The sequence below is a fragment of the Lathyrus oleraceus genome, chromosome 3 (genome assembly GCF_024323335.1).
Source record: "Lathyrus oleraceus cultivar Zhongwan6 chromosome 3, CAAS_Psat_ZW6_1.0, whole genome shotgun sequence".
Classification (NCBI taxonomy): domain Eukaryota; kingdom Viridiplantae; phylum Streptophyta; class Magnoliopsida; order Fabales; family Fabaceae; genus Lathyrus; species Lathyrus oleraceus.
In genome coordinates, this window is record NC_066581.1 from 62,524,265 (window position 1) to 62,596,353 (window position 72,089).

Genomic DNA, 72,089 nt, shown 5'->3' on the forward strand with positions numbered 1-72,089 from the left:
TGTAAATTAGGTTAGGATTCTTAAATGCTTGTTAGGACGTTCCACGAGCTTTCAATAAGATATTGTGTTAATGTCACATAATTAATTTTTTTTCTTCAGTTTTTCGAATTTCACGGTACTTGTTGTTTAGATTTTGTATTTTAAACTGATGTTAATGAAATGAAATAAAACTATATTTTATCAATTGTCTTATTCTCTCTTAAATTCGTAGATATTATCATGACTTTCAATATAGGGATATCAAATTTTATGTCCAATCTATATGCTTATTAAAAAATCTTTAATACTACTATGCCCTATATTTTATATTATTATACTTTTGGTTTTTCTCACAGTTTAATTACTTGCCTTTTTAGTTTATTTGACAACCTTGTATGCTTTGGTTTCTTTTAAAAGATGACAAAAAACTAGAACGTCACTGATGATAATGAAACAGCAATAATTCGGTTTATGAAAAATTGCAATTAGTTACGACAAAAACCAAAATTAATTGGTACTATCTAATCTCTATTCAACAACAATAGGCTTGCAGATTAACTACTATATACAACATAATAAGAATCGGGCGACTTATTATGTAGACCTTAATTTTTATAGGAAAATTATAAATTATATGTAAAAATTCATAACTAAAGCAAAATAAAAATGTACTCCAATCACTACTACGAGAACTTTATATTGTCTTCACCGATAATAAATGATCATATTTCATTTAAAAAGGGTAGGTTTCTGTTACAAACCAAATGGGTTCCAACAACACAAACAAAGGAAAAAATAAAATAGACAACAGCAGCTCCAATATTATGCCAAGAGAAAGGTCCAAAAGATCAGCCCAATTGCCCATTAGGTTCAGAATATGAACAAATATCTTGCGGTGATAAGCGTGTGAGCTGTCATAGTACTATCTCCAGCCCAGCCTTTATTACCGTTAGTACCTGGCAATATTTAGGATAAGAATAATTTAGTTTCTCTTCTTCAAATGTAGTAGATGCTGACCAGTGTCTCTAGATCCTATAATTAAGGCCCAATTGTATTCTTTGCAGTCTATTTAAGGACACAAAAAGTAATGAAAAAGGCAGAAAATTATTATCTCAAAATCTATCTTTTCTCTCAGACTTTCCCTGACACAAGGGAATTTAATTCCTGCATATTTTTCTTAATAATTGGTGCTCTCATTACTTGATATCATGCCTCCCCGACAACAACCACCTGAACCACCTACCCTCCAACAACTACAAGAATCCATTAGCAACCTCACTGCAGCCTTTTCCTCTTTCCGGAACACTCAAGACCAACGCCATGAGGATTATTTAGCTTCCATGGAATCTCTACAATCCCAAATTCCTATCCAAGCCCAGAATTCTCCTAACCAGGGCACCCCGCACACAGATCTCACGATGAAACCACCCAAGTTACGCCTCTTGCCTTTTGACGGCACAAACCCCCTCGATTTGGTCTTCCAAGCTAACCAATTTTTCGCTCACTACGCCATTCCCCACCACCAACGATTAGCTCATGTTGCCGGCTACATGACTGGTGACGCCCTTGGTTGGTACCAATGGATGTTCAACAATCACCTCCTTTCAACATGGGAGGCTTTCACACGAGCTTTGGAGGTTCGTTTTGGACCCTCTGTTTACGACAACCATCAACAAGCCCTTTTCAAACTCAAACAAACAGCATTAGTTGTTGACTATCAACGGGATTTTGAACGTCTTTGTAATAGGGTAACAGGTCTATCACCTTTGGCTATCACTGACTGTTTTGTCTCAGGTTTAAAATTCCATATCCAAAATGAACTTGTTGTCCATCAACCTACATCCATTTCCCAGGCCATAGGCCTTGCAAAGCTCATTGAATCCAAAACCTCTGTCACACGGCCTTTCCAAGCTACTACATCTAAATATCCCAACCCAAAACCCCCGCATCAATTACCCCAACGTAACACACTCCCTCAAACCCCTTTTCCTATTAAACGATTGACTCCCACAGAGATGCAACAAAGACGCATACAAGGATTGTGTTTTAACTGTGATGAGCGATTTCATCCTGGCCACCGTTGTAAATCCAAACAATTCTTGTTACTCCTGGATACCGATGACTCCACACCGACAAATGCTAATTTATGTTCTCTCATTACACAAACAAACCCAATCCCATTACTCGAATCCCAAACAGATCCTGAAATTACTCAACAAGACACAAATGTCACCATTACAGAACCACTTAACATTAAACCAACATTATTCCAATTGTCCCTCAAAGCTGCCACTGGCCATCCCTCCCCCCGCACCTTACGCTTCACTGCATCCATTCATGGCCATCACATTACATTTTTGGTCGATTCAGGCAGCTCCCATAACATCATTCAACCGCGCGTAGCCTCTTTCTTACACCTCCCTATCCAACCCTTGTCATCTTTTTCAGTGATGGTAAGTAATGGTGATCACTTACATTGCACAGGTATTTGCAAAGAGACCCCTTTAATGGTTGACCAACATCTTTTCACGGTTTCCCTTTACGTTCTTCCTATCCAAGGGGCTGATGTGGTTCTTGGGGTTCAATGGTTGCAAACTTTAGGGTCATTTGTCTCTGATTTTAGTGTTCCTTCTCTGCAGTTTTATCACAATGATGCTCTCCTCACCATCACTGGTTCTAAACCTAACACCCTAACACAAGCTTCTTCCCACCAACTACACTGAATGCTACAAACTAATGCCATCGCAACCTTTCACTCCATTTCCATGGTCCCCACCCATCCCACACATATTTCACCACCACAAAGCACCAATCCTTTAACATATGCACAACTCATTCAAACCTTTCACCCTGACATACAATCTATCCTTAATAACTACCTTCCCATTTTCTCAAAACCACAAGGTTTACCACCTTCAAGATATCATGACCATCACATTCACAATGCTACTCCTATCAACATCAAACCATACCAATACCCCCGCTATCAAAAAGAAACCATGACCAACCTTATTAAGGAAATGTTGCAAGATGGGATAATCCAACCTAGCACTAGCCCATATTCCTCACCCGTCCTACTAGTGAAAAAAAAGATGGCTCCTGGCGGTTTTGCGTAGATTATAGGGCTCTTAACAACATCACCATCAAGGACCGTTTCCCCATAGCAACCATTGATGAGCTCTTAGATGAGTTACATGGAGTAACCTATTTCTCCAAAATTGATTTAAGGTCCGGTTACCACCAAATTCGTTTAGTTCCGGAATATTTTCACAAAACTGGTTTTCGCACGTTTGACGGCCACTATGAATTTCTAGTGATGCCTTTCGGCTTATCTAACGCCCCCTCAACCTTCCAAGCCGCCATGAATGACCTCCTTCGACCCTACCTCCGCAAATTAACCCTCGTCTTCTTTGACGACATCTTAATCTACAGCCCCACATGGGAATTACACCTCACTCACATCAACCAAGTCCTAGCTTTACTTGCTACCCACCAATTCTATGCTAAACTATCCAAATGCCAATTTGGAGTCCTTTCTATTGACTATTTAGGACACCTGATTTCAGCAAATGGTGTACAAGCTGATCCTTCAAAAATTCAGGCCATGATCTCTTGGCCTCCACCTAAAAACATTACTGCACTTAGGGCTTTCCTGGGACTTACAGGATTCTACCATCATTTTATGTTGAATTACGCATCTATTGCCAGCCCTCTCACAAATTTACTGAAAGCTAATTCATTCAAATGGACAGACGAAGCAGCTGTAGCTGTTGACACTCTCAAAGAAGCAATGATCGAACTACCTACACTTACCTTACCTGATTTCTCCCAACCCTTCGAAGTCACGACTGATGCATCCACCACAGCAATTGGTGTTGTTTTGTCCCAAAACTCCCGACCCATCGTTTTTTTCAGCAAAAAGCTGAACGCCCGTCTTTCTGCCGCATCCACATATGTGCGAGAGTTATATGGCCTAACTGAAGCAATAAAAAAATGGAGACAATATTTGTTAGGATCCACTTTTAAGATCTTCACAGATCATAAGAGTTTGAAATGTCTCATGACACAAACAATCCAAACCCCAGAGCAACAAAAGTGGTTAACTAAACTTGTGGGTTATAACTATGAAATTCATTACAAACTTGGAAAAGACAATGTTGTCGCCGACGCATTATCTCGAGTAACTGAGCCACCAATTGAGGAAATCTGTGCAACTATTAGTTCCCTTTCTTCCCCTTTAATTTCTCAATTACAATCTTTTTTTCTACTAACCCTGCAGGTCAGAATCTAATCAGGAAAGCACAAGAAGACACCAAAATGAGGCAACATTTTTCTCACAAATCAGACCTACTCTACTTCAAAGATAGACTATTTATACCGGAAGAAACAGGGCTTCGATTGGAAATTCTACAAGAATTCCATGCTTCACCTTTAGGAGGCCACTTCGGTATTCAAGCTACCTTGGCGCGTGTATCAGCATCCTTCTATTGGTCGGGTATGCACTGAGATGTCAAACAATTCGTCAATCGCTGCACCACTTGCCAACACAATAAATACAACACCCATGCCCCTTACGGTTTACTCCAACCGTTACCGTTACCTCAACAAGTTTGGGATGACATCTCCATGGATTTCATCACCAACCTTCCCCAGTCGCACCATAAAACCACCATCTGGGTCATTGTTGATCGCCTCACCAAATTTGCCCATTTTATTTCGCTACCTGCAAGTTTCACTGCTGCCTCACTAGCTCCAATTTTCATTTCTGAGATCTACAAACTCCATGGGGCACCCAAAACAATTGTTAGTGGCAGAGACCGTATATTTGTCAGTCAGTTTTGGCGCTCCTTGTTCAAACACCTGGGAACCACACTTTCTTTCAGTAGCTCTTACCATCCTCAAACCGACGGAAAAACTGAAGTTGTAAATCGCTGTTTGGAAACATACCTGCGTTGTTTTGTGAGCGACGAGCCACAACTTTGGGTTCGCTTCCTCTCACTTGCGGAATTTTGGTATAACACAGCTTTTCACTTTGCGATAGGTATGACTCTGTTCGAAGCCCTCTACAGTCACAAACCACCCACCTTGGTTCCATACACCACTGGGAAATCCAAAATCAACACCTTGGATGAATTACTTCACAACAAAGCTCGCATCCTCCGTATGCTCAAAGAAAACCTCACCAAATCCAGAAATCGTATGGTTCAACAAGTAAACCTCCATCGAAAGGACAAACAATTTGAAGTTGATCAATGGGTTTTCTTGAAATTACAACCTTACCGACAAAGTTCTGTCCAACATCGACCCTCACAGAAGCTAGCAAAGCGATACTACGACCCTTTCCGCATCCGCCGGCGCATTGGTCCAGTAGCTTATGAGCTGGAGATTCCCGTTTCCTCCCGGATCCACCCTGTTTTCCATGTGTCTCTCCTTAAGCTTTGTCACGGCCAACCAGTTACTCAGGTCTCCCCCCTTCCCGATCCGGTAGCTTTTCCGCCTCAAGAACCGGCCCCAATTGTTGTGCTAGCTCACAAACCTCTGCATGGTGAAATCAAAGAAGTACTGATTCAATGGGAAGACATTCCAATTTCCGAAGCAACTTGGGAACAGAAGTCACTGTTTCAAGCAAAGTACCCTCACTTTAATCTTGAGGACAAGATTTATCTCAATGGGTACGGTAATGTTACAAACCAAATGGGTCCCAACAACACAAACAAAGGAAAAAATAAAATAGACAACAGCAGCTCCAATATTTTGCCAAGAGAAAGGTCCAAAAGATCAACCTAATTGCCCATTAGGTTCAGAATGTGAACAAATATCTTGCGGTGATAAGCGTGTGAGCTGTCATAGTACTATCTCCAACCTTTATTACCGTTAGTACCTGGCAATATTTGGGATAAGAATAATTTAGTTTCTCTTCTTCAAATGTAGTAGATGCTGACAAGTGTCTCTAGATCCTATAATTAAGGCACAATTGTATTCTTTGCAGTCTATTTAAGGACACAAAAAGTAATGAAAAAGACAGAAAATTATTATCTCAAAATCTATCTTTTCTCTCAGACTTTCCTTGACACAAGGGAGTTTAATTCCTGCATAATACTACTATGCCCTATATTTTATATTATTATACTTTTTGTTTTTCTCACAGTTTAATTACTTGCCTTTTTAGTTTATTTGACAACCTTGCATGCTTTGGTTTCTTTTAAAGATGACAAAAACTAGAACGTCACTAATCATAATGAAACAACAATAATTCAGTTTATGAAAAATTGCAATTAGTTACGACAAAAACCAAAATTAATTGGTACTATCTAATCTCTATTCAACAACAATAAGCTTGCAGATTAACTACTATATACAACATAATAAGAATCGGGCGACTTATTATGTAGACCTTAATTTTTATAGGAAAATTATAAATTATATGTAAAAATTCATAACTAAAGCAAAATAAAAATGTACTCCAATCACTACTACAAGAATTTCATATTGTCTTCATTGATAATAAATGATCATATTTCATTTAAAAAGGGTAGGTTTCATTTGAAGCTAAATCACTTCAAGAATATTCACATATTGAAAATTAGGTTGAAATATTATGGTGCAACTTTCTTGTTGATAGGAAACTCTTCAACCACCGACATAATCTTGCACCTTGTGAAATCTTGGTTGTATCAACACATCTTTGATTTGAAATGTTCACAAGTTAAAAAATTCTTCCATCAATTTTCTCTAGTGAAAACTACACAGCAGAACTTGTGACTACAACTCAACAACTCTTTCACAATACTATCCTTCTTTTTTTATGTGGAAGATCAGACAAAACTGCAAGCACAGAACATACATACTAAGAACACTTATCTTCTGAACCAAAAGCTCTGATACCAGTTGTTGGGAAAAATTAAACAAAATATTAAACTATGGTCGTTTTCAATAGACAACTAGAGAATAACATTATGTGAAAATTGTTACAACATATAACATATCTTCAACTAAGTCAATCCCCCAGTACACCCACACCCTCCAAAACAAATATTTAACTATATTTTACAACACTCTAATACAAGAGTATAAGAGAACAAAGAAAGACAACTACAAATTTAAAGTGCTTATGACTTATGCATCTTAGAATGAAGATATATATATATATATATATATATATATATATATATATATATATATATATATATATATATATATATATATAGTCTTGTACTTACTATTCATTCACAAAACTAAGCGACGTGTGACTTCTTCGATATGTATATTTTCAACCAACCTCAACAATCTCCACCATAAAGAGTATAGTCACTTAAAGCTACACCACACCAAGAATTTTCACATTGCCTTCACCGACAATCATATTTTTAAAAACTATCATACTCTCTCATGAAAAATATACTTCACTTGAAGATAAACTACTTCCAGAATTTCACATTATCATCACCGAGAATCATATGCTTTATCATGAAGAATAAATTTCACTTGAAGTTAAACAACTCCAAGAATTTCACATTGTCTTCACCGACAATCATAGTTTTAAAAACTATCATACTCCATCTAAAGAAGAGAATACTCCACTTGAAGGTAAATCACTTCAAAAAATTTAACATGGTGAAAATTAGGTTGAAACATTATGGTGCAACTTCATTGTTGGTAGGAAGTTCTTCAACCACCGACATAATCTTGCACCTTGTGTAATCTTGATTGTATCAACATATTTTTTACTTAAACTTTCTACAAGTCAAAAAATTCTTCTATCAATTTTCTCTAGCACAAACTGCACAGCGAATTTGTTAATGCAACTCAATAAATCTTTCACAATACTACCATTCTTTTCTGATGTTGAAAATTAGACAAAACTGCAACCACATAGCATACTAAGAACACTTATCCCCGGATCGAACTAAAATATTTGATACCAGTTGCTAGGAAAAAACAAACAAAATATAGAGAAAAAAGAGGAACACAATCACAACACAAGAACATAACATGGAAACTCCAGAACTTGAGAAAAAATCACGACCGTTGTCAATAGACAACCAAATAATAACACTATTTAAAAATTGTTACAACATATAATATACCCTCAACTAACTCAGACCCCCAGTACACTGACACCCTCTAAAATAAATATTTAACTACATCTCACAACACTATAATACAAGAGTACAAGAGAACAAAGAAAGTCAAATTGACTGATGCATCTTGGAATTAATAAATTGAATCCTATATATAGCCTTAGACTCCTTCTTTCTTCACAAAACTAAGAGATATGAGATTTCAAAGAACTTGTATTCTATATATATATATATATATATATATATATATATATATATATATATATATATATATATATATATATATATATATATATATATATATATATATATATATATATATATATATAGTCTTTATGAGACTCAGGTGATAATTTTATTTCCTTTTTTTACAAGATTAGCATTATTTAAATATATTATTGTATATTACTTTTTTTGTCTAAACTCAAGTTCTTGATATATTATTATAGAATAGTGCCTTTAGGGTACTCTGACCGATAATTTCTTAGTTCTTTGGTATATTTTATTATTTAGGTAATTGATTTCCGTTATATTCAATGGCATTTAGCGGCTATATCCAAATTCAGAATGATATTGTAGATGGATTTTTTTCTCTTTCTTTTTTATTTCTTAACTCTTTTAAATTTGGTTCTCGTTTGGTAGCATTGAAACAAAATCATGATGATAGTTATTGGCTTTTGATACAAATTTAATTATTGATTATTTGTCTTCATAAAGTTTGATTATTATGGTTAGTTACTTGCTAATCTAGTTTTGCTTGACTGTTGATTCACAGGTTCTCACTACTATAAAATATATCTTTGGCAACACTAAATTATAACGGTCTGATAATTAACCGTGATAATACCTCATTTTTGGATGCCTTTTCTTTTTTTAATATTTATGAAAATACATTGCATTATGGGAAAAACAATTAATCGTGATTATACATTCATGGAGTGACAGAGTTCGAATCCCAACTTCAATAATTTTCTACTTTTTTGTTACAATGAGTGTTGTCCTTATGATATATATATATATATATATATATATATATATATATATATATATATATATATATATATATATATTAAAATTTCTATCATCACGGTTGTTAATGTCAACCATTGTGAAAGGAATTACATTTTATCACGGTTTTTGAATACGATTATGGTGAAATAGTTTACCCATATATAAGCGAATTAACTATCGCTTCTTGACAGTATCACCGTATCTCTCACAGCAAAATCCTAGCACATATTTTCTCTGTTCTTCTTCGTCATTAGTTTTTCTATTCTACAGTATAGCCTCAATCTTGTACTTCATACATTAAGATATTCTTCTTCTTCCCTATTATCTCATTTTCGTGTATGTTGTTGTTATGTTTCACATGATTTTCACATGATGTTCTTCTTGTTCAAGAGTTTATGGATTTTGTTGTTGTTGTTGTTGTTGTTGTTGTTGTTGTTGTATGTTATTGTTGTTGTTGTTGTTGTTATTGTTGTTGTTGTTTTTGATGTTGATAAATGTATATAAATGTTAGTTGACATGATTTTCATATTATTTACTTCGGTTTCACATGTTTTATTATTGGTTGTTGTTGACAAATCTTTTTCCATATTCTTTCTTCTTCGTGTATGTTGTTGTTATGTTGATGTTATTGTTATTTCTGTTGATACATTTTGTTGGATTATAATGTACTGCTATTTTATGTTAACATATTGATTTTTTCATATTGTTTGTACGATTACAATTGATTTGTGTTTATCGAATTACATTCATCTTATAATTCATGATTTTTTCTTTAACCTATAGAATATGATTCAATGGCACGAATTCTTCAAAACAATGATGATAAATGGTGTTATTCTGAGTCTTTCACACAAAATTCGATGTTTCTAAAATAAACTAGAAAAAAAATCAAATTTTGTATAAAAGACTTAGAAGACATTTATTCATCATCATTATTTTGAATAATTTGGGTTTCAAGATGCATGCAATTAGAAAAACATTGGATCGTTTAAGTTGTTTTTCAAGAACAGTTTAATTTTTTTGATGATTATCTCAAAAATCTATTTAAATGGTTGTATATGGTTAATAAGGGGCAGAGAAAAACAAGCAATCCCGTATTTTATAACTCTTACACATACCACGACGCTTGGAACATATAAATGTAGGGAAATGTTATTTTTTACGCGCTTTAATTTGGTTGCAGTTGGGTAACGATCCCATGACCCTATATTTATGACAACTATTTTTTAAGTCAATCGTTGTGATAGGTAGTATGCTACAGAGTCTAAGACAACAGTTGTACGCCCGTGGTTAAAAACAACGAACTTACAACCACACCCTACTTCACCACAGTTGGTCAGGCGTGATGGTATCCCTTTTTCGACTGAATGTGTTAACACATGACCTATACAGGTCAACACATGCATCTAACAGGTCGACACATGACTTACATAGGCCGACACATGCATAAAAAATCTTGATATTTTGCACTATTTTGTAAACCTCTTGCATTCCTTTTGCTTCTAACTTGCATACTTATATATACTTCATGCATGCATCATTTTTAGTAAGGTTTTAGAGTAAACCGACACGAAACTGGAATTTCAAATAGTTATCATCATCTTCAACCTACATTCTTTGTTTGGGTGCCATCTAGAATCGGTTGATAAGGTACAATTTAGGTTGTTGAATTATAAATTGGGTTGAGATCTTTGAGGGTTTCAAATAAGAAAACCAAGTTGGGGTTTTCCTTAAAGATCAATTAGGGATTTGAAGGTTTTGGGAAAGATTACACAAATTTGGTTCCGATCGAGTGAAGACTTTGAAGAACGGGGTTTTCTTGCAAAGGAGTAGCGTGATGCGGTGGATCATATTGGTAAATCTTGGGTTACAACAATTCATAATTTGATTTCGATCGAGTGAAGGCTTTGAAAAACGAAAGGTTCTTGCAATGGAGTAGCGTGAGACGGTGAATCAAATTGGCATTGTTGGGTGACTTAATCAAGCTCAGATCAAGGGAAGAGAAAGTGATAGAATCAACATCAAATTTAGGGTTTGTAGGGTTGGATTACTATATTACTCTTGTATTCTACTTTTTCAAAGTAAGGTTAATTTCATTATCTTAAATTGAGTTCGAATTAAGGGCAGACGTACCCATAGCGAGGTTGATTGGGAAACTGCCTAAATAAATCCTTATGTACTCTCTCTCTCTCTCTCTCTCTCTCTCTCTCTCTCTCTCTCTTTCTCTCTCTCTTACATTTCATTTACAAATGGTTGAATTCTTTGACTGTGCAATCAATAAGTTTGGCTAAACTTTTTGATAACCTTTTGAAAAAGGTTTTGTTTATTAGATCAAGATCTGTTAGATTTTGGTTGGATTTGAAGATCAGCAAAACCATACAAATTTCCAAACGAAATCGATAGCACACAAAGTGTTCCATAATTTGACTCAATAGCATTTTGTGTATTTTATCATTGGGAATAGTCTCTACTTTTAGTATTGCATTCAATTGATTATGGTTGATTTTTTTTAACAAATTTGTGTTTATTATCATACTTTGATTGTAATTACACATATCCGAGCTTTTCGATAGCGGTTTGGTTACACGATTCGATCCAGGTCACTTCTGCTCGCCATAAAAAATTTCAAAACAATTTTTGTTAGAGTTTTTAACTTGGGATCTATTCATCCCCCTCTAGTTTGTTTTCTATCGTCTAAAAATTACCAATTTTATCTAGTGAATTAGGTTTACTTTTTTAATAAATTAACCAATATCAAAATTAGTACATTACAATTGCAAATCCACCTTTGGAACACCATACCATTTAGAGGGACTAGTTTTTCCCAAAATGATAGCACCAACATCCCTTAGCTTAGAAACCACATGCACATCACTCAGAACCTTCGAACCCAACAATGTATATGATTTTGCCATAGTGTTGAGTTTATCGAAGTCCAAATATTTTGACTCGGAAACTTGTTATGCACACTAACTTTGTTAAAAGATTTGGAAACGATATTAGGTTGTTGATTGAGTCTAAGATGGATGGATGAACATGTTTTTCATATCTTAGCTTCATGTTATGGTTAATGTTTTATTATATATTTTTGTGTGAATCTTACTTTGTTTATTATCTTTGCTTGTTGTTATATCTCAATGTGTTGTTACCTTTTTTTGTAAGCAATGGATATATAATTAGAGTACTAGGGGTACTCTAACCCGATTACTAAAGGTCGGACAAATCCAGAAACGGAAATACTTCCAAACCAATAACATGTTAAGTTAGGCAAGGAATTGGATCCTTACAAAAATCATAAAAGATAAAGTTGGAGTAAGAAGTATTTCCTAGAACTGAACACTTCCAAAGCAAAAGTTTAATCGACCAAACTAAATAAGAGATATTAGCTTTTGAGCTCTTGAACATAATAACATTCATATGTATCTATAAACTCCAAATAACATCCATCCAAACACCCTCTAACTTACCTTTAAGTAACTTATTTATGCAAAATCTATTACAGCAGAAAACAAAACTCTTCCTAACGGTATTGCCATGCCACAAACTCAACCCTAACCAAATCTCAACTTCCTTCCACACTTTTTTGGAGAAACCGCAGAAAATAAAAAAATAATCCAAATCTTCCACCACATTAGAACAAAAATTGCATCAAAGAAAGTTAAAGACATATAAAATACCTCTTCTACTTAGTTGATCCTTCGTCGGGAGTATATTAAGAAAAGATCTCCACCAAAAAGCTTTGATCCGAAAAGGGATCTTCAGACTCCAAAGAATATTACATGACGGAATGAGACCATCAACATGAACATCTGTAACATATCCTTCCGCCATAGCTTCATAGCCAGACTTGGTAGAATAACCTCCACATAGCTCCATCAACCACACCGCGACATCCTCTCTACCTCTCAACGAAACCACTCCCTCCAATAGACGCAACATCTTACAAATCCTAGATAACATAACCTCTTCCAGCTCACAACCAACATCAAAATCTCCCCATTCCTAGCCGCCGTCACGTCACTTATCCATCCCTTCCACCAACACATCCTTATTTGAGCTCACTTGATAAAGATCAGGAAACAAAGTGCTCAAAGTTGCTTTGTCTCTCCACACCACATGCCAAACAGGAAACGTGCTCCCACTACCAAGATTGGACTTGACATTCTGTACAAAATTGAACTCTTTTAAACCAGACCTATTCACTTTAACCATAATATTGTTCCACTAAGAATATTTCACTCTATTTCTACCAAAAGAATCTCCCACCAAAACAAAATGCTTGATATTATCGTACCTCACTACTAACACACTCCTTTATAAAGATTGCTTTTCCTCCAAAATCCTACATTTCCATTTATATAATAAGGCTAACTTAAGTTCGCAGATACGCTTCACCCCTAGCTCACCTAACTGAATCGGCTTACAAATCTTGCCCCATTCCACCCAATGAATATACCTCTTATCTTCTTTCGCTACCCACAAAAACCTCCGTTGAATCTTTTTTATCTCTTTCAAAATTTTCATCGGCGATTTGTAAAAAGAAAACTAGAAAATGGATAAACTGCATATAACCGACTTCAACAAAGTGATCCTTCCTCCAAGAGAAAGAAGTCTTCCTTTCCAGCAGGCTAATTTAGCTTTGATTTTCCCCAATAGAGTGAAGGTAGAGAAAAACAAGAAATGGGGGTTTGAATTATTTTCACAGATAATAAAAACTTTTTACAATTAAAACACACACAAAAAATAAGGCTATCAACACAAAATTTTATCCTGGTTCGCTTGAAACTCAAAGCTACTCCAGTCCACCCGACCAAGGTGATTTCGCCTTCAACAAGGACTTAATCTACTAATCTTGAAATATTACAACAAAAAGCGTCTAAGAAGATAGAGATCTCTTAGCCCTCTCAGGTTTACAGACTTAACAAGTCACTTGAGTAATTATTCAACAACTATTTGAAAATACAATGATGTGTTTAGTGCTTTTAGGTAAGCAGTAGTTACACAATATAAGAACTGAAATATTTCACACTTAGAGCAACAACTCGTGTGAACAGAATTTACCAAGAATAAGAGAGATTATGAATTTTGTTTGCACTATTCTCGTGTATGTTATTTTTCTTGTAAGAAGATGACCCTTCCTTTATATAGTGATTTGATCAAGACTCTGTTAGCTGAGGCATTCATGAAAATCTTTGGCAATGATGTACTTTTAATGTCATTAATCTTGTTGTCCTTTCCATAGCAATTTAGGGGAGCGTTTAATCTCTTCCAAAAATAGATTCATACCAAAAGTAGAAAAACTTTGCAGCTTGTGGTTGTCCTTGAATCAGAGTACGCGGAGGCAGATGTTCTTGTTCAGCGTGTATATCTTCAGATAGTTGCTGAGAGCATATATACTTCAGAGGTTCTTGATATCTTTCTGATAGTGCCTTCTTCAGAGTGAAAATCATCAGATCCGTTGAGTGGTACTGTTCAGATTCAGAGTGTCTATGTCTTCTTTCCATCAGACTCTGTGAGCTTTCTTTTCTTCAGAGTCAGAGCTTCTGTCTTTATTTATTCTAAGTTGTTGTTCTGGACTTCCGTGATTGTCAGATGTTTGTCTATCTGATCCTTTTTCTGTTAGAGTCCTGCACACTTAGATAAATTTGTTAGGGTACCAATTTGTTTCATCCTTTGTTATCATCAAAACCTTAGAGATGAATTGTAGACAAAATCTTGTTCTAACAATCTCCCCCTTTTTGATGATGACAAAAACCTCAGACTGATGATGAAACAATGATACTCCAAAAAGGATTTTAAAGGAGTTATCTCGGAGTCAGATGTGTGACGACTCCCCCTGAGATAGATCACAATAAATAATAGATGTTCTTATCAGATATCCTTGCGTAGTAGCCTATTTTTACCTAAGATACTTCCTACATAGCTTAGGATTTTATAAGAGTTTTAAATGTGCGCAGTGCAGCAAGAGGCTTAGATGTTATTTCATCAGAGCTGTTTTTATTCTCCCCTTTTTTTTGTCAAACTCAAAAAGACTTGGTAAGGAGAGTAGGCAAAATATAATTCATATATGAAAGAGAAGTACAAATAAGTTTATAAGCTATGAAGAACAGAGAGAAAAACACTTAGAGAATAGATATAAGATAAGCAAGTAAAGAAAGTAACAAAATAATCCTAAGTGCCTAAGGGTTCGGAGGAGGCGGCATCCTCTGAAGCAACTGAGTCAGCAGGTTCTGAATGTTGGAGTTGACAGAGTCCTGTTGATCATATCTTGCTCTTACAATCTGCTTCTATTTCTGTAGCTCTTCCAGAGTCTTCAACACTAGAGGAGCGAAATCAGAGTGAGATTGCTCCCCCTGAGTCAGAGCATAATCCTTGACCTTAGCAGCTTCTTCTGCAGCTATGCGTGCTGCTTCTTCAGCATCAGCCTTTGCTTTGGCTTCAGCTTCTGCAGTAGCAGCAGTAGCCTCAGCGGCATCCTTTTCTGCAGCTTCTCTTGCTCTGTGTTCTTCCTCCAAACGAGCCTTCTCTCCAGCTTCTCTACAAGCTCTCTCTTCTGCCTCTCTGGCCAGACGGCTCTGCAACCTCTCTCCAGCTTCTCTGATGAAGTCATTTCGGACTTGTTCAGAGAGGCCTTTCAGCTTAAAAGCCTCAGATGTCATCCATCTGATAACTCTATTCCAGTGAATCCTCATGGCAGAGGGATCATCACTGATTCTAGAGTTTTCAGATAGTGATCTGATCTTCTCCACTAAAGACTCAGCAAATAAGGTTACTGCTTCTTCCAGGGTGGGAAAGGTGGTTTCTGGTTCAGAGGTGGGAGATGTAGGTGTTGATGGTGTGGGGATGGTCTCAGTGGGAGGTTCAGATTGATGGGTAATAGGGTTTTCAGAGGGGGTTTCCGTGTGATGTTCAGAGGGTGGTGTTGGTGTTTGGTCAGATGGTGAAGGAATGTTGGTCATAGGGGATTGAGGATCATGTTGGTCAGAGTAAGAAGATATGGTGTAGTAAGGTCGAGATGAGGGAGTGGAAGAGGGTGGTGATATTGGTTCATTGAATAATTGGGCTTTAGATATAGGTAGAGTTGTGGTGGAGAGATTGAATTTTTAAAGGGGAGGTGATAGTGAAGCGCCGCGAAAAATACAGAGTCGCCACCGGATTTTATTTATTCCAAAGGAAAGGGAAAATAGCGATAAAACCCCAAATGATAAAAACGGTCTCGCAACCAAGAGTGGATTCAGAAGTCGGTTATGCAAGGGGAATGTATTAGCACCCCTCACATCCATGGTACTCCATGGGAACTACTTGCTCGTATCAAATATGTATGGATGTTTATTATCTGTAAGTTGCTTGCTATCGAGAATGAGATGAAAGGGTAAGATGGGGGAGAAAATAAGTTTTAATTTAGTGTGCTCGCCAAGGATTTGGGCCCTCGTGCCTACGTATCCCCATACGTGCAATAGGGAAGTTAGAGCTTCGTAGTCCGGCTAAAAAATAACGTATTTGTTTGGTTGTTTTTACTGAACAGTATTGACGTTCGCGCGCTACTGTCCACTTGCTTGTATACTCTATCATGGGAGCAGAAAGTATTTTCTTGTTTGCGGTAAAGTGGATACGCTTGGTTCGCACTCTAGCAGTTAAACATTACTTGCTCACACATGGAGGCTTAAGCTTCGTTCACGGTAGAACGGAAGTAACACGTCCTTATTGAAAGGATTTGAAGAGTGTGCGCTAAGGCAAAAGATTATTTGATTTGTTGGGGTCGATTTGATGCATGGAGACATGCATTAGACCCTTGGCTAGATACAGTCAACGGTCCAATAACTCGGGAGTTGAGAGGACAACGTGGTCCTAACCACTCTTTTTCATCCAAAAAAGAGATTTGAATTATGAAAAGAATTTGGCAAGTTTAATCATTGGAACTTAGAGGGAGACAAGTCTCTAACCCTTGACTAAGTACAATCAACAATCAAAGTACTTGGGAATCGAGAGGACAATGGTGTCCTAACTATTCTATTTCTTCCTCATAGCGCCTAGATTTAACTTGTTTGAATCATTAGATGTTTTAAGGGGGAAAGTCAAGTGTCGGGTCCTTAGGCTAGGTACGGCCGACAACCCAATTACTTGAATGTTGTGTACAAACACATACACCCCATTTGCATTCCGATTTGTTATGAAAATGGTTTTGAAAAAGGAACTTGACGTGGAATCAAGTGTTTGAATTTATTATGAAAATAGTGAGTGAAGAATGGAGGTGAGAGATAGAATGAGTTTGAGAAGAGAATGGAGAAGATGTGAATAAAGGATCATGAGGTGGATGGAGAATACTTGATATTGGATTGAGTATTCGCGTTACAATGGTGTGAGTTTTATTCGAAAAAACAACTTGACGTTGGGTCAAGTTCCTTTTGTTTCTTTTGAAATGCTTTGTTTATCGTTTTGTATTTTATCTTTGATTATTAATATGTATGGTGAACTAAGCTAGAAAGCAATAAAGCTAAGCTATTACATGATTAGGGGGAGGGGGGACATTTAACCCGCAATGGGGGGATGTAAGCAATTACAACCTAAGGGAATGCAAAGAAAATACAAGTTACAAACTATTAAACTATGTATCATGCCTAAGGCATACAAGTGACATGGTAATTCAAACAATACAAAATTATTGAATGAAAATGGAATGGTTAGGAGCATGGCTAGCTAAGAGTGAACTTGCTTCTCCAAGTCATATGTTACAACACAAAACAACAAACGAGTTAGCATGAATGAGAATGATGCAATAATATGTAAGTACATACAATGGTTAGAATCGATTCAAAAGGTGATGGATTAATCAATGAAAAAACAATCAAAGATCTATCCTGTGATCATGGCAAATGGAATTAGACATACAAAGTATTCTTCACCTAAATTGAAATGGGATTTTCAATTTACAATATGATCATAAACTAAAGAATCGATTAAATGTGCAATTAAAGTGACTATTAATTCTAAAAATTAAAATCTACCTAAACATGCATTAGGATCACAATCAATCATACGGAGAATTAACAATCCAAATTCCAAGAATTGAATTCTAATCTACATGATCATACAAATTGAATTGAGTCGAAATTAACCTAAGGGAAAATTCTTGACAAAATCAACCATGTTAATCTCAACAAAAATCAACAAAATGAATATCAAGAGATAATGACTTAAAAATTAATCATGGCATGGTTAATCAACCATGAATTAAATCTGGAAAATTAAGAAATTAAACATAATCTAACACTTGATTAAACCTAATTTCTAATTAACTATCTACTTAACTAATCAATTCTATTAACTAATTAATAAACCAAATTGCTAAATTCCTAAAATCTAAAAAATCAAGAACTATCCTAAATCAATCAAATTAACCCTCCAACATCAGGATTATTAAGAAAACAAAATTTAACCCTAAATAATTAATTGTTAATTGTGGATTAAACGGAGGATTAAGAACCAAATTAATATTGGAACCTGTAGGTGAGATGAAAATGGATAGTTATGTGTGAAGAATACTTGGGCCGTAGGCCCAAGTTCCAAGATGAGTTCAAATTCCAATCGGGTCACCAAATCCATGGCCATGTCACTACAGAGAGATTCCAAGGTTAACAACGCTCAGCACGAACATCCCTAAGAAATTTAACTCCACCTTCTTCCGGAATTCGAACAATCGTCCAGAACGCGACCTTGCGTTAGCTTCAAAACGAAAAAAATACGAAAAACTCACGTTAAAGATTGAAACAACAAACTCACCTTCGGTGGCCGTTCAAATCAACGTGAATCTGAAATCGTCTTCTCCGATCTGTTTTGTCGTTGATGACGCGTTGGATGAACAATGACGATGATGCTCCGATTTGAAATGTCAACGCAAGGTTATGATCATCTCCTTTGGTTATGCTCCGTCGTCATCATCCGTCGATTCTGTTACGGCGTCGTTGCTTTGACGTCGCGTGGTACGCGTGTTACGAGTCGCTATTGCTGATGGGTTGCGTTGTGGGGTTGCAGTGAAGAGGGAAAGGCGTTGGATCCTTTCTTTGAAGAGGGAAGGTAATCGCTTCTGAGGCCCGTCGAATCTCGATCGATGAAGACCTTTTCCCGAAACCGTGAGTTTTCTCCTTCCGTTTTGCGTTTTCCTCTTCTTTTGTTTCTGTTACGTTCTGTTGTTGATTGGAGGAGATTCCGTAAAATTATGCAGGTTGACGGATTTTTATGTGGACCTCATTCAGAGCAGATGGTGGAAGCTGGTGGTTATTTGGAGAAGTTGGAGGATTCCGCGGCGGGTTGCAGGGTGGAGGCGAATGGGGGTTTGGTGGATGTGATTGTGAGGTTGAAGAAGTCGATGAAGAGAAGTCAGCGTCAGTTCTGGGTTGCAATGGAGATGGAAAAAGAAAAAAAAAACGGGTGAAGAAACCAGTTCAGTTCTATGGAGGTTGTTGAAGTTGTGGAGGTTATGGAAAATTGTGGATTCAGTTAGGAATTAGTTAGATTCAATGACAGTTGGCGACAGTTGGCGACAGTTGGAATTGATTAGGCGGTTAGGACGGTTGAAGAGAGTTGGAATTCGGTTCGAGTTGGTTTCGACAGTTGCTATTAATCATGGGAAGTTATGGCACTTGGCAGGTTAGTTACCGAGTCGGTTCTCATATGAAGTTAGTCATGGTTTCAGTGAGTGTTTCCAGTTCTCTATTATGCTATGCTTCTATTTTGCCTCCTTCTTTCCACTGTTATGCTGTGGATTCAAATGGCTTAATGTTGGAAAAGGTTGATGTATATTTGTGTTTTTGCAGGCTAACGATTTACGGTCTTTGTTACGGAGCTATGGTCGGCATGTTGTAAGGCTTGCATTGGATTAGATTATGTTGGAGGTGATGAAAGCATAAGTTTGAACTGAGTTATGGTGAGGGAAGTTAGAAGCAGTTTTGAAATTGTTATTATTTTTTTTCATGAAATTTGCAGGTTAAATGGGTTTGTTTGAAGTGTACGATCCTTCCAACTGCATGAATGAGTCCACAATGGGAGGTGCGACAATGACAGTTGGTTCACCCAAGTTAAGCAAATATTGAGGAGATTATTCATTGGGTACACTTGCCATATTAGCTCTCAAAACCTTGTTGCCGGCCGATGTTCCTTTTTTATGCTGTTATTTGGAATGCATGGCCTGCATGGAACGCATGTTTTTATGTATGGAAATAATTGGATTTGAAATGTATGAATTGGTATGGATTAGTGTGTTTTTTGGGCTTTTGTTGTAATTTTTGTGCATTGAATGTGTAATGTAGGTAATTGAATTAGAAATGTGAGGAATCTGTGTAATGTTTAAATTGGAATTGAATACATGTGATTTTGGAAATTGGCTTATGTAATGAAAGTGTAGTTTTGCAACTAATGGTTGAAATGTTTGTAGTGCATTTGAATTGTCAATTAGAAATAATGGTTTATGATGGTAAAATGTCTTTGGATTGAATCCAAAGGTTGAATTGAAATGTGTATGTAATGCATGGAGTTTGATTGTTGGAAGTGGAATTTTGAACTTTAAAGCGTAATGGCTGGAATTGTATCGAAGATTAGTCTGGTAAAATGGTCGAATTGGTTTAAAAGAGTCTGTAAATGGAAAAGGATTCACGGTCAAAATCGGTTAACATGAACATGATTTAAAAGGTGAAAGGTGAATATGGTTCAAAGTGGTTTAAAATTTGAAAATGAAACAAGTTTTAAAATGGACTTTGGTTTATAATTGGATATGGATTATGGATTGAAATATGGATTTTTGTATTGGATAATGGATTTAGGAATTGGTTTTAAGAATAGAAATTGGTTTTAAGAATTGGATTTAAAATATGGAAATGATGAAAATGATTAAGAAATGGTTTTTGGTTAGAAGGTTGTCTTTGGTCAACTGGTTGACCCAAAAGTCAACAGTTGCCTGTTAGATGCCCAAAAGTGCTTATTTGAGCTATCAAATATGGGCATCTTTCACTCCTTCTTGTTGCTAAAACATTCGAAACCGCCTTTGTTTTAGATGAATCGTAATACAATGTTAAACGATCTTGGTACCTTTGATTCGTGCGTTATTGTGCAGGAATTAGGCATGAAATAATAGAAAATGAAGGCACAAGAAAATTGGCAAAGGGACCAAAAGAAGAAAGCATTCATCAGCACGCTCGCTAGGCGAGTGTTGTGGCGAAGTGCCCGCTAGACGAGCACCCAGCGAACATCCAGCGAACATCTCCAGTATTTTACAGTAGCAAACATCAACAAACTCGCTAGGCGAGCAGCCAGCGAAGGTGGTAGCGAACACGCCCAGACTTGGTCAAAAGTGCAGCCAGCACTCACTCGCTAGGCGAGCCATTAGCGAGCTCCCAGCGAGCAATTCCAGTAGCAAAACCTCCTAAGCTCGTTGGAGCGAAGGTTGAAGCGTGGGCTTCGCCTAGCGAAGGTTTTGTTCGCCTAGCGAACATGCAAATCTGGCAAAGGATTTTTCTCTGGGCGCAGGTGCCACTGGTGCCTATTTTAGGGGCTCGCTAGGCGAACCATTCTGCTCGCCTAGCGAGCATGACAACTCAGTAGCAGCACTATAAGTAGCAGGGGCTACTTTTTGGAGCCATACTTTTACACTTCCATACTTTGTACTTTTTTTAGATATTTTCAGCATTGCTCTAGAGATATTTTGTAACCTAGAAACCCATTTTTCTTCATCTCTTAACATTATTCTACAGAAAGAAGGTGGATTCCAACCCAATCTCGATTCTTCGACTTGGATGTTGATCAACCTTCAACCGAGACTTGTTGTGCAAGCCACCATGAAAATGAGTGGCTAAGTTCTTCATTTTGTCAAGGTTAGATGTAGATGATCATTAGCTTTGTGTGTAAATGGGATGATCTTCATTTGTAAACTCTTTAATGTGAATATATGGTGAAAACTTTGTTTTATTAAAAACTCTTTGTGTTGGTTTATGATCGAGAGATGTTTACCAACTCTTTACCTAGGTTTTCATCCAATCTTGTTTGTTAGCTAGAGATAGTAATGAATGATTTTGTTCACCATAAGGTTGAACCAAAAAGTTGTCATTTTGATAGATTATGTTAGAGATAAACAATGGATCAAAATCGGAAAACCCACAATGTGTGTTAGAGATAAACACATTGGGAGGACTTTGTGAAATAGTTTGTCATCTAAAGGAGTTTATAAGTTTTGTTGATCGAACATATACAATATTTCTCAAATAGAAAAACCAAAACTTTTACCGCATTTTATTACACTTTTATGCAAGATACTGTGACTAAAAGCAAAACCCCCTTGTTACTACGAGTTAAGAATTGAAACAACTGTCGAACGGCGACGATATCTCACAATCCTAGTGGAGACGATAACAAAAACCCGACACTTAAAACTACACTCACCAAAATGGCGCCGTTGCCGAGGATTGTGAATTGATATTGCGAGCATCGCAATAGTTGCTTAATTTTTAGCTTTCGAATTTTTGACTTGTGATTGTAATTTGTTTGGTTTAGTGTGCAACTTTCGTTTTATGCGAGGGCAGATTCCTGTGGACGAACTTCTTTTTGATCCCGAGATTGAAAGAACCGCTAGGAGACTGAATAGAAAAACGAGACGAAGGAGGCAACAAGCTAGACAACGACAAGAACAATGAGAAAGTTCTTCTACCACACATCCACCACCGTTCATACCTATCATGGATCAACAACCACAACCACCGTCCATGTCCACACCTTGTGTCAACAGTCCAAGGAATACTGCTCAGTTTGCCAACCACACGGGAAGGCAAGCCGAGATGAAGACGGGAACTCTTAACTTGCTATATGGAAGTCCATTCACCGGAATGGACCATGAAGATCCCTTTGCTTTTCTCACCAAATTTTATGAGATAGCATTGGCGGCCGGAGTTGATCAAGCTCAAGAGCTACCGTTGTTCAAAAGATTATTTCCTCATGCTTTGCTCGGCAAAGCTAAAGATTGGTACTTGGATCAAACACCTGCAGTTATGACGGATTGGAACATGTTGGAAGAGAAGTTCATTGAAAGATTTTTCTCCCACAACCGTTTCATGGAATCCAAAACGGCCATCTCCGTGTTTTCACAAGGGACCAACGAATCGTTGAATGAGGCATGGGAAAGATTCAAATCCATGCTTCGGAAGTGCAAAGGGCACGGTTTTGACGAATTGACTCAAATCCACATTTTCAAAAATGACCTTCAACTGAATTGCAAGACTTTGTTGGATGCTACCTCGGGTGGTTCTTTATTGTCTAAAAGCGTCGAAGAAGCTACAAATATTATTAACTGAATGTCTCTAAATAACCTCCAAAGTCAAAGTGGAGGCAACTCTTTGAAGAAGCCGGGAGTGCTTGAACTTGGGACGAACGATGCCATTCTTGCCCAAAACAAACTCATTTCACAACAGGTTGAACTCTTGACTCAACAAATAAAATAGTTGAAAGAGCCTTCTAGAGCTAAACAAATAGCTTGTTGTGAGATTTGCAAAGGTGAGCATGACACCGGGTTTTGTCCACCTCCCAGGTTCGAAGAAGTGAACTACATGGCGAACCAACGAGACTACCAACCGAGGCAACAACAAAAACAACCGTATCAACAACAACCGTATCAACAACATCCTCAAAACCAACATACCCAAAATCAACAACAAAACTTTCAAGGGAATCAAGGGTTCCAACCAAGGGGTAACTACTACCATAACCAAGGTTATGGGGGTGGTTCTTTTAGCCGTCAAAACCCTCCCCAAAATCCTTACCAACCTCAACAACCGCCGGTCGTGACTTCAAAGTTAGAAGAGACATTGACACAATTTATGCAAATGTCAATGGCTAATCAAAAGAGCAACGATGCGACTATCAAAAATCTCGAAACTCAAGTCGGTCAACTTGCTAAGCAACTAGCAAAACAACAACCCGGACCTTCTTTTTCGGCGAACACGCAAACAAATCCTAAGGAACATTGTAAGGCGATAACGACGAGAAGTGGAAGGGAGTTGATTAGTGAGAGTAAGAAAAGAGATGAGAGTGAAAAAAGAGAGGTTGAGAAAAATGATGAGGAGAAAATAATAGAGGATAGAATTGATGGTGAAGTTGGGGAGTGGAGTGATGAAGAAGTTGAAAAGGATGAAAAGAACGGTGAAGTCGAAAATAAAGAAAGTGTGGAAATTGAGAAAAACCATAGTGATGAAGTGAAGGTGGAGGAAGTGAAAAAGAAAAGAGCGAGAAGTTCTAGAGTTGCTAAAGGAAAGGAGGTAGTGAGCGCTACTCCAATCCAAAACCTTCCGTACCCACATGCTCCATCTAAGAGGGAGAATGAACGGCATTACGCCCGGTTCATGGATATTTTCAAACAATTGAAAGTGAACATTCCGTTTGCCGAAGCATTGGAGCAAATGCCTAAGTATGCAAAATTCATAAAAGACATACTTACTAAAAAGAGGAGGTACACGGAACCAGAGACAATCTTGCTTGATGCACGATGTAGTGCCATCATTCAAAAAACTCTCCCAAGGAAGGAATCCGATCCGGGACAAGTCGCTTTACCGGTAACCATCGGAGACACCTACACGGGTAATGGCTTGATTAACTTGGGATCTAGCATCAATTTAATTCCCCTATCCATTGTCAAAAGATTGGGAAATGTTGATATCAAACCTGCTAAGATGACTTTACAACTAGCCGATAAGTCTACCACTGCATCATATGGAGTGGCTCAAGACATGTTAGTCAAAGTTGATAAATTATTCTTCCTGGTTGACTTCATTTTTATTGATATGGAAGAGGACGACGATGCTCCGCTTATTCTTGGCCGACCATTCATGAAAACCGCGCGCACGATGATTGACGTTGACAACGGTTTGATGAAGGTAAGGGTCCAAAATGAAGAGGTAGCCTTCCATCTTTTTGAAGCCAAAAAGCATCTTAATGATAAACATGATTCTTTCCGAATCGATGCCACAAAGGAGAAGCTAGTGGAGGTCGCAAACCAGGTTCATATTTCTAATCCTTCCGAAAGATCTCTTATCGGAGTCTACCAAGTTTCGACCAAAAATAAAGGAAGAGAGATGGAAGCATGGTTGCATGAATTAGAGGCTTACGGAGAACTTGTCTATCATGAAAAGACAAGGGAAGGCGAGGATATGACCAATATAGTGGAGGAGCCAAAACTGGAGCCACATTTGAAGTATGTGTACCTTGATGATAACTGTACTAAACCCGTGATCATTAGCAATACTTTGTCCACAAAAGAAGAGAATCAATTGATGCGGGTGCTGAAAAAGAAGGATGTTGTCAAACTAGTAGAGGTCGGGATGAATTGTTCTATCGCCGATGGTGAATGGGTGAGCCTTGTGCAAATAGTTCCGAAAAAGGGTGGTATTAGATTTTATCGAAGGTTCATCAAGAACCTCTTGAAGACAACAAATCCCTTGAGGAAGTTGCTCAACAAAATGGATCCCAGAAGCTCAAACAACAAAGTGGATCGCGGAAGCTGCACAATTTCCTTGGATGCTCCTCAGTGAGCATCGAACTGTCGAGCTTATCCGACGTTAAAAAAGCGCTTGTTGGGAGGCACCCCAACATTGTAAGTATTTTTAAAAGCTTTTTGTTATGTTGTATTGGTGTCCATCTTGAAGAAACTTGCTGAATTATGCATTGCATTCTATTTTGAAAAGCAAAATATTGTCATGCTCGCTAGGCGAAGGCAGTAGCGACGCTTTGCTAGTTGCTCGCTAGACGAAGCAGTAGCGAGCTCTGCGTGGCAGAACCAATTTAAGTTTCAACAGGCCACTATTTTGGGCCCAAATACCATTTTTCTTTTTAGTAGTGTAGTCTGAACTAGCACTCACAAACACTCTCTCACTTTTCATCTCACTCAAACCCTAAACGGTTACATTGCATTGCAAACCTCATTGTGCACTTCAAATTCAATCAATCTCTTTCACTAAGGTTTGCCCTAATTCCATTTCTTTATGTTTTAACTTTGTAAATTTCTGAATATGAGACATTTAGGGTGAATTTGAGGGAATGGGTACATTAGGTTTTGCATGTGGATGTAGATTTGCATGTACCTTAGAACGATGCCTTTCATGATAAATCATTTTATTCTGAAATAGATACCATGAGACCTTGGGTTTTTCTGAAATTTCAGTGTTAACAAGGCAGAACCCGAAACCCGCAAGATTCGCTAGCACCTCGCTAGGCGAATCAGTGGCAAACATGACAGTAATTGGATATTCTGTTTTGCTTTCTAATCTGTTTTGTGTTTGTGTTGTTTCCTCTCTATGTCTTTGCAGATGGCATCTAGATCAAGCGCGCCTAAAAAGAGAAAGGTCGGGAGCACTTCCCGTACCGTGCCCATACAATTCGACACCGACAAATTTGTCGGGCCAAAGCAAGCAGCTAGATATATGGCTTTGGAAAAGAGAAAGATTTTGCCGGAGAAAAGATTCATAATCAACCCCGAGGGTGAATACCGTACATTTTCCGGGTTGATTCACAGTAAGCGGTGGGACCGGTTGATATCTTCACTTGAACACTATGACATCGAAACAGTGCGTGAGTTCTACGCGAACGCACTGCCTAACGATGACGAGCCATTCACATGGACAACACGAGTGTCTGGCCGTCAGGTTGCATTCGATCGGGACACAATTAACCGTGTCTTGGGTGAACCGCTCCATTTGGGAGCGAATGAGAGAGACACTTACCATAGGGATTTGAGGCTTCACCGGGATACAGATTCAATTTCTGCTGCCCTGCTTTTTGAAGGGAAATCAGTTGAGTTGAACCCATCTGGGGTTCCAATGAGATAGCATAGGGAAGACATGATTCCCATGGCTCAGCTGATACTCAGGTTGGTTCTCACAAATATAAAACCCAAGTCTCACACCTCTACCGTGCTGATCCCAGTGGCACATCTGGTTCACTGCATCTTCACGAATATTCAAATTGATGTGGCGAGGGTAATTGCTTTGGAGATGAAGTCCATGGTCGAGAGCGGGCTAAAGTCGGGGGCACGAGTTAACTGCCCCCTTGCTTTCCCGTGTCTAATCATGACTTTGTGCCAACATGCGAAGGTGAAGCTACCCTCCCGGAGTCAAGTAAGGATCCCGCCGGCCATCAATGATAGATATGTGGCCAAGTTTTGAAAGTCTAAGAACTTAAGAAGTGGTGCAGCTGCTGGTAATACCGGGACTTCTGATGGTCCTGGTACTTTTGCTCATGGATCAGATCCTTTCCAGCAGGCTGTCTGCAACTACAATTGGGATTGGATGGCGGCAACTCAGTGCGCCATGGTTGACATGCACGACTCTATGCAGCTGTTGCAGTTGCAGGCACGTGACCCCTCCGGTGATCACTCGATGATGACGCGTGAGCAGTTTCTGCAGAACGCTAGCTGGCCTGTGGACATGCCTGTGTTTAGAGAGGGGGTGGGTGCCGGTGCATCTCGTGCTGGTGCTTCAGGTGGTGTTGAGGATGATGGTGATGACGATGATGATGATGATGATGCTACCGGTTCTGAAGCCGGTAGTGATGAGGGTTTTGAGTCCTTTGAGGGCTAAGTTTGTTTTATTTTATTGTATTTTTCAGATTTGTTGTATTTTGATTTTGGTTATGTACTTTTGGGGTGTTTTATCCCCCATGCACATTTTTAAAATTTTTAAGTAATGAGTATTGTTTATGTTTTTAATTTGTGTGTTTGGTTTAAATTTCTTTTTGTTTAATAAATTTTTGGTTGTTGAGTGTCAAACCTTCTAGATTGGTTGCTCCTCAAAGAAGTATCCAATGAAGGTGCATCCGAGCTTGGATGGCAATGATAAAAATAAACAAGTGAATAATGCTAAGGTACATGGTTACCTCCGGTTAGAATTTTAGAATGCATTAAGAACTTTACTCTTTTTTGTAATTGAATATTGTTCTTTTTGCAACATAATTGAATAAATGTTTCATCTAGGACTTAGAACCACAAATTGTTAGGAAACCTCCATTGTACACTTAAATGCTGGATTCTAATAAACTTTGTTGATTCATTTGATTCATGCTTGGTCTTTTATTATTGTGAATTTGTGGAAGCAATTAGAAATGATCAAGGCGCTTGTTTTCTTATGAGCACAACTAGTTCCAAATACAACTTACCCGTGAGCAGAGAGAGTATTCGTTAACCCCTTTGAGCTTAAACAGTTGAATCTCAGCTTGAAATAAAGCGAGATGTCAAAAATCTTTTTTCTTGAAACCCGGAAAATTTTGATAATTGTTCTTCTGCCGTAAAAAGTCAAGAGCATTCACTTAGGGTGAGTAAGAAATAAGTTGGGGAGAACGAAAAAGAGAATCGGTAAGTGCCACAACTCTTGAAAAACCGAGCAAGCATTGAAAATAAAAAAATATATAAAAATATAGAAAAGACAAACATCTGTTTTGTAAATATGATGTGAAAGAAAAGAAAAAATAGAAAAAATGAAAATGAATGCTTGCTTGGAAGAAAAATAGTGAAAAACAAAAATTGAGTTGTGAAATAAGAGTTGTGAAGGTTTCAAATGAGAAACAAATGGAACGAAGTTGAGATGTGTGAATAATGTACAGTGAATGTCTCTTTTGCATCGGCAATTTCGTTTTCAATGGCCTTAGAAATGACCCTTGTTAGTAAACCTAACCAAGCTACAACCGGAAAAGTCCTTAGTGATCTTCTCGCTTCCGCATTTCCATTTATAATTGTTAGACATTGTATGAATTGAATTGATTTCTTCATTGTTTGTTGGAGAGAGAGATTGTCCCCGCGGTTGCAAACGCGTAATTTCTTCAATCCTTATTCGAAGAGGAGAGATAGGGTGATTCATTAAAGATAATATTGTTGTGGATAGATACATATTTCGCATTGCTATTAAGTTTTAGTTCTTGTGCATTATGTTATTCTAACCATTGGGAACTTATGCCTGGTTGATTTTCTTGTGTTTGAGCCGTTTTATCCGACTTCGGAGAAACCTTTTTCTTAAAGCAAATCCTCTTGTCCTTCAAGAGGCATACTTTGCTTGAGGACAAGCAAGAATCTAGTTGGGGAGAGTTGTTAGATGCCCAAAAGTGCTTATTTGAGCTATCAAATGTGGGCATCTTTCACTCCTTTTTGTTGCTAAAGCGTTCGAAATCGCCTTTGTTTTAGATGAATCGCAATACAATGTTAAACGATCTTGGTACCTTTGATTTGTGCGTTATTGTGCAGGAATTAGGCATGAAATAATAGAAAATGAAGGCACAAGAAAGTTGGTAAAGGGACCAAGAGAAGAAAGCATTCATCAGCACGCTCGCTAGGCGAGTGCTGTGGCGAAGTGCTCGCTAGGCGAGCACCCAACGAGCATCCAACGAACATCTCCAGTATTTTACAGTAGCAAACATCAACAAACTCGCTAGGCAAGCAGCCAGCGAAGGTGGTAGCGAACACGCCCAGACTTGGTCAAAAGCGCAACCAGCACTCACTCGCTAAGCGAGCCATTAGCGAGCTCCCAGCGAGCAATTCCAGTAGCAAAACCTCCTAAGCTCGCTGGAGCGAAGGTTGAAGCGTGGGCTTCGCCTAGCGAAGGTTTTGTTCGCCTAGCGAACATGCAAATCTGGCAAAGGATATTTCTCTGGGTGTAGGTGCCTCTGGTGCCTATTTTAGCGGCTCGCTAGGCGAACCATTCTGCTCGCCTAGCGAGCATGACAGCTTAGTAGCAGCACTATAAGTAGCAGGGGCTACTTTTTGGAGCCATACTTTTACACTTCCATACTTTGTACTTTTTTTAGATATTTTCAGCATTGCTCTAGAGATATTTTGTAACCTAGAAACCCATTTTTCTTCATCTCTTAACATTATTCTACAAAAAGAAGGTGGATTCCCATCCAATCTCGATTCTTCGACTTGGATGTTGATCAACCTTCAACCGAGACTTGTTGTGCAAGCCACCATGAAAATGAGTGGCTAAGTTCTTCATTTTGTCAAGGTTAGATGTAGATGATCATTAGCTTTGTGTGTAAATGGGATGATCTTCATTTGTAAACTCTTTAATGATGAATATATGGTGAAAACTTTGTTTTATTAAAAACTCTTTGTGTTGGTTGATGATCGAGAGATGTTTACCAACTCTTTACCTAGGTTTTCATCCAATCTTGTTTGTTAGCTAGAGATAGTAATGAATGATTTTGTTCACCATAAGGTTGAACCAAAAAGTTGTCATTTTGATAGATTGTGTTAGAGATAAACAATGGATCAAAATGGGAAAACCCACAATGTGTGTTAGAGATAAACACATTGGGAGGACTTTGTGAAATAGTTTGTCATATAAAGGAGTTTATAAGTTTTGTTGATCGAACATATACATGCAAAGTGATTGTCGAACCCTAACTTTGACAATATTTCTCAAATAGAAAAACCAAAACTTTTACCGTATTTTATTACACTTTTATGCAAGATATTGTGACTAAAACCAAAACCCCCTTGTTACTACGAGTTAAGAATTGAAACAACTGTCGAACGGCGGTGATATCTCACAATCCCTATGGAGACGATAACAAAAACCCGACACTTAAAACTACACTCAACATTGCCCAAAAGTCAACTTAGGCAAAAATGTTTATTTTTGGGTGAAATGATAGGTAATGACTAGTATGGAATGGACTTGAATAATGACTCGATGAAAATTGATTTGACTGAACAAAACAACGCCTTTAAATCGGCTGAAGTATGCCATGAAAGTAGACTTGAAATCCAACGAAGCAAAATCAACCAAATGATTACTTAACCAAGCGGTGGGCTGTAACACCTTAACGAATATCCCTTAATCAAAGCATGAAGATCAAGAACAAGTGAAACTCTGATGAATTATTGAACAAGCCAATGAAACTCCATGAATGACCAGATGGATCTCAACCTTGTAGGCTCCATATTCAATGCCACGTGTGATAACACCCTTGAACCCATGATTTTATGTCCTTTCAAATGCAAGTGGAATGTGTTATGGTACAATGGACATGTAGATGAGATGAATGCTTATCAGGATATGCAAATGCTTAGGGTTAGTGACCTAGATGAACTTGTGAATGATAGGGTGAATTTTGGGGTATGACAGTTGCCCCTATTTAATCTCCTCAAACCTTAATGTATGGATAGTCACCGCTTCCGGACATTCAAGGTAGGAGGGTATTAAATACTAGAATATCAGAAAATTTCCCACCAAGAACAAATGAAATGTGAAGATAGGTCACAAAGAAATTCTTAACTGAGATGTAGGATTAACAAACTAGCTTTTATGCAGGCAGCTGCTGGGGATTGAAATGTTATGTGATCGAAGGATATTTACGGAAGGTTGGAGATGCATGACATATGCATGATGCTGATGCAATGTGATTTATTCTTCTTTTTCAACAGGCTCTCTATTTTTTTTCTTTTATGAGCAAGCTTTTCATTTTTCTTTTTACCCTTTTTTTTTTAAAACTCTTAGGCAAGCACTGAGAACATTTTCCGTCGTGAAGAAATGGGTGAAAGATTTTTTGAAACATGGTTTACCAAATGGAACCTGGACTTTATTTTTTGGTTTATGACTGGGAAGAAAGAAAGGGAAGGAGACCAAACACTATTTGTCTTTGCTGAGGGATAGGGTCCGAAGTTAACCATATCGGAAGGAGAAGAGAAGGGTAAAGGGAGGGGCTCCGAAGTTAACCTTATCGGAAATGGAGGAAATTGATCCTGAAGTTAACCTTATCAAGAGGGTAAGAAACGGATCCCGAAGTTAACCTTATCGAGAAGAAAAGAAGAAATGAAAACATGTTTCCGAAGTTAACCTTATCGGAAGCGGAAGGAAAGGATCCCGAAGTTAACCTTATCGGGGAGGGAAGAGAAGTATCCTGAAGTTAACCTTATCAGGAAGAGAATAAATGGATCCCGAAGTTAACCTTATCGGGGGAGAAGAGAAGTATCCTGAAGTTAATCCTATCAGGAAGACAAGAAACGGATCCCGAAGTTAACCTTATTGGAAAGAGAAGAAATGGATCCCGAAGTTAACCTTATCGGGGGAGAAGAGAAGTATCCTGAAGTTAACCCTATCAGGAAGACAAGAAACGGATCCCGAAGTTAACCTTATCAGGAAGAGAAGAGATGGATCCTGAAGTTAACCTTATCAAGGAGAGAAGAAACGAAAACGGGCTTCCGAAGTTAACTTATCAAAAAGAGAAGGAGTGGATCCTGAAGTTAACCTTATCAGGAAGAGAAGAAATGGATCCTGAAGTTAACATTATCGGGAAGAGAAGGGATGAAACCGGGTTTCCGAATTTAACCTTATCGGAAAGGGAAGAAAATGATCCTGAAGTTAACCTTATCAGGAAGAGAAGAAATGACGACATCATAGGGGAAACATTCCAAAGTTGACCTTATTGGAACTGGAGAAGGAAAATAGGGGGGTCCAGAAGTTAACCTTATCGGGAAGAGAAGACACGGAAAAAAGGGGGGTTCCGAAGTTAACCTTATCGAAAGAGAGGAAATGGATCCTGAAATTGACCTTATCAGGGAGAGAAGAAGGGGGATACGAATTTTCGAAGTTAACCTTATCGAAAAGACAAGAAAGGTATCCTGAAGTTAACCTTATCTAGAAGAGGAAAAATGAACCCTGAAGTTGACCTTATCAGGAAGAGAAGAAATGAATACGAGTTTCCGAATTTAACCTTATCGGAAAGGGAAGAAAGGCGTCCTGAAGTTAACCTTATCAGGAGGAGAAGAAATGGATCCTGAAGTTAACCTTATCAGGGAGAGAAGAGAAGTATCCTGAAGTTAACCTTATTAGGAAGACAAGAAACGGATCCCGAAGTTAACCTTATCGGGAAGAGAAGAGATGGATCATGAAGTTAACCTTATCAGGGAGAGAAGAAACAAAAACGGGCTTCCGAAGTTAACCTTATCGAAAAGAGAAGGAGTGGATCCTGAAGTTAACCTTATCAGGAAGAGAAGAAATGGATCCCGAAGTTAACATTATCGGGAAGAGAAGGGATGAAAACGGGTTTCCGAAATTAACCTTATCGGAAAGGGAAGAAAATGGTCCTGAAGTTAACCTTATCAGGAAGAGAAGAAACGAAAACGGGCTTCCGAAGTTAACCTTATCGGAAAGAGAAGGAGTGGATCCTGAACTTAACCTTATCAGGAAGAGAAGAAATGGATCCCGAAGTCAACATTATCGGGAAGAGAAGGGATGAAAACGGGTTTCCGAATTTAACCTTATTGGAAAGGGAAGAAAATGGTCCTGAAGTCAACCTTATTAGGAAGAGAAGAGAAACGGGTCCCGAAGTTAACCTTATCGGGTAATATCCTGAAGTTAACCTTATCAGGAAGAGAAGAAAAGGATCCTGAAGTTAACCTTATCAGGAAGAGAAGAAATACATAATGATTTTCCGAAGTTAACCTTATCAGAAAGGGAAGAAATAGGTTATAGCGATATGACTCACTCTAAAGTGAATGGAAGGCTTGGTCAAACATGTTCAACTCGCAAAGACACACAGGAAGGTCTGATATTATGTATGTTTGACACGGCTGGGGTATGGTTTGGCCAACGGAACTGGACTTACAAACGGTTCTCCCGACTGGGACCGAACGCCGCAGGGTATTGAAAGAGGGTTTATCCACCAGGTTGGATTCCAGGAAAATGCCGATGGAAATGGGCTATTGAGTAGTTCCAAGAGAGTTTTGGACTTGTTTCTTTCTCGTTTAGAGAGCTTCATGGTTATATCAGATGATATGCATGAAATGATATGCATTTTGTGTGACAGGCTTATGCATTGATATGCGGGTCCACGGATGCCCCAAGTTTGGGCATGGTGTGCCCTAAATAGCGACACATCTGCTCAGGTTAGAAGGCTTCTAATTTATGGGGTGTGAGATGCATCTCGCATGACTCCCTGACATTTGACTTCTTGATATTGTGAAATTTGAGCAGGATCTTCTGATGCCCCAGGCTGGATCTAAAAAGCTCTCACGAGCGGGAAGAGAACCTTCACCTCTTCGGACAGTCTTGCCTCAGTCTGTTGGGTATCTGCACGAATTGCCTCAGTCTATTGGGTATCTACATGGATTGCCCCAGTCTCAAGCTATGAAGCAACTTTGTCGTACATCATCTCGATCTGACATGCCCCCGTGTCTCGGAATTGCACTCCTCTGATTAACCATCTCGGAGAGATTGACTTCTTATGCTCTTGGGGTGCCTTGCCCCAGTACGATCCTTGAAGAAACTTTGCCCATAGCTGGCTGACCCTTGAGGGAGTGCCCTTGATTAATTGGTCTTCTGAGAGATTTATCAAATCTCGACGTGACTACTTCTGATCGGCTGGATCTTGAAGAGATTTCTCGACGTGACTACTTCTGATAGGCTGGATCTTAAAGAGATTTCTCTATGTGACTACTTCTGATCGGATGGATCTTGCAGAGATTTCTTGACGTGATTTCCTCTGATCGACTAGATCTTGTGGTAGTTTTGTCTTTAGCTCGATAGAGTCTTTAAACATTCTGCTCTAGTATGATCAAAATAAGTGGCTTGCCCCTGCTCGACGGAGGTCTCAGGCGTTCTTCACTTTTGAATCATCAAATGAAGTGGCTTGCCCCTGCTCAACGGAGGTCTCAGGCGTTCTTCACTTTTGAATCATCATTTGCCTCTGCTCAATGGAGGTCTCGGGCATTCTGCACTTTTGAATCATCAGTCCAGATGATTGGCCTCTGCTCAATGGAGGTCTCAGGCGTACTGCATTTTTGAATCATCACGTTCCTCAATTCATGTTCATTGTGGAAGATTTTTGGATGTCAGATGCTTATCCACGAGTAAGACAAGTTCATTTTAGAAATGATAATGCAAATGTCATGTTTATGCTAGTTTTGAAATCCCATTACGTTCACTAGAATTATGACATATAGTGAACGAATCACTAATGAGAATGTCATATCGATACCAACACAAATGATAAGCAAATCATTAAGGAGTCAGTTTTAACACGATTGTACTAACTATAGTACGCTTTCGAACTAAACCCTTATTCAATTAGGTCTTTTGAGGGTTGTAACGTGGCCTGGTTCATGGTTTTCAAAAAAAAGGATTTATGGCTCGAAACCTATTCTAACCCACCCACTCTTCGTGATGTTCTTCAGTCCTATGTTTAGCTAGTTCGATACAATCGCTCATCCTTCAAAAGGGATTTGGGGGTGAAGATGAACCCACGAGGTTTTAGGAGGGGCAGTCATGCACCTTCTATCTGGTTTGTTGCCACACGATTTTGTTCTCGCTGAGGATTTTCTTATGATTCCTCTTTGTTCGATTTGTTCTTTCATTCCCCTACTTTTCTTGGATTAACTCTGATTTGAGATCCACAGGGATGCCCTAATTTTTGCCTAAGTAACTTGTTCTCAAGTTTCGACTTAGCGGGCTTTCATCTCTTTTGATTTTGATTTCTTTGATGGAACACATCGTGCGACATTTGCTCGATTGATTTGAAGGGTCGTGACTGCCTCGTGCCTCTATGGGTGAGGGACAACCAATGCAGACTTATTGTTTCCGACCTCCTATGAGGGATAGGATATGGTTGATCCTCAGACAGGACACTCCTCATTTGAAGTTTGAACACCTGGTCAAACTAACTGACCTCTACCTTGCCCCGAGTTAAGATTGAGGGTTTTATATTCAGAAAGGAACTCCTACTCCTTAGCTCGAAGGGGTTGACTAGGGATTATCCTCCTTATATCTCCGGTGTTTAGGATTCAAAACAATGCCTTACATCATCAGCAAGGTTCTATCCAAAAGTGTTCGTGCAGTGATATCGTGTTTTCAATTTCATCAGTCTCCTTTTGATTTTGCTTAACAAAAGTTTGGTATCGATGAAAAATATGAGTGGACACGAATGGATTTATTCAAAACAATGCATATTCATTTCAATGCCATTATTATTCAAAAGCAAACAAGTTTATTACAAGTGAATATCTACAAATGACAAACAAGAAAAATTGCACATGAAAAATGATTGAACAAACTAATGGTTGCTGGAGTGATCAACCTTATTCTTCCCACAACTTGGGGTCTCAGTTCTCGCAGAAGCTGATGGATTAGTCATATAGAGGGAACTTCTTCGAGTCCACCACTGCTCTGACTGCGGCATTGTAGATGTGCTTGCACCCGCGGGGTTATTCATGATGTTTGGAACCGTTGGCGCAAACGATATAGCTTTCGAGTCAATCAAGTCTTGTAGTTTGTGCTTGAAGACATTACAATTCTCGATCGAGTATCCTAGCATCCCAGAGTGATACTCACAGCAAGCATTCATGTCATACCCGGGAGGAAAGGGTATTGGAGGAGCCTTGGCTTCTCTTAACTGAACCAACGAACCCCTGAGCAAATAGGCTAGCAGATGACCACACGGCATAGGTGTTGGGTCGAACTTCCTAGGAGGCCTCCTTGGTCTTTGTCTACCTTGCTGATAGCAGTTCTGCTGCTAGTTTAGATACGGGTTCGACACCTGAGACGTATTTGTCTGTGAAGTCTTGGGGGTGCGTACTACATTCAGGCCTTGCGGTGTGAACATAATAACCTTCGAATCGATCAAATCTTGCATTAAGTGCTTTAGAGCTGTGCAACCCTCGGTCGTGTGTCCGGGTGATCCAGAATGGAATACACATTTGGCATTTACATCATAGCCACGAGGAAGAGGTGTTGGAGTAGGCCATGGTTCTCGTAGTCGTACCAATGAGTGCATAAGCAATAGAGGGAGAAGCCTACTATATGACATAGGAACGTGATCCATGTGCCTCTCTGCCTTCTTTGTCTTTCTCTGACCCTGATGAGCATAACTCCCTTGCTAATTGGGATATTGATTCTGCACTGGGTTGCCCTACCTGGGTTGGGGGATAGGAAGTGATTGCTGAGATGGAGCCTCTGAAGATCCCGGCTGTGGATAGAATCCATGAGGTAACTCTTGGTGTGTATTAGAATCAGGCACGTTCATAGGAGGGATCACCTCTGGTACAACAACTGGCCTATGATAGCTCAACAGTACATTCATGAGATCCAAAGCACGGGCAGACTGAGTCTTCAGATCTCTGAGTTCCAAGCCCAAGGCTTCATGACTTTCCAATAACTCATCCATGGTAACTCGAGACATGCTTCTAGCTCAAATAGATGTCAGGTAATCAGCTTGATTATAGCAGGTTCTGGACAACGGCCAAATAATAGTGAGCCGCCTTGAATAGGTCTAATGAAATGCAATTATGCATGAATGCAACATGTTTTATGTTCCCAAAGGAATGCATATCCTGAATGATGTGATGAAATGGCATGCAACATCATGGATCCAAGGGTTCACATCATCTTGGACGATCTGATTGTGAAGCTCAAGGTAGGTTGAAGGTTTATTTCCCCGCGAGAAACCACTATATCCCCTCACAAGGTGAGTACGAAGACTTATGAAGATGCTTAGATTCATGGTTCATGAGGCGAAAGTATCGTTATCGCCACAAGATAATTTGTGAGTTAACGATACCTTCGGGATGATCTCCTCTAAGTGAGGTTTCCTTCAACTTCGAAAACCATGGGTTGCCGAAGGTCCTTGGAGTCATTGAATCCCTTTGGAAGAATGGCTATCAGCGCGAACGTGACTCACATGCCAACAAAACTCCAAAAAAGAATCTATTCCAAGTGGGATGTTCGTGTCTCCCTCTCAAGACAACTACGTCTGATAGGTCAACACGAAGTCCCTCTTATCTTATGTATACTCTCTAAGCCTGTGTATTGGGCTCCTCACTCTATACTACCTATCCCGTAATATCAAAGCAAGATGATATATAACAGGCATATATAACAGGAATGGATAAATAAAGCAAGTGATAGCAGAAGTAAATAATCCAAGAAAAGGATACAGGCAAGTTAGGCTTGACTCGCTTATGGGAACTCCATATTGTCCCCAGCAGAGTCGCCAGCTGAAGTGCCGCGAAAAATACAGAGTCGCCACCGAATTTTATTTATTCCAAAGGAAAGGGAAAATGGCGATAAAACCCCAAATGAGAGAAACGGTCTTGCAACCAAGAGCAGATTCGGAAGTCGGTTATGCAAGGGGAAGGTATTAGCACCCCTCACATCCATGGTACTCCATGGGAACCACTTGCTCGTATCAAATACGTATGGATGTTTATTATTTGTAAGTTGCTTGCTATCGGTAATGAGATGAAAGGGTAAGATGGGGGAGAAAATAAGTTTTAATTTAGTGTGCTCGCCAAGGATTTGGGCCCTCGTGCCTACGTATCCCCATACGTGCAATAGGGAAGTCAGAGCTTCGTAGTTCGGCTCAAAAATGGCGTATTTGTTTGGTTGTTTTTACTGAACAGTATTGACGTTCGCGCGCTACTTTCCACTTGCTTGTATACTCTGTCATGGGAGCAGAAAGTATTTGCTTGTTTGCGGTAAAGTGGATACGCTTGGTTCGCACTCTAGCAGTTAAACATTACTTGCTCGCACATGGAGGCTTAAGCTTCGTTCACGGTAGAACGAAAGTAATGAAGGAGAATTGCCATCCAAAGCACAGTGGAATTTAAAAATTTCTCCATTTAGTGATCCTTACGAATGGGCATGATCAGTGATAGAATCGTTACCTCTTGTGGAGATTCAAACCTTTGGTGCAGATCTCTTGTAACGATCAAAACCTTGGATACAGATCCACGGGGCGATCACGAACGTTGAACGATGACAACGTCTCTACTCAGTCCACACGAACGGAGTCCTTCAATCGCAGTGCTAGGTGTTATGAATGAAGGCTTTGAGTGAGAGAAAGAGAGATACAAAATTCCAACTCTTCAGTTGTGTTGTATTCCCATACATTGCTTCTGCACAAGAGTTCTTATTTATAGAACCACTTGTGTGGGCTTCAAGGCAAAAATTCCACTTAAGTGTATTTTGGCCCATATCTCATAATATGCCAAAATCACTTAAGTATTTGGTACCTTACCATACTTCGTATTCTACTTAAGTACACCGTACCTTACGATGTTCCTTAGTTACTCTATCTCTCATCAATCCGTCCTTTGTGTGTAACCTTATAGGTTTTCGTGGCGTTGGCAATTATATTAAATCACGTATTTAACATAATAAACAGTGAGCAGTATCTAGCAACACATCACTGCTACCCAAGACACGAAAATGTCATGTGATCTGACAAAACCTCCTGTGATAATAATTATGTGTATAATTACCCTTTTGCCCTTATGTCTATATTTAACACAAGGTATAGACCGTGTCATCCTTGTCCAATTCAATATTGGGCCGATAGACATTTATCCTGTTATGCAGGATGGGCAAATTCCATCTAGGACACTCATGTCCCTCAGCATGCTTCGTGGAGTACCCATCAACTGTCTTTATGGTTATCCAGTTACGGACAACGTTGGATCAGCAACAAAGCACTCGACTCTACATCTAGGGTCCATAGTGGTTTCAGGTCGAAGAGTGGTATACACTATTATCACCATGAGAATAACTTATGACACTTTGCATAACTTTCTATATAGTATTCTCATAGCGGGTCAATCCGGTATAAATATTACTCTTAATATTCATACCTATGTTTAAGACTTGATAACTCTTTATCCGTGATCCATGAGATGTGATCATCAGTCTACAAACATAATAGTCTCAATGCTTTAATGTTATCCCACTTCACAATAAAGCTCGACTACGGATACTTGTAAGAATAGTGTCCTTATGTTTAATGTGGTCTCATGATCAAGTCACACTTGATGCATTAAACGGACTAGCTATTTTAGGGACTTTATTAAACAACCGTAATAAAGAAAAAGCCTTTTATTATTAATAAATAATTCGATACAAGTACCAAAAGTATTGGCCTCTAGGGCTTACACCAACAATCTCCCACTAGCACTAGAGCCAATCAGGCATACCCCTTATGCCCATTGATCTAGTATGGCCATCATGCTTCTGCTGCGCAAGAGGCTTTGTCAGTGGGTCAGCAATATTGTCAAGTGTAGGTACTTTACATATTTTCACATCTCCTCTATCTATTATCTCTCGAATGAGATGATAACGCCTAAGTATGTGTTTGGATCGTTGGTGAGATCTAGGCTCCTTAGCTTGTGCGATAGCACCATTGTTATCACAATAGAGACCAATGGGATCCACAACGCTAGGGACTATGCCAAGTTCACTAATGAACTTCCTGATCCAAACAGCTTCCTTTGTTGCACTTGAGGCAGCAATATACTCAGCCTCGGTTGTAGAATCAACAACTGTATCTTGCTTTGAACTTTTCCAGCTCACAGCGCCACCGCTCAAGCAAAACACATAACCAGATTGCGATCTAAAGTCATCCTTATCTGTCTGGAAGCTAGCATCGGTGTAACCAATTACAGCCAATTCTTCCTGACCTCCATATATCAAGAATGAGTCCTTAGTCCTTCTCAAGTACTTAAGGATATTCTTGACAGCTATCCAATGGGCATCACCAGGATCAGATTGGTACCTACTCGTTGCACTTAAAGAATACGAGACATCTGGTCAAGTACATAACATGGCATACATGATAGATCCTATTGCAGATGCATATGGAATCTTATTCATGCGTTCCCTTTCTACCTTAGTTGAAGGGGATTGTGTTTTTGATAGACACAGGCCATGTTGCATAGGTATGAATCCTTTCTTGGAATCATGCATATTAAAGCTTCTCAGCATTTTGTCTATGTATGTACTCTGACTTAGGCCAAGCAGTTTTCGTGATCTATCTCTATAGATTCTGATTCTTAATATATAGGCTGCTTTACCTAGGTCCTTCATAGAAAAGCATTTCCCCAACCAAGATTTTACTTGTTGCATGCGTTTCCAATGAGTAATATGTCATCTACATATAATACCAGGAAAACGATCATGCTCCCACTAACCTTCTTGTAGACACAAGGCTCATCTTCGTTCTTGATGAATCCATATTGTTTTACCGTTTCATCAAAACGAAGATTCCAGCTTCTGGAAGCTTGCTTCAATCCATAGATTGATCTTTGTAGCTTACATATCTTTTGGGCTTCTTCTGGTATGTCAAATCCTTCAGGCTGTGTCATGTACACATCCTCAAGAAGATTTCCATTAAGGAAAGCAGTTTTGACATCCATCTGCCATATTTCATAATCATGATATGCAGCGATAACAAGTAAAATCCGAAAAGATTTAAGCATTGCAACTGGTGAAAAGGTTTCATCATAGTCAACACCATGAATTTGTTTATATCCTTTTTGCAACCAGTATTGCCTTATAGGTATGTACCTTACCATCCATGTCAGTCTTCTTTTTGAAGACCCACTTGCATCCTATAGGATTAACTCCTACAGGAGGCTCTACCAAGGTCCAAACTTGGTTTGTGTACATGGAATCCATTTCAGATTTCATGGCTTCTAGCCACTTCTCAGACTCGGGACTAGTTATGGCCTCTTGGTAGGTCACAGGCTCATCTTGATCCATGAGTAATACATCACCTTGATCTGTTATGAGATATCCATATCTCTCAGGTAGGTGACGTATCCTGCTTGACCTACGCTGGTCTTGTTCTACTTGAGCAGGTTGCTCTTCCACAACCACTTGTGTTTCCTGCTCTAATTCCTCCATAGGTGTATCGATGCTTTGTGATTCTTGAATTTCTTCAAGCTCTACTTTCCTCCCACTGGTTCCTTTGGAAATAAAATCCTTTTCTAGGAAAACTCCAGTTCGAGCGACAAACACTTTGCCCTCAAAAGGATTGTAGAAGTAATACCCTCTTGTTTCTTTAGGATACCCCACAAATAAGCATCTGTCAGATTTGGGCTCAAGCTTAGTTGAAATTTGTCGTTTCACATAAACTTCGCAACCCCAAATCTTCATGTAAGACATATGTGGTTTCTCACCACTCCATATCTCATATGGTGTCTTCTCAACCTTTTTGGATGGAACACGGTTAAGTGTGTAAGTTGCTGTCAACAGCGCATGTCCCCAAAAGGAGTTTGGAAGATCGGCGTGACTCATCATGGATCGGACCATGTCCAACAGGGTTCGATTTCTTCTCTCAGATACACCATTCCATTGGTGTGTTCCAGGAGGAGTGAGTTGGGATAGGATCCCACACTCTTTCAGATGGTCATCAAACTCTAGGCTTAAATACTCACCACCTCGATCTGATCGAAGAGTTTTAATATTCTTACCTAGTTGGTTTTGTACTTCATTCTTGAATTCCTTGAACTTTTCAAAGGACTCTGATTTGTGTTTCATTAAATACACATAACCATATCTACTGAAATCATCAGTGAATGTGACGAAGTACTGAAAACCTCCTCTGGCTGGTATGTTCAGTGGTCCACATACATTAGTATGTATGAGGGCCAAAAGATCATTAGCTCTTTCTCTTTTCCTGTGAATGGAGACTTTGTCATCTTTCCAATTAAACAAGATCTGCATGTCTCATATGATTCATAATCAAAAGAGTCCAACAGTCCATCTTTATGGAGTTTGGAAATGTGTTTCTCATTTATGTGGCCTAATCGACAATGCCAAAGGTAAGTTGGATTTAACTCATTAGGTTTCATCCTTTTAGTATTAATGTTATAAACTGGCATTTCAAGATCAAGGACATATAATCCATTATTCATTTGAGCAGTAGCATAGAATATATCATTCAAATAAATTGAACAACAATTGTTCTTTATTATGAATGAAAAACCGAACTTGTCCAAACAAGAAACGGAAATAATATTCCTGCTAATTGCTGGTACATAATAACAGTTCTCTAACTGAATTATTAAACCACTAGGTAAAGTCAATTCATAAGTTCCTACGGCTAAGGTAGCAACTTTTGCTCCATTGCCAACTCGTAGGTCGACTTCACCTTTTGCCAAATCTCTACTCCTTTTTAGTCCATGCACATTTGTACAAATGTGAGAACCGCATCCAGTATCTAATACCCGTGATGCAGAAGTAGATAAATTAATTTCAATAACAAAAATACCTGAAGTTGGAGTCTCTACTCCATTCTTCCTATCTTCCAGGTACTTTGGGCAGTTCCTCTTCCAGTGTGTGGTCTTACCGCAATGGAAGCAGGTGCCTACTCTTTCTATGCTTCCACTAGGCTTCAAAGCAATATTGGGTTTGGGTTTGGCAACTTCATTGCCTTTCCCTTTATCATGTTTGAGGACAATCCTCAGGTTTCGGTACCAATCTAGAAAATTTGTCCCAGACAATTTTTCCTTGTCAAGGATTGATCGCAAGATGTTGTTAGAGGTGTTTGTTGTCATGGTAATCTACACAAGGATTAATGAAAATATAAGTATCATTGACATATTCAATTAGGCTTTTAATTAAATATGCTCCCACTATTTTATTCAAAACAAATGACCCTTATCATTTGATTCGGAAAATCCCGTTGGAAGATTTTCTAGTGGGTCGAGATCCATATTTCACTTCGTTCTAAGTCCGCGTAGGCGGATTACACAAAACTAGGTTATTTAGGTAGGAACTCCTTCCAATTGTATCTCATACAACTCTCGAAAATTTCAGTTGGGTGAATAACTCCTTATTCCAATCCATCATATGGATCATTCCCAACTCTTGCTTCTAAACATATATATAATCTTATTATAATTTGTTTAGTTAAGTTTGACCCATTGTTTTAACAGTTGGATATTACAATTATCCCATCGCACCTTACTAATATAGAACATGCACCTCGCGTAGGCGAAACCTACATTATCCGATACTAGTCTTGATGAGTGTTAAAACTTGGAAAGCATAAACTTAATATTTAATTTGAGGGAATTGCAATTATTCTAATCTCACCGGCTTACTTATCATATAAATCGCCTCTCACATGCATCAATATACATACATACATAATGAAACAGTTATGGCCCCTAGCGCAATTGTTCTTCCAAGCCAATGAGAGAACCTTAAGCTAACCTACAACGATCTGAGCTTCTCCAAGCAAGATCTTCAAGGTTGTCCTCCTTTGGCACTGACTTCTTTGCTTTCCTCATATCATTACATTACAAAAAGAAACTCGTTGTACATACGAGGGAGTGAGATGAGAAAAGAAGTTACATTTGGGAGATAAAGAGAGAGGCACGACACACAGGTCGTATTTTAAAACCCAAAGTAGAATAAAGGAAAACTAAGGCCATAACCGATCACCACAAGACAATAATAAACACTTTATTATTATTATTAATTCCTTTAATTAAATTTCGACGACCGATCACACTACGCAAAGCCGAAATTTTAATGAACAATTCATTTAAAATCGACGTCGTTTTTCGCATCAACACTTGATACTTTTAAAGCACTGAGTTAGCCGAACGGGTGAATTTTGCCTTGCGTTAACCGGTTAACCATATGCGTTAACCGGTTAACACTGTTTGAAAAACTGTTAGAAAATTCTTTTCTGCCTTGCGTTAACCGGTTAACCAAATGCGTTAACCGGTTAACACTGTTTGAAAATCTCTTGGAAAACTGTTTTCCGCCTTGCGTTAACCGGTTAACCAAAAGCGTTAACCGGTTAACACTGTTTGAAAATCTCAAAAATTTTATTTCGTATTGCGTTAACCGGTTTACCATATGCGTTAACCGGTTAACACTGTTCCAAAAAGTGTTCAGAAAGCACAACTCTTGTGCAGTCATAACCCCAATCCCATAACTCTCTGACAACACAACCCTTGTGCCGTCACTAACCCTGATGCACCAATTCCAGACCGTCATACACATCTCGATTGTTAATTCAGTATGATAGATCAACACGTCATTACTTCACCATACTAATGTCGGATCAAGAAGCAAATGACCATTGATCGCTCAAAGGAAAACAACCATTGAGTGTTTGAATGAACGAAACGAGAACACTATATCATATATAATGTATTTTGCATCAGGATTACATATATCATATATATAACTTGATCGATCTCAATTTAATTTTTGATTCATTCTGTCTTTAATCATATTAATACAGAACAAAAACAGATATCAGATTCATGGTTTCGTAAGTGGCTCTGATACCACTGAAGGATAATTGCCATCCAAGGCGCATCGGAATTTAAAAATTTCTCCATTTAGTGATCCTTACGAATGGGCATGATCAGTGATAGAATCGTTACCTCTTGTGGCGATTCAAACCTTCGGTGCAGATCTCTTGTAACGATCAAAACCTTGGATACAGATCCACGGGGCGATCACGAACGTTGAACGATGACAACGTCTCTACTCAGTCCACACGAACGGATTCCTTCAATCGCAGTGCTAGCTGTTATGAATGAAGGCTTTGAGTGAGAGAAAGAGAGATACGAAATTCCAACTCTTCAGTTGTGTTGTATTCCCATACATTGCTTTTGCACAAGAGTTCTTATTTATAGAACCACTTGTGTGGGCTTCAAGCCAAAAAGCCCACTTAAGTGTATTTTGGCCCATATCTCATAATATGCCAAAATCACTTAAGTATTTGGTACCTTACCATACTTCGTATTCTACTTAAGTACACCGTACCTTACGATGTTCCTTAGTTACTCTATCTCTCATCAATCCGTCCTTTGTGTGTGACCCTATAGGTTTTCGTGGCGTTGGCAATTATATTCAATCACGTATTTAACATAATAAACAGTGAGCGGTATCTAGCAACACATCACTGCTACCTAAGACACGAAAATGTCATGTGATCTGACAAAACCTCCTGTGATAATAATTATGTGTATAATTACCCTTTTGCCCTTATGTCTATATTGAACACAAGGTATAGACCGTGTCATCCTTGTCCAGTTCAATATTGGGCCGATAGACATTTATCCTGTTACGCAGGATGGGCAAATTCCATCTAGGACACTCATGTCCCTCAGCATGCTTCGTGGAGTACCCATCAACTGTCTTTATGGTTATCCAGTTACGGACAACGTTGGATCAGCAACAAAGCACTCGACTCTACATCTAGGGTCCATAGTGGTTTCAGGTCGAAGAGTGGTATACACTATTATCACCATGAGAATAACTTATGACACTTTGCATAACTTTCTATATAGTATTCTCATAGCGGGTCAATCCGGTATAAATATTACTCTTAATATTCATACCTATGTTTAAGACTTGATAACTCTTTATCCATGATCCATGAGATGTGATCATCAGTCTAAAAACATAATAGTCTCAATGCTTTAATGTTATCCCACTTCACAATAAAGCTCGACTACGGATACTTTTAAGAATAGTGTCCTTATGTTTAATGTGGTCTGATGATCAAGTCACACTTGATGCATTAAACGGACTAGCTATTCTAGGGACTTTATTAAACAACCGTAATAAATAAAAAGCCTTTTATTATTAATAAATAATTCGATACAAGTACCAAAAGTATTGGCCTCTAGGGCTTACACCAACAAGTAACACGTCTTTATTGAAAGGTTTTGAAGAGAGTGCGCTAAGGTAAAAGATGATTTAATTTGTTAGGGTCGATTTGATGCATGGAGACAAGCATTAGACCCTTGGCTAGATATAGTCAACGGTCCAATAACTCGGAAGTTGAGAGGACAACGTGGTCCTTGTAACACCCTTCTAAAATACCCCAAATATTTAATTTAAATAACAACATATATCAATCAGAGTAAATATGCAATTAAGGGTGTCACACAATTACTTCACACCATTCACCATGATAACTGTCATGCTCTTTTATTAATTCAAAACATAAAGCATTTGCACAATACGCAGCGGATAGAGCTTAAATCAATCATGCAAAACATGTAGCATATTACATGTAAACTGGTTCACAACCAACAATAAAACATTTAAAACATCCCATCCCGATGTTACATCTACCAGAGCATGACCCACTAAGGAACTACACTAGTCTTCAAGCACTAGCTCCTACCCAATCACTGCTCGTTACCTGAAAAATAGTTGTAAGGGTGAGTTCCTCAATCGATATAATAAGCATTATAAAATATCATGCAATGTTAAGTAATTTAACACATTTCATCACCCTAATCATAGCACACATTCAGTAACGGCACATCAACTCAAACATCATACTCAACACCAACATAAAGCACACGTATAATCTCAATTCATGCTCAACACCAACACAAAACACACTTATAATATTGGAATACATCCATTCATATTATACGCCATACATACACTATGCAATGAGACTCCATGCATGCGGTACCGACTATTCGTGAACATATAGTTCAACTTCACCGACCAAATCCAGGTACGGCTACCAAGCTCACTAGTCCCACTCATTTGAGACCTAGTGACTCACATCACTAATTCCTCACCATGGGAATTAGCTACCACCCCAAGGCCCATGCTATGCACGCTAATCACTTAGCATCCAACATCAACAACAGTCCAAAATGACTAACATCACTAATTCCTCACCATGGGAATTAGCTACCACCATAAAGGCCACATTATGCTATGCCAAATCACCTAGCATGCAACATCAACAACAATCCACAATGGACATATGCTCACACTCTAAGCCATAAAACAGTCCATCCACAATTACATACATAATATATACATTCACAACATTATGCATATTTTCACACATCATCAGCATATTTATCACATAATTATATCATGTCATGCCAAATAATTCAGTCACAGTATTAGCACACTCTACTAATACCTATCCTACTCAAAACAACGAGAAATAATCCCTACTATATCACACACCGATATAGGCCAATCACCAATTATGTTCACAACATTAAAATATTAATTTTTCACTTTTCCAACAGTGTTAACCGGTTAACGTCCTGGGTTAACCGGTTAACGCAGCACAGAACACGCTTTCTGGCAAAATTCAACAGTGTTAACCGGTTAACGCCCTGGGTTAACCGGTTAACGCAGACAGAACAGCAATATTTTCACAACCCACAACAGTGTTAACCGGTTAACGCCCTGGGTTAACCGGTTAACGCAAGCAAAACAGCAATACCTCACAATTCCTAACAGTGTTAACCGGTTAACACCCTGGGTTAACCGGTTAACGCAAGACAGAAAGCTGTTCCTGCGCTAACACGGGGCAGAATGCAGAATTCTCCGCATTTTCCGCCGTTGGAGGACTTCCGGACCTCCGATTCCGATTCCGTAAAAAGCTATACGTTCGGGAAATCACAACTCATACAAATACAGATTCAATTACAGTTTTCACATCATCTATTCATCACAATTTTTCAACATTCATAATCCACTTAGGATCAAATCAACGGCTTATCACTACCCATTACATGTTAACCCATAATACCCATTAAACGACGATAAACCCCCCTTACCTGAGTTAATCCGGCAATCCTTTAGCCTCAAGCTCTTCTCTTCTCCAACCTTCTTCCTCTTGCTCTGCCTCTTTGCCCTTTCTCCACTTCTCTGCCGCTTCTCTGTTTTCACGTGAAAACCTTTATTTACCAAAATGAACTCTTTTTCTTATTTCCAACTTATATATATTTTCCAATAATTATTATTCCAATAATAATAATAATAATATTCCAATAATTCCAATTATTTAATTAAATTAATAAACATAATATTAACTTAAATTAAATAATTATCTTATTTTTATCGGGGTGTTACAACTCTCCCCCACTAAAAGAGTTTTCGTCCTCGAAAACATACCTCAAGCGAATAACTCCGGATAAGACTCCTTCATCTGACTCTCAAGTTCCCAAGTCACACTGCCACCTGCTGGTCCTCCCCAAGCTACCTTTACCAAAGCAATCTCTTTACCCCGCAACTGTTTCAACTCTCGATCCTCGATCCTCATAGGTGATGTTTCAACAGTCAGGTTATCTCTCACCTGTACATCATCTACTTGGACCACATGCGACGGATCATGAATGTATCTCCTCAACTGAGACACATGAAAAACCTCATGCAAATTCGCAAGTGACGGCGGTAAAGCGATACGATAGGCTACCTCCCCTATCCTCTCCAAAATCTGATAAGGACCAATAAATCGAGGTGTCAACTTCTTCGACTTCAAAGCTCGACCAACCCCAGTTATCGGAGTAACACGAAGAAACACATGATCTCCCTCTTGAAACTCAAGTGACTTCCTCCTCTTGTCGTGATAACTCTTCTGACGACTCTGAGCAATTCTCATCTTCTCCTGAATCACCTTAATCTTTTCCGTAGTCTGTTGAACAATCTCCGGTCCAACCACAGCACTCTCACCGGACTCATACCAACATAAAGGCGCCCGACATCTCCTACCATACAAAGCTTCAAACGGTGCCATACCAATGCTCGAATGAAAACTATTGTTGTAGGTAAACTCAATTAAAGGTAAATAACAATCCCAAGCACCTCCCTTTTCCAAAACACAAGCCCTCAAAAGGTCTTCCAATGACTGAATCGTCCTCTCAGTCTGACCATCAGTCTGCGGATGATATGCAGAACTCAATCTCAGCTTAGTTCCCAAAGCCTTCTGCAAACCTTCCCAAAACTTCGATGTAAATCTAGGATCTCTGTCCGAAACAATACTCGACGGAATGCCATGCAAGCTTACAATTTTCTCAATATACAGCTCAGCCAATCTCTCTAACGGATAATCCATTCTGATCGGAATGAAATGAGCCGATTTCGTCAATCTATCAACAATCACCCAAATGGCTTCAAAATTCTTAATTGTCCTCGGTAAACCCGAAACAAAATCCATACTGATACTATCCCACTTCCACTCTGGAATAGCCAACGGTTGCATTAGCCCAGACGGCTTCTGATGCTCAATCTTTGACTTCTGACAAGTCAAACAAGAATAAACAAAACTCGCAATTTCTCTCTTCATTCCCGGCCACCAAAATAACTTTTTCAAATCATGATACATCTTCGTAGCTCCAGGATGAATACTCAAGCCACTACGATGTCCTTCCTCAAGAATACTCTTCTTAAGTTCGGTAACATTCGGAATACACACCCGATTACCAAATTTCAAAACACCATTCTCATCAACTCTGAATTCACCACCTTGACCTTGATTCACTAGAGTCAACTTATCAACCAAAAGCACATCGGATTTCTGACCCTCTCTGATCTCATCCAGAATACTACTCGTTAATTTCAACATTCTCAATCTAACACTATTGTGAGTACTCTCACACACCAAACTCAAGTCTCTAAACTGCTCAATTAAATCCAATTCCTTAACCATTAGCATAGACATATGCAATGATTTCCGACTCAATGCATCAGCCACTACGTTTGCTTTACCCGGATGGTAATTCAAACCAAAGTCATAATCCTTCAGAAACTCTAACCATCTCCTCTGTCTCATATTCAGCTCTTTCTGATCAAACAAATACTTTAAACTTTTATGGTCACTGAAAACCTCAAATCTTGACCCGTACAAGTAATGCCTCCATAACTTCAGAACAAATACCACGGCTGCCAACTCTAAATCGTGTGTCGGATATTTCCTCTCATGAACCCTCAGCTGTCTCGAAGCATAAGCTATAACCTGCTTATTCTGCATCAAAACACCACCCAAACCCAACAATGAAGCATCACAGTAAACCTCAAATGGTTCCGATGGACTCGGTAATATCAGAATAGGAGCAGTAGTCAACCTTCTCTTTAACTCTTGGAAACCTTCTTCACATTTTGAGTCCTAAACAAAAGCTTGCCCCTTTCTAGTCAACATCGTCAACAGTAATGCCAACTTAGAAAATCCCTCAATGAATTTCCTATAATAACCTGCAAGTCCAAGAAAACTCCTTATCTCAGAAACTGACTTCGGAGCTTCCCACTTAGATACCGCTTCTATCTTAGAAGGATCAACAGCAACACTATCTCTTGAAATCACATGACCAAGAAAACTAACCTCTTCTAACCAAAATTCACACTTTGACAGTTTAGCAAATAACTTCTTTTCTCGTAGAACTCCTAAAACTACCCTCAAATGCTCAGCATGCTCTTCTTCAGATTTCGAATACACCAAAATATCATCAATAAACACCATAACAAACTGATCTAGGTACGGATGGAAAATCCTATTCATATACTCCATAAATACTCCAGGCGCATTAGTCACACCAAAAGGCATTACAGAATACTCATAATGTCCATACCTTGTTCTGAAAGCAGTCTTCTGAATATCCTCAGTTTTCACACGTATCTGATGATATCCCGACCTCAAATCTATTTTGCTGAACACACTCGCACCAACTAACTGATCCATCAAATCATCAATCCTCGGCAAAGGATACCGATTCTTGATCGTCACTTTATTCAGTTGCCTGTAGTCCACACACAACCTCATAGTACCTTCTTTCTTCTTAACCAATAACACTGGTGCACCCCACGGTGACACACTCGGACGAATAAATTTCTTATCCAACAGATCTTCCAACTGACTCTTCAATTCAGTTAACTCAACAGCAGACATACGGTACGGAGCCATCGACATCGGCCTAGTACCAGGTACCAAATCAATCGAGAACTCAACTTCACGCTCTGGCGGTAATTCATTCACTTCTTCAGGAAACACATCAGGAAAATCACACACCACAGCTAGGTCGCAAATCACCAGTTTATCTTTAGCCTCCAAAGTCGCTAACAGCATAAACAACTCTGCCCCATCTACTACTGCCTCATTCACCTGCCTTGCTGATAGAAACAAACTCTTTCCTTCCTCAATCTCAGGAAAGATCACAGTCTTATCAAAATAGTTGATATGAACTCGGTTAAACACCAACCAGTTCATACCCAGGATAACATCAATCTGCACTAGTGGAAGACACACTAGGTCTATTCCAAAGTCTCTACCAAAAATACTCAAAGGACAATTTAAACAAACTGAAGTAGTAGTCACTGAACCCTTCGCAGGAGTATCAATCACCATACTTCCATGCATCTCAGATATCTCTAACTTAAGTTTCACAGCACAATCCAAAGATATAAAGGAATGAGTAGCACCGGTGTCAATAATAGCTACAAGAGGAAAGCCATTAATATAACACGTACCTCGGATCAAACGATCATCTGCAAAAGTCTCAGAACCCGATAAAGCGAAGACCTTGCCTCCCGACTGGTTCTCTTTCTTCGGCTTAGGACACTGTGGGCTAATATGACCCACCTCTCCACAGTTGAAACAAGTCATAGTCTTCAACCGGCACTCTGCAGCCAAGTGACCACCTTTGCCACACTTGAAACACTTCTTCTCAGCACTGGTACACTCATGGAAACGATGTCCAGCCTGACCACATCTGTAACACTTAGCAGGGGCACTGGAGTCTCCCCCACTAGGTCTCCTCATCCCATTCTGTCTCTGGAAACCTTTGCCAACTGCATACGGCTTCCCACGATCATTCTGATTCTTGCCTTTCCTATCAACCCTCTGCTGATAGCTCTCCGCTCTGGTTTTGGTATCCTGTTCAAAATTCTGCAACAGTCAACCAAATCAGAAAACACTCTAATCCGCTGATACCTAATAGCCTGCTTGATCTCGGGACGTAACCCGTTCTCAAACTTCACACATTTTGAGAATTCCCCAGTAGCCTCATCATAGGGAGTGTAATACTTCGACAGCTCTGTGAACTTAGCAGCATACTCCGTAACAGACCGGTTGCCCTGCTTCAATTCCAAGAACTCTATCTCTTTCTTTCCTCTGACATCCTCTGGAAAGTACTTCCTCAGGAATCTCTCTCTGAACACAGCCCAAGTGATCTCAGTATTCCCAGCAGATTCCAACTCAGTGCGGGTAGCAACCCACCAATCATCTGCTTCTTCTGACAGCATATGCGTACCGAACCTGACCTTCTGGTTATCGGCACACTCAGTCACTCGGAAGATTCTCTCGATCTCCTTCAACCACTTCTGAGCACCATCTGGATCGTATGCTCCCTTGAACATTGGAGGATTGTTCTTCTGGAACTCACTCAGTTGACGAGCAGCTCCCATTCCCACAACATTCGGATTCCCTCCAAGTACTCCAGCTAGCATACCCAGAGCCTCAGCAATCGCAGCATCATCTCTACCTCTTCCAGCCATCTCTATTCTGAAAACCCAACAAGCTAAACAATAAGTACTGATAGGGTTATACAACACCCATCCCGTACAGGGGAAACAGAATAATTACGACTCGACTCGACCGACTATGCTCTGATACCACTAATGTAACACCCTTCTAAAATACCCCAAATATTTAATTTAAATAACAACATATATCAATCAGAGTAAATATGCAATTAAGGGTGTCACACAATTACTTCACACCATTCACCATGATAACTGTCATGCTCTTTTATTAATTCAAAACATAAAGCATTTGCACAATACGCAGCGGATAGAGCTTAAATCAATCATGCAAAACATGTAGCATATTACATGTAAACTGGTTCACAACCAACAATAAAACATTTAAAACATCCCATCCCGATGTTACATCTACCAGAGCATGACCCACTAAGGAACTACACTAGACTTCAAGCACTAGCTCCTACCCAATCACTGCTCGTTACCTGAAAAATAGTTGTAAGGGTGAGTTCCTCAATCGATATAATAAGCATTATAAAATATCATGCAATGTTAAGTAATTTAACACATTTCATCACCCTAATCATAGCACACATTCAGTAACGGCACATCAACTCAAACATCATACTCAACACCAACATAAAGCACACGTATAATCTCAATTCATGCTCAACACCAACACAAAACACACTTATAATATTGGAATACATCCATTCATATTATACGCCATACATACACTATGCAATGAGACTCCATGCATGCGGTACCGACTATTCGTGAACATATAGTTCAACTTCACCGACCAAATCCAGGTACGGCTACCAAGCTCACTAGTCCCACTCATTTGAGACCTAGTGACTCACATCACTAATTCCTCACCATGGGAATTAGCTACCACCCCAAGGGCCATGCTATGCACGCTAATCACCTAGCATGCAACATCAACAACAGTCCAAAATGACTAACATCACTAATTCCTCACCATGGGAATTAGCTACCACCATAAAGGCCACATTATGCTATGCCAAATCACCTAGCATGCAACATCAACAACAATCCACAATGGACATATGCTCACACTCTAAGCCATAAAACAGTCCATCCACAATTACATACATAATATATACATTCACAACATTATGCATATTTTCACACATCATCAGCATATTTATCACATAATTATATCATGTCATGCCAAATAATTCAGTCACAGTATTAGCACACTCTACTAATACCTATCCTACTCAAAACAACGAGAAATAATCCCTACTATATCACACACCGATATAGGCCAATCACCAATTATGTTCACAACATTAAAATATTAATTTTTCACTTTTCCAACAGTGTTAACCGGTTAACGTCCTGGGTTAACCGGTTAACGCAGCACAGAACACGCTTTCTGGCAAAATTCAACAGTGTTAACCGGTTAACGCCCTGGGTTAACCGGTTAACGCAGACAGAACAACAATATTTTCACAACCCACAACAGTGTTAACCGGTTAACGCCCTGGGTTAACCGGTTAACGCAAGCAAAAGAGCAATACCTCACAATTCCTAACAGTGTTAACCGGTTAACACCCTGGGTTAACCGGTTAACGCAAGACAGAAAGCTGTTCCTGCGCTAACACGGGGCAGAATGCAGAATTCTCCGCATTTTCCGCCGTTGGAGGACTTCCGGACCTCCGATTCCGATTCCGTAAAAAGCTATACGTTCGGGAAATCACAACTCATACAAATACAGATTCAATTACAGTTTTCACATCATCTATTCATCACAATTTTTCAACATTCATAATTCACCTAGGGTCAAATCAACGGCTTATCACTACCCATTACATGTTAACCCATAATACCCATTAAACGACGATAAACCCCCCTTACCTGAGTTAATCCGGCAATCCTTTAGCCTCAAGCTCTTCTCTTCTCCAACCTTCTTCCTCTTGCTCTGCCTCTTTGCCCTTTCTCCACTTCTCTGCCGCTTCTCTGTTTTCACGTGAAAACCTTTATTTACCAAAATGAACTCTTTTTCTTATTTCCAACTTATATATATTTTCCAATAATTATTATTCCAATAATAATAATAATAATATTCCAATAATTCTAATTATTTAATTAAATTAATAAACATAATATTAACTTAAATTAAATAATTATCTTATTTTTATCGGGGTGTTACAGTCCTAACCACTCTTTTTCATCCAAAAAAGAGATTTGAATTATGAAAAGAATTTGGCAAGTTTAATCGTTGGAACTTAGAGGGAGACAAGTCTCTAACCCTTGACTAAGTACAGTAAACAATCAAAGTACTTGGGAATCGAGAGGACAATGGAGTCCTAACTATTCTTTTCCTTCCTCATATCGCCTAGATTTAACTTGTTTGAATCATTAGATGTATTAAGGGGGAAAGTCAAGTGTCGGGTCCTCGGGCTAGGTACGGCCGACAACCCAATTACTTGAATGTTGTGTACAAACACGTACACCCCATTTGCATTCCAATTTGTTATGAAAATGATTTTGAAAAAGGAACTTGACGTTGAATCAAGTGTTTGAATTTATTATGAAAATAGTGAGTGAAGAATGGAGGTGAGAGATAGAATGAGTTTGAGAAGAGAATGGAGAAGATGTGAATAAAGGATCATGAGGTGGATGGAGAATACTTGATATTGGATCGAGTATTCGCGTTGCAATGGTGTGAGTTTTATTCGGAAAAACAACTTGACATTGGCTCAAGTTCCTTTTATTTCTTTTGAAATGTTTTGTTTATCATTTTGTATTTTATCTTTGATTATTAACATGTATGGTGAACTAAGCTAGAAAGCAATAAAGCTAAGTTATTACATGATTAGGGGGAGGGGGACATTTAACCCGTAATGGGGGGATGTAAGCAATTACAACCTAAGGGAATGAAAAGAAAATACAAGTTACAAACTATTAAACTATGTACCATGCCTAAGGCATACAAGTGACATGGTACTTCAAACAATACAAAATTATTGAATGAAAATGGAATGGTTAGGAGCATGGCTAGCTAAGAGTGAACTTGCTTCTCCAAGTCATATGTGACAACACAAAACAACAAACGAGTTAGAATGAATGAGAATGATGCAATAATATGTAAGTACATACAGTGGTTAGAATCGATTCAAAAGGTGATGGATTAATCAATGAAAAAACAATCAAAGATCTATCCTGTGATCATGGCAAATGGAATTAGACATACAAAGTATTCTTCACCTAAATTGAAATGGGATTTTCAATTTACAATATCATCATAAACTAAAGAATCGATTAAATGGGCAATTAAAGTGACTATTGATTCTAAAAATTAAAATCTACCTAAACATGCATTAGGATCACAATCAATCACATGGAGAATTAACAATCCAAATTCCAAGAATTGAAAATTCTAATCTACATGATCATACAAATTGAATTGAGTCGAAATTAACCTAAGAGAAAATTCTTGAGAAAATCAACCATGTTAATCTCAACAAAAATCAAGAAAATGAATATCAAGAGATAATGACTTAAAAATTAATCATGGCATGGTTAATCAACCATGAATTAAATCTGGAAAATTAAGAAATTAAACCTAATCTAACACTTGAATAAACCTAATATCTAATTAACTATCTACTTAACTAATCAATTCCATTAACTAATTAATCAACCAAATTGCTAAATTCCTAAAATCTAAAAAATCAAGAACTATCCTAAATCAATCAAATTAACCCTCCAACATCAGGATTATTAAGAAAACGAAATTTAACCCTAAATAATTAATTGTTAATTGTGGATTAAGAGGAGGATTAAGAACCAAATTAATATTGGAACTTGGGGGTGAGTTGAAAACGGATAGTGTATGTGTGAAGAATACTTGGGTTGTAGGCCCAAGCTCCAAGAATCCATGGCCATGTCACTACAGAGAGATTCTAAGGTTAACAACGCTCAGCATGAACATCCCTAAGAAATATAACTCCACCTTCTTCCGGCATTCAAACAATCGTCCAGAACGCGACCTTGCGTTAGCTTCAAAACGAAAAATACGAAAAACTCACGTTAAAGATTGAAACAACAAACTCACCTTCGGTGGCCGTTCGAATCAACGTGAATCTGAAATCGTCTTCTCCGATCTGTTTTGGGTCGGTGACACGTTGGATGAACAATGACGATGATGCTCCGATTTGAAATTTCGACGCAAGGTTATGCTCCGTTGTCATCGTCCGTCGATTCTGTTACGGTGTCGTCGCTTTGACATCGCGTGGTACGCGTGTTGCGAGTCGCTATTGCTGATGGATTGCGTTGTGGCGTCATAGTGAAGAGGGAAAGGCGTTGGATCCTTTCTTTGAAGAGGGAAGGCAATCGCTTCCGAGTTCCGTCGAATCTCGATCGATGAAGACCTTTTCCCGAAACCGTGAGTTTTCTCCTTCCGTTTTGCTATTTCCTCTTCTTCTGTTTTTGTTACGTTTTGTTGTTAATTGGAGGAGATTACGTAAAATTATGCAGGTTGACGGATTTTTATGTGGACCTCATTCAGAGCAGATGGTGGAAGCTGGTGGTTATTGGGAGAAGTTGGAGGATTTCGCGGCGGGTTGCAGGGTGGAGGTGAAGGGAGGTTTGGTGGATGTGATTGAGAGGTTGAAGAAGTTGATGAAGTGAAGTCAGCGTCAGTTCTGGGTTGCAATGGAGATGGAAAAAGAAAAAAAAATGGGTGAAGAAACCAGTTCAGTTCTATAGAGGTTGTTGAAGTTGTGGAGGTTATGGGAAATTGTGGATTCAGTTAGGAATTAGTTAGATTCAATGACAGTTGGCGACAGTTGGAATTGATTAGGCGATTAGGACGGTTGAAGACAGTTGGAATTCGGTTCGAGTTGGTTTCGACAGTTGCTGTTAATCGTGGGCAGTTATGGCACTTGGCAGGTTAGTTACCGAGTCGGTTCTCATATGAAGTTAGTCATGGTTTCAGTGAGTGTTTCCAGTTCTCTATTATGTTATGCTTATGTTTTGCCTCCTTCTTTCCACTGTTATGCTGTGGATTCAAATGGCTTAATGTTGGAAAAGGTTGATGTATATTTGTGTTTTTGCAGGCTAACGGTTTACGGTCTTTGTTACGGAGCTATGGTCGGCATGTTGTAAGGCTTGCATTGGATTAGATTATGTTGGAGGTGATGAAAGCATAAGTTTGAACTGAGTTATGGTGAGGGAAGTTAGAAGCAGTTTTGAAATTGTTATTATTTTTTTTTCATGAAATTTGCAGGTCAAATGGGTTTGTTTGAAGTGTACGATCCTTCCAACTGCATGAATGAGTCCACAATGGGAGGTGCGACAATGACAGTTGGTTCACCCAAGTTAAGCAAATCTTGAGGAGATTATTCATTGGGTACACTTGCCACACTAGCTCTCAAAACCTTGCTGCCGGCCGATGTTCCTTTTTTATGCTGTTATTTGGAATGCATGGCCTGCATGGAACGCATGTTTTTATGTATGGAAATAATTGGATTTGAAATGTATGAATTGGTATGGATTAGTGTGTTTTTTGGGCTTTTGTTGTAATTTTTATGCATTGAATGTGTAATATAGGTAACTGAATTAGTAATGTGAGGCATCAGTGTAATGTTTAAATTGGAATTGAATACATGTGATTTTGGAAATTGGCTTATGTAATGAAAGTGTAGTTTTGCAACTAATGGTTGAAATATTTGTAGTGCATTTGAATTGTCAATTAGAAATAATGGTTTATGATGGTAAAATGTCTTTGGATTGAATCCAAAGGTTGAATTGAAATGCGTATGTAATGCATGGAGTTTGATTGTTGGAAGTGGAATTTTGAACTTGAAAGCGTAATGGCTGGAATTGTATCGAAGATTAGTTTGGTAAAATGGTCGAATTGGTTTAAAAGAGTCTGTAAATGGAAAAGGATTCACGGTCAAAATCGGTTAACATGAACATGATTTAAAAGGTGAAAGGTGAATATGGTTCAAAGTGGTTTAAAATTTGAAAATGAAACAAGTTTTAAAATGGACTTTGGTTTATAATTGGATATGGATTATGGATTGAAATATGGATTTTTGTATTGGATAATGGATTTAGGAATTGGTTTTAAGAATAGAAATTGGTTTTAAGAATTAGATTTAAAATATGGAAATGATGAAAATGATTAAGAAATGGTTTTTGGTTAGAAGGTTGTCTTTGGTCAACTGGTTGACCCAAAAGTCAACAGTTGACCAAAAGTCAACTTAGGTAAAAATGTTTATTTTTGGGTGAAATGATAGGTAATGACTGGTATGGAATGGACTTGAACAATGACTCGATGAAAATTGATTTGACTGAACAACACAACGTCTTTAAATCGGCTGAAGTATGCCATGAAACTAGACTTGAAATCCAACGAAGCAAAATCAACCAAATGATTACTTAACCAAGCGGTGGGCTGTAACACCTTGAACGAATATCCCTTAATCAAAGCATGAAGATCAAGAACAAGTGAAACTCTGATGAATTGTTGAACAAGCCAATGAAACTCCATGAATGACTAGATGGATCTCAACCTTGTAGGCCCCATATTCAATGCCACGTGTGATAACACCCTTGAATCCATGATTTTATGTCCTTTCAAATACAAGTGGAATGTGTTATGATATAATGGACGTGTAGATGAGATGAATGCTTATCAGGATATGCAAATGCTTAGGGTTAGTGACCTAGATGAACTTGTGAATGGTAGGGTGAATTTTGGGGTATGACAGATAGTGGGTTAGATGTGGGAGTTTCAGAGGGTTGTGTGGTGGAGGGTGTAGGTTCAGAGTGTGTGTAAATATGTGAGGGTTGAGGTAGGGAAGAAGACAATTGCCTTAAATGTAAAGATGGAGAGTCAGAAGGTAGAGACTTACTTGGAGAGGAGGAGGAGACCAGAGGCACAGGTGGTCTAGATACAGAAGTTTATCCCAGCTTCTGAGCTTTCTTCTTTGAGTTTCTTTCAGATGGCTCTCACATCCTCTTCATGAAATTTGGTGGATGTTCAGGTAACCAATCCTCTGAGAAGTCAGAGATGTCTACCCCTTGATTTGCTAGGTCCAGCAGATAGTGAGCGATAACCTCTAGGGGATCTATCTTGGTGAAGAGGTAGAGTCCATTTGGTATCTTCCTCTGATCCTTCAGAGCTTCCTAGAAGGTGTCCAGAGAAGGCTTGACCAGAAATCTATCTATGATTCCCATACTTTTCAAATTTCTTGAATTCAGAGGCCTTCCGATGTCAACTATTACATCCTCCATCAGATTGTGGCGAATCAGATGATCCACCAAGCCATTCTCTGTTAGAACATCTGAAATCAGCCTTCCCAAGGGAATGTAAGTTTTGGGCTTCATGTTGTTCCTGGTGTCTCTGACAGAGTCCCTCAGATATTTGAACAACAAGGCTGGCATATTCAGCTTGAGCCCTTTGTGGAGGTAGTAGAGGATGCATTTCTGGTCAGTGTTGATGTAGTCAGACAAGTTTGATAATGGGCGCTGATGAATAGTCCCTGAAATGATTTCTAGCCAGACCCTCAGATTCTGATGAAGTTCCTTACTTCTTGGATGATTTTCCCTCAGCGTTCTGTTTGAAGATTGTTGGGATAATCTCCTGGGAGATGTATTTTTCCCTAGGGTTGATAATGTAGATTCTTCTTCCACCTGACTTCTCCATATTCAGAAGATTGACTATGGATTTCTCAGTAATAACCATCTTCACCCCAGAACATAAGAGACAATGTGATGGTCGTCCGAATCTGCAACTCTCCAGAATTCCTTGACCAGATAGGTGTATATGGGACCATAAAGTCTTTGAAAATAGTTTCCCACCCCTGCTTTCTTAATTCTTCAGTGAGGTCAATTCCATTTCTCTTCATATTTTCAAAATCAACCAGCGATTCGTAGAGAACTTCTAGCTTATCGAAAGGAGTAGCAAGATGAATGTGTGGTGGTCGATCCAAGATATGAGGTTCCTTGTAGATGGGAGTAGAGATTGCAGCAGTTGTAGTAGTAGTTTGCTGGAAAGAGGTGGAGGGTTGTTCCGTAGATTCCATTTGTTGAGAAAAGTTATATACTGGTTGTTTCTAAGAATACATGAAGAAGATGACGGATGCTTGAAGAACGCTTGAAGATGCTTGAAGGTTGAGAGAGAGTATAGAACAAGGGTATGTGTAGGATGTGAGTGAAAAGTGTGATAGTGAGAATTGTGGCAAGTATAAGTACATAAGTTAAGCATGCAAAACGACACTGTTAGATGGGAATATTAAATAATAATTAAATTATGGCACATAAATTTGAGTTGACATGCTCTGGGGGGGGGGGGGGGGAATTAATTACGGCTAATGATGGATGTCTAATCCTATAAATCAACACACTGCTCGAGGAAATCTCAAAGGTCTGTCTCTTGAGTTCTGTGCTAGAAAGTTGTCTAGAAGATCCAAAGTCAGACGCAAGAGAGGCCACGTGTTGATCTATTTGATCTTCAGGAATACCAAGAGATTGGGTTATGAGCATTTCTGATTCAGATAACTTCTAACTGGTAGAAATATCAGAGTTAGATTCAGACGCCACGTGTTAAGTTAAAGCCTATTTTGCCATTACAGAGAAGCACATGTTTGACTCATTCTGGGCAATTTTCCATGTTTAAATGTTTCAGAATAAATGAGAATCTATCTTCTGCAAGGGGTTTTGTGAAGATATCAGCCCATTGATGGCCTGTATCCATGAATTTTAAGGAAATTACCCCTTTTTGAACATAGTCTCTGATAAAATGATGTTTTATTTCTATGTGCTTTGCTATGGAATGTAGAATATGGTTCTTACTTAAGCATATGGCAACAGTATTGTCACAAAAGATAGGAACGTTACTCTCATATATCTGAAGATCTTCTAGTTGATTCTTCATCCAGAGCATCTGAGTAGTGCATAATGAGGCTGAGATATATTCTGCTTCTGCAGTAGAGAGTGCAAAAGTTTACTGTCTATTGCTAGCCCAAGATATAAGGTTGTTTCCCAAAAACTGACAGTTTCCAGATGTGCTTTTTCGTTCCAATCTGTCTCTGACATAATCTGCATCACAATATCCAAAGAGCCTATACTCTGATGTTTTCTCATAAATCAGGCCAAGGGTTGGTGTTCCCTTCAGATACCTTAGGATTCTCTTAACTGGTGTTATATGAGATTCCCTTGGATCTGATTGGAATTTGGCACAGAGACAAACACTGAAAAGAATATCTGGTCATGTAGTCGTCAGATAGAGAAGAGATCTTATCATATCATGATAGAGCTTCAGACAAACCTTTTGACTTACTTCTTCTTTTCCCAGAATGCAAGTTGAATGCATGAGAGTCTTTGCTGGTTTGCATTCTGACATTTCAAATTTCTTCAAAATGTCTTTTATGTATTTGCTTTGGTATACATATGTGGCTTCTGAAGCTTGGTTGATTTGAATTCCCAGAAAAAAATTTATACATTGATGTGCTAGTGGACAACACAACTCAATTATCTCTCTTCTCCTTTATGGACGGCTTCTCCGGTTACAACCAAACCATAATGGCTCCAGACGACATGGAGAAAACAACCTTCATCATGCCATGGGGAACGTTTTCCTACAAGGTCATGCCCTTTGGCTTAAAGAATGTTGTCGTAGCATACCAACGTGCAATGGTGACACTCTTTCATGACATGATTCATAAAGAGATTGATGTGTACGTTGGCGACATGATAAACAACTCCCAAATTGAAGAGGAACATTTGGTTAACCTAGATAAGCTATTTGAATGCCTGAGGAAGTTTAGGTTGACGCTCAACCCTGGAAAATGTACATTTGGGGTAAGATCTGGAAAACTCCTAAGTTTCATTATCAGCCAACGAGGCATCGAAGTAAACCCTTAAAAGGTAAAGGCCATACAAGATATGCCTACACCTAAAACTGAAAAGGAGGTCCGAGGATTTCTTGGAAGATTAAATTACATAGCTAGATTCGTATCTCATCTCACGGCCACCTGAGATCCAATCTTCAAATTACTTCGCAAGGATCAGGCCGTCATATGGAACGACAATTTTCAAAATGCCTTTGAGAAGATCAAAGAGTACTTACAAGAATCTCCAATTCTATTGCCTCTTGTGCCTGACATATCTTTAATCATGTACCTAACAATCCTTGAGAGGTGTATGCGATGTGTCCTAGGACAACATGACGAAACTGGAAGAGAAGAGTATGACATATACTACTTAATCCAGAAGTTCATCAATTGCGATAATAGGTATACGATGCTTGAGAAACTTGTTGTGCACTTGCTTGGGCTGCCAAACGCCTAAGGAAATACATGCTCACGCATACGACGCTCATAATCTCTAAGATGGATCCAATCAAGTACATCTTTGAGAAGCTTGCTCTAACTGGTAGAGTAGCCCGTTGGAAAATGGCTTTAACTGAGTACGACATCCAACATGTCACTCAAAAAGCTATCAAAGGGAGTGTATTGTCAGATTATCTTGCACACCAACCTTTAGAGGGCTACCAGTCTATGTGCTTTGAATTTCCTAATGAGGACATCATGTTGATAAGAGATTTCAACATCCCCGACCCCGAGGAAGGACCAGAATCTAGGTCATAGTGGATATTTGTGTTTGATGGAGCTTATAACGCTTATCGCAATGTCATTGAGGCAGTCATCACCTCCCCAACTGGTTTTCATTTACCTTTCACGACAAGGTTGTGCTTTGAGTGTACCAATAATATGGTGGAGTATGAGGCTTGTATCTTCGGTATAGAAGTTGCTATGGATCTTAGGATCAAAATTCTTGAAGTTTATGGGGACTCATCCTTGGTCATCAGCCAAGTCAAAGGAGATTAGGAATCCCGAGATCATAAGCTAATCCCTTAGAAGGAGTATTTCTTGAAGCTGATCCCATACTTCGACGAGATTACATTCCATCACATCCCTAGAGAGGAAAATCAGTTGATTGACGCCTTAGTAACTCTTTCATCTATGTTTAAGGTCAAATGGAAAAATGAAGCACCACCTTTCCACGTTGACTACTTGGACGAGCCTGTTTATTATTTGGCAGCCGAAGACGAAGCTGATGGCCATCCTTGGTACTATGACATCATGAAGTTCTTGGAAAGCCAAGAATATCTTGAGAACGTATCCATCACCGACAAGAAGTACCTTCAAAAACTATCAGCCAAGTTCTTCTTAAATGGAGGGGTATTGTACAAAAGGAATTACAATTCTGTTTTATTTAGGTGTATGAACAAACAAGAGGAAAACCAAATTATAATGGAAATACATGAAGGCTCCTTTGGGATGCATGCTAGTGGACACACGACGGTGAAGAAAATCATAAGGGTCGACTACTATTGGATGACTATGGAGGTTGAGTACTACCGCCACGTCCAAACATGCCATAAATGCCAAATGTATGCCAACAAGATCCATGTACCGCCAGTACCACTCAATGTCCTAACATCACCTTGGCCTTTCGTCATGTGGGGCATTAAGGTGATTGGATGCATCGAGCCGACTGCCTCAAATGGACATCGCTTTATCTTGGTAGCTATAAACTACTTTAGTAAATGGGTGGAAGCAGTCTCATACTCAAATGTTACAAGATAAGTGGTGGCTCGTTTCATGAAGAAAGAAATCATTTGTCGTTATGGGGTCCCAAATAAGATCATTACTGATAATGGATCTAACCTCAATAACAAGATGATGAAAGAGTTATGCAAGAGCTTCAAGATCGAATATCACAACTCATCATCGTATCGGCCAAAGATAAATGGTTTGTCGAGGCAGCCAACAAAAACATCAAGAAAATCATGCAAAAGATGGTGGAAATCTATAAATATTTGCATGTGATGCTCTCGTTTACGTTATATGGCTACCGTATCTCCGTTGGCAACCCCCTTCTCTCTTGTATATGACATGGATGCGGTCCTGCCTGTTGAAGTAGAGATTCATTCTTTAATGATTTTGACCGACGTCAAGCTAGACGAAGCTGAATGGGTACAAGTCAGATTTGACCAACTAAACCTCATTGATGAGAAGTGCTTGGCAGCTATCTGCCACAACCAGCTATACCAAAAATGTATCAAGAGGGCACATGACAAGAAGGTCTTTCCTCGTAGCCTCAAGGCCGAAGACATAGTCTTGAAGAAGACTCTACCAATTCATATTGACCCCATGGGAAAATGGACACCGAACTATGAAGGCCCATATGTTATAAGAAAGGTCTTCTTTGGAGGAGCCTTAATTCTCGCAACTATGGATGGTGAAGATCTTCTATCCCCTGTGAATGCGGATGCAGTAAAAAAATACCGCGCTTAAAAAAAGAAGTAAGAACCCGATAAGTTGAATACCCCAAAGGGAGGCTTATGCAAAAATGGGTATTCCGGTAGACTGAAACCCGAAAGGGCGGTTCAGGAAAAAATTAGGGATTCATAAAAGACAGAGGCTGCATTCTGCAAATAATTTTCTACACTTCTCAGCGAGTCAATCCAATCATTTTCTTCTGAAGCAAGATCTGAGGACCTTCGAGGATATAAGGACTATATCAGAATCGAAACTTGGTGGAAATCCGAGCTATTTCCATTGCCATTATAGTTTTTCAATTTCTTTTTGCAATCACTTCTTTTAGGAATTGATTCCTTGTACAAATCACCCATTTTCTGGATCATTTTTATCAATAAAATCGATTCCATAATACGTGCTCAATACTTTTACTTTTTCTACTTTTTTTGTGAAGTGTGAATTTCTTTAATTAACATTGCATTGAAAATTTTGGGTAAACAAACTTTTACTAAAAACAAAACTTTTAAGGGAAAACATCAAAATTACTTCTCTTCCAAAATTATCCAAAGGTAACCATAGTTTGATATGCTTGGTAACACCTAAACACTGAAACGATACACAGTCCCTTGGACTTTACCCCGATCAAGAAATTCCCCAGCAGGATGATCCGCAACAATTGTGCCAAACACAACTTGGATATCAGAAGATCCAAATTCCGATGTCGGGAAGTCAGTCCACTCTTCCCCAAGCAGATTCAGAGCCCAGTCATCATTGGCGCCCCTAACAAATTATCCCCCAAAAAGCCCAATCGTACTTTCCACAATTCGTAAATCTTGCATTTGCATGTTCCCCAACAGCCAGAACATACATTGACATTTCGCATACATAAGATTCCATCATAAGTATCCTCTTTAATTCACATTCCGATTTTACTCGAGAACAATTCGTCAAACTTCTGACCTTCTCAGTCGTTGCTAGGGATTGTCTTTGTCAGATTTCGGAACTTTCCAGCAGTTGCTAGGGATTTTCCCAGCATAAATTAGGTATTCTAGCCGTTGCCATCGCTACCTCTCAATTTTTCTCCCAAATAGAGTCAGGTATTCCAACCGCTACTAGGAATTTTTCTAGCATAAATCAGATATTCTAGCAAACTTGTGCCATTGGTTTACCTAATGTATAAATAGAAACTTTTGGTGGCATAATTAGGTAGCAACATACTTTTGAGTTTCTGCAACAACATAGTATTATTATACAATATGAATTTGGTAAGCATATCATAAAGAGTTCCTTTTACTACACATGTAAGATTTAGCCATTCATGATTTTTCCCTTCTAAAGTTAAATCCAGCAAGGCATACATTAGATGGTTCATGTCCTCTTATGGAGGTTTTAAATTCTCTACTTGAGAAGTCATTCATGATCTTATAATTTTTCAAAATTCCTTGCAATTATGATTGATATTCTAACCGTCAAAAATTTTTATGCATAGATATTGTCATCTTCTTTAGAGGGTTAACATTGATTTTGAGACAATCACCAAGGTGTGGCCCCATATCGCCATCAACATCATTACTATCAATAGGAAGAACTTGGTTTCTTTTAACATAATAGAGTTTGAAATAAGCATGTGCAAGGTGGAAAGCATCTCATGCATGTGTACACTAATCACAATAAATTTGAAAACAAGTTCCACGGTGAGTTACACATTTGAAATAAAAGAGTGTCACAAAATAAATGATTCATTTTAATTTTCAATACATTTTTTTTAATTTTTTCCTCTAGATAATATTAATTTAACCATTTCCAATACATGATAAAAGTATTTTAGTAAAAATATCATTCTCTCTTTCATTTAATCATTTTTTTAATCTATGCGAAATTGTCAATTGAGTCACTCATTATACGACGGAGGAAGTAGTATCAAATACTCTCTTCATCCCACAATGAATGACCTATTTGAAATAAATAAGTATTTCAAAATGAATGATCAATTTTAATTTTCACTTTTTTCAGTTCTATTTTTTAATGAATATTACTTCATCATTTTCAATACTTAATTAGGGATACTTTAATAAAAATATCATTACCGTTTATTTGTAAATTGTTTTTAGTTTTTTTTTTAGTTTCGACACTTATTCTCATACCAAAGAATTGAAAGGGTGTCTACCAAATTACTTAAGCAAAGATATCAGAGGCAACATAATCAATAGCACATGATCAATAACTCCAATTAAATTATCCATTCCACGCCTAAGAAAACATCAAAGTCATAGTGAAGTACTAGTACGAAGGAAATAGTGCCAAAATAATTATGGACGCTACATAGAGAAATCAAACATCAACACTATCTGAACCATTAACATGATCTAAGCACAGACATGAAACATGCTATCACAAATAATAATGATTTAAAGTGACTCTTAAATTCTGCACAGATAACATGTATTGCAAAATAAATAATAGTAAAAATAATTATTAAAATTAGATAAATAAGTGAAAAGTTTGGAGGTGTTTAGTTCAAAATAAACCTAATTTATTTAACAATTTAAATTAACTTTAAAAAAAAGGTGATTAAGATATTTTGATAGCATATAATTTTTATAGGTAGATAATAGATTAATAGAATTCCTCGACTTAGCGTCAATTTGGGGAAAATATATGAATTTTTTGAGATACAATATTTACTTTTATATTTATTTTTAGAGAAATTTAATATAAAATGGATTGAAGTATCAATAATAGTCTAAGATACGCCTAGAAAGGGTTGAAATGCATAAGAAAATCCAAATATATAAGTTGTTTGATATATAGTCATCTGGTTCCTTTTCTTCTTCTAATAACCGTTCAAAAGAATGAAAAGAAAAAATGGTCTATATTTTTGAAAATATTGGCGAATTTCTTGGTCACTTCCCCTTTTCATATTTAAGTTAATAAGGGTTGGACTTGGCCATCCTATTGATGGTCACACCTTCAATTTGGTCCATGGAGAAATTTTTAAATATATATATATATATATATATATATATATATATATATATATATTCATTTTTATGTTATGTGTCCAATGTCCATGTTGGAGGGTCTTCTTCATAGAAAAAATGTCAGATATCTATTGGCCATATATGGAGATCGAGCAATGCAAGATGGGGAAAATGTAGAAAATGATAAAATGGACTAATTAAGTTTGTATTTTAAGTAGAATGAAAATCATCTTTTGTCTATTTTTAGGACCATGAAGAAATCAGATAGTAGAATTGCTCTTGCGTGTGTAGCTATTTTGATTAATAAATTTTATTCTGGTGTCCCATATATTGACTTTTCTTTAGAGATATTAAGTTCTACTATTTGCTTATTTTATTTTATCCAGCATTGAATGACCTATTTATCAAATAAATAGGTTGAACAACATGTAATATTTTTATTTATAAAAATGTATCAACGAAATTCTTTGTTGCAGATTACTAATATGCAAGTAATTCATGTGATTCAGAGATAGTTATAGAATGTACTTATCAATTTTCAACATGTTAAATTTCTCTTTTATTGAATGATAGATGATTTTAATGTACTTATTGGTATCCATGAAAATTTTGATAGATGTCTCCTAACACAATTTTTACATATGAATTATAGTCGGACAAATAAAATGAGTTTATGCATCTTGATATTAATGGTAGTTATTACATTTGAATCAATTAGAGAAAATGTGATATTTACTCTTCTGTTAGGCTTGACATAACCTTTGATCGGAATTTGTTAGATAATTGGAACACAATTTATTGTTTCACTTTGATTAAGAATCACTCAGATTATTATCCTAATTAGTGATACAAAATTAATTTAATTCGGTTAGGTCATTCAAATTTTCGAAGATTTAGATTCTGGATAATAACTACAACAATTGATTGGTGATAATTGGAATATGGGTGTAGTTGATTGCTCTATGTTGGTTTTATCTGCTAAGTTAAGACTCTTTAAATGTATTCTTAAGATATGAAATAAAGTGAAGTTTAATAATATTCATCCTAAACTCATTAAAGTTCCTGAAAAAGTTAGATTAATGATGCAAGTTACAATGATGATCTTGAAATAGAGGAAAAGTATTCAAGTTCGGTTAGATAAGACATTGCATATGCAAAATCAGTTTTGGAGGAACAAGATAAGAAATAAGTGATTTAAGGATGAAGATAAAAATATAAAGTTTTTCACAATAGAGTCAACACTACTACAAATAATATATTTCATGACAAAACTTTCACCTCACTCAACCAAAAACTGAGGTAAATGATGAAGGTATGTCATGATTTATTTTATTTTTTAATAAATATCACATATTTCCTCAGTTTCTAAATATAACTAATGGAAAAAAAATTTCAGGACATGCTTCGAATCTCAGCATCAACAGTTTACGTTTTTATTTCTTTAAAATTTGTGTCTTTCTTTTTATTTAATTTTTAATTTTTAAATTAATGATCTATTCATTCAGTTATATTTATAAATTAAGAGATTACATTATCATATTTGACTATAAAAATATTCGTTAATCAGATTTTGTTGGACGATAGACTTAGATCTAGAGGTGGTGAATAAATTACTAGTTAAAAACTTTGACAAAAAATAGTTTTGAAAAATTTATGACGCGCGAAAGCAAGCGGAAGTAACCCGGATCAAAATCGTCTAGCCGGATCCGCTATCAAAAAGCTCGAATATGCGTAATAGTAATCACGGTGTGATAATGAATCACAAATTGACCAAACACAATTAATCACAACCAGTTGAATGCAAAACAACAAGGATAATCTACTTTCAAAGATAATTCACAAAAAAAAATTAATTGAGACAGTTTGTCGAACACCTAGTGTGCAATCGATAATATTTTGAATTTTATGTGGTATTATTGACCTTAAAACTCTATCACAACCTAAAAAATTGTGATGAACTCAACAACACCAATTTCAAACTAGCTAGCTAGCTATCTAGCTAGATAGATAGATAGATAGAGAGATAGACAGATAGATAGACAGATAGATAGACAGATAGATAGACAGATAGATAGACAGATAGATAGACAGATAGATAGACAGATAGATAGACAGATAGATAGACAGATAGATAGACAGATAGATAGACAGATAGATAGATAGACAGATAGATAGATAGATAGATAGACAGATAGATAGACAGATAGATAGATAGACAGATAGATAGATAGATAGACAGACAGATAGATAGACAGATAGATAGACAGATAGATAGACAGATAGATAGACAGATAGATAGACAGATAGATAGACAGATAGATAGACAGATAGATAGACAGATAGATAGATAGATAGATAGATAGATAGATAGATAGACAGATAGATAGATAGATAGATAGATAGATAGATAGACAGATAGATAGATAGATAGATAGACAGATAGATAGATAGAGATCTTATTCAGTTTTTTCACCGTCCTTAAACAAATCTTTGTCGTCCTTTTAATGAGTATCAACGCTCAAGACACTTTCACTAGTGATCTTCGTGAAGTCTAAAACCCTCAATGTAAAAGCATTCTGAATATTAAAAATTGATAATGAAACACTTGACATGAAAACTTTGAAACTTAAAAAGGCAATGATGGACTCTCATTATTATGTTGGGAAAAGTTCTCAAGGATGAATTGCAAGAGCATAAAATTATTTGGATTCAAGGTTTGTGTTCTTAAGGATGAATGCAAGAGCAGAAAATATTTATTTTATTTATCTAACTTTTTTTTTGTTTTATATCAGACATTTGATCTTCCTCAAGATCAATGAAACGAGGATCTCCAGCATTTTCACTTCTCCAAGATATCTAACATTTATTCTTCACCGACAGCGGTGACGATGAATAGAATACAATATTTTTACTTTAATATTCTGTGTAAATATTATAGTCTGTGAACAAATTAATTTATTAATATTTTGTGTAAACAATGTAATGAGTATATATATATATATATATATATATATATATATATATATATATATATATATATATATATATATATATATATATATATATATATATATTTTCAATTTCGTTATTAAATTGAGAGGCATATGGTGTTAGTTTGGAAAATATAAAAAAATTATTGATGAGGATCAAACTCATGATCATTTAAACTAACAAGTTATTTTTAAACGAGAGGTAAAGTAGAAGCTTTTCATAACCCCATTCGCTACCTCACCTATTTAAACGAGGTTAAATCAACTTCACATTCGAGGTTACATGTGTTTTTGCAGTAGTGCAAATTGAGATATGATAGTAACAAAATCACTAGAATGATGCATGAAAATATTTTTTTTTAAGGAGAGCATTAAGTGAAATAATCATGTTATTAACTTCTACAAAAAATTTATTTAATTCAAAAAATAATTACAAATATACTGATTTGTGGTGAAAACTATCCTACAACTTATAACTCGTGTCGATAATGAATATTTCAATCAGAAAAAATTAAAAATACAATATAAAATATGGACAATAATTATACTCGTTTGGCCAGATGTCTCTGGGGATGTTGTTTTCAGTCCTATTGGAATATACTAAAAACACATGTAATCAATTCAAAAAATAATTTCTATAAATAATATTGAATCCTTCAAAATATAAATTCACACAAAGAGTAGA

At 38.0% G+C, this 72,089-nt stretch overlaps 1 protein-coding gene and 1 long non-coding RNA gene across 4 annotated transcripts; one reads left to right on the forward strand and one right to left on the reverse strand.

Annotated features, from left to right (window-relative positions):
• Positions 1-15,358: 15,358 nt before the first annotated feature.
• On the reverse strand, positions 15,359-16,030 carry LOC127129676 (uncharacterized). The gene is made up of 2 exons (XM_051058820.1): positions 15,781-16,030; positions 15,359-15,687 (listed from the first exon to the last, which is right to left on the reverse strand). The coding sequence occupies exons 1-2, from the start codon at positions 16,028-16,030 to the stop codon at positions 15,359-15,361; spliced, it is 579 nt and encodes a 192-aa protein (XP_050914777.1).
• A 2,820-nt stretch (positions 16,031-18,850) lies between these two features.
• On the forward strand, positions 18,851-58,837 carry LOC127132550 (uncharacterized). Of its 3 annotated transcripts, none has more exons than XR_007806775.1 (4): positions 18,851-18,989; positions 57,331-57,542; positions 57,635-58,048; positions 58,216-58,837. It is a non-coding gene; the product is annotated as an uncharacterized LOC127132550 (long non-coding RNA). The 3 variants fall into 3 exon arrangements; XR_007806776.1 differs by lacking the exon at positions 18,851-18,989 and having other exon boundaries at positions 57,004-57,542; positions 58,216-58,293; positions 58,386-58,837; XR_007806774.1 differs by lacking the exon at positions 18,851-18,989 and having other exon boundaries at positions 57,008-57,542.
• Positions 58,838-72,089: the final 13,252 nt, after the last annotated feature.

Excerpts from the sequence above, each read along its gene's own strand:
- LOC127129676 (XM_051058820.1), bottom strand. The coding sequence starts at position 16,030 with ATGACCAACATTCCTTCACCATCTGACCAAACACCAACACCACCCTCT. Across the intron at positions 15,688-15,780 it reads ATCTGAAAACTCTAGAATCA|TCCGAAATGACTTCATCAGA; the intron begins GTGATGATCCCT and ends TCTCTGAACAAG.